Source organism: Pipistrellus hanaki (assembly GCF_964339955.1).
Source record: "Pipistrellus hanaki genome assembly, chromosome: 1".
NCBI classification, from domain to species: Eukaryota; Metazoa; Chordata; class Mammalia; order Chiroptera; family Vespertilionidae; genus Pipistrellus; species Pipistrellus hanaki.
The window spans coordinates 39,482,554-39,554,642 of record NC_140503.1 but is presented as its reverse complement, the minus strand read 5'-3'; the positions used below and the strand labels follow the sequence as shown (position 1 = coordinate 39,554,642).

At 43.5% G+C, this 72,089-nt stretch overlaps 2 pseudogenes across 2 annotated transcripts; both read left to right on the top strand.

Moving 5' to 3' along the window:
* Positions 1-41,513: 41,513 nt before the first annotated feature.
* On the top strand, positions 41,514-42,768 carry LOC311611853 (nuclear pore complex protein Nup88-like; annotated as a pseudogene). The gene has a single exon. The product of its transcript is annotated as a nuclear pore complex protein Nup88-like (transcript).
* A 1,072-nt stretch (positions 42,769-43,840) lies between these two features.
* On the top strand, positions 43,841-44,659 carry LOC311611849 (procathepsin L-like; annotated as a pseudogene). The gene has a single exon. The product of its transcript is annotated as a procathepsin L-like (transcript).
* Positions 44,660-72,089: the final 27,430 nt, after the last annotated feature.

Genomic DNA, 72,089 nt, shown 5'->3' with positions numbered 1-72,089 from the left:
ATTTCCTCCATAGTATTTACTTCCCAAGTGTGAGGGTAGATTTATTTATTAAGCATCTGTTGATATGCCTGACACTGTTCCAAGGGCAGAAGATGTATCAGTGAGAAAAAATTATCTGCCTTCATAGAATGTATTTTGGTGGTGGTGGGCAGGCATGGAGGTGAGGAGACAAAGATCAGATGAAAAAAATGTTAGTTGATATACTATGTATTATATATGATGTTATATATATGTGGTGACAGGTAGGAATGTGTTCTGAGAAGGTGACATTTGAACAAATATTTGAAGGAAGAAAAATTATCAGTGGAATTGACATTGTAACAAAAAGATAATATATATAGTGTAAAGCAGGAGTGGGGAAACTGGCCAAGGGCAAATCTGGCTGTAGCCTGTTTTATAGGGATTGAGCTGACAATTTTTATATTTGTTAAGGGATTCTTAAAGACTACAAAAAACAAATGTGGATATGCTAAAGAGACAGTATTTAGCCTAAAAAGCCTAAAATATTTATTGTCCGGCCCTCAATGAAAAATGTTTGTTGACCCCAAATCTAAAGCCCGATTTTTAAAGTTTACCAAAATATAAGGGAAATCCAACAACTTAAAGTAAAAGTCCATTGTTAAATGAATGAGGCTAATAAAAACTTAAGGATACAGTGTACACACAATTTACTACATTTGGATATTTAGGGATCCTTGAGACTTGTTATTTATTATTGAGTAGCCTAACTGGGATTTTCTTTTTCCCCAAGTTTCAATGTGTGAAATCAGTTTTTCAGTTTCCATTTTAACATTCTCTAAAATTTTATGAATCATTTTATTAAAAATATTTTCCTTATTTTTATGAAAGTTTTACTGGTCTTTGGGTATAAGTTAAATGTGCTTCTCTTACAGTGCCTCCAGATAACCTACATTAGTTTGGAATAGGGTTCAGATAACATCATTGAGCTGTGGCTGCTACTCAGTTGGCATTACTGTAATCAAGTCCTGAGTCCAGTATTTTATATTATGAAACTTTGTAAGAGGAAGTATTTTATTGACTTGGGAACTAATACGTTGCATGATATTTGGTTTCTTCTAATATTGTTCCTGTAACCAATATAAAATAGGAAAAATAATTTACTTCAAACATCAATTATTTCTTGCCTATAGTTGTATACTACTCTTAAAAAAAGAAACAAAGTAATTTAGCAGAAGTTATAGAAGTACTTTATTGAAGGTATTTACAATTAGGCTTTAAAAAATAAACACTTGTAGTTCACAGAAAGACTTACTTGAATCTGGTTATTCATGACCATAAAAGCTGTTTCCCAAAACAACAACAAAATTATTTCCCATTACAGCTGAATGGACTGGCCTAAGAAGGTCATGGCATATGAGAGGGGAGGAAATGAAATTTGTTATGGGAGTTATAAAAGCAGGCTTTGGATCTTTTAAGTTTATTTATTTTAAATATATTTTTATTTCAGGGAGGAAGGAAGAGGGAGAGAGAGAGAGAGAGAGAGAAACATCAATGATGAGAATCATTGATCACTGCCTCCAGCAAGCCCCCACTGGGGATCGAGCCCACAACCTGGGCATGTGCCTTGACCAGAATCGAACCTGGGACCTTTCAGTTCGCAGGCTGATGCTTTATCCACTGAACCAAATCAGCTATGGCTGAAGTTTATTTAATGTGGCAAATCAAAGTGCTTTCTCTTTTTATTTTTAAAAGTTAGTATTTGTGACCACGTCCTAGGTTGGGTCAAAGCCTAAAGAGATCAAATTGGGAAACAGAATAAGAAGAGCATTTTTTGTTTGTTTGTTTATTTGCCATATACCAGTCACTTCTAAGCATTTTTATGCATATTAATTCTCTTAATCCTCAACAATCGGGAAAAGAGCTCCCATTTCATAGTTGAGAAAACTGATCCTCAGAGAGGTATATGTTACTAAGCAGCAGAGCCAGACTGTGAACTTGAGTAGTCTGTACTATAAGTGTGATTGAGGTGAACCAGCAGTTAATAATGTACTTAATTTATGTGTGTGTTTGCTTACAAACCACTTATTTTGAGTAACATTCTGTAATTTTCTTATTTGATCATTAATAGATTTTTAAAATAAATTTTATTGATTTTTTTTTTTTTTTTTAGAGAGAGAGAAAAGGAGAGAAACACTGATGAGAAACATCCATCAGCTGCCTCTTGCACACACCCCCACCTGGGATCTAGCCCGCCCAACTCAAGCATGTGCTCTGCGTAGGAATTGAACCAGTAACCTCTCAGTGTACAGGGATGACGCCCAACCAACTGAGCCACACTGGCCAGGGCTAGAATTTTTTTCCCCAATTAGCAATAATCCTGCTTCAGATAGATCTCATTGGCTATGCAATGCTATCAACAGACTTTGAGTCATCTCTATAATGGAGAACATGGCATTAGATTATTTTTTTCTGTAAAAATCATGTGAGTACTTGGTGTAGATTGTGAATTTTACAGGTCTTTGTAGTAGTATAGTATTAATACTATACTATAGTATTGCATGCTCATTGTGTGTTATTGTATGCTTATTGTGTGTTATGCACTGTTCTAAATGCATTATATACATCATTTCATTAAAACATATGAGCAAAGGAAAAAGGGTAGTGATCTATATATAATGCACTGAATGGCCAGATTATTATGATCTCTGAAGCATAATAATCTGGCCACTCAGTGTATATCCTATATAATAAAAGGTTAATAAGAAAATTATCCCCTCGACCAGGAGTTTGACCAGCAGGCAGGCTGACCAACCTCCCATGTCCCCTCCCCCTGGCCAGGCTGGCTGGACCCCACCCATGCATAAATTCATGCACCGGGCCTCATATATATATATATATATATATATATATATATACACACACACACACACACACACACACACACATACATACACTGAGTGGCCAGATTATTATGCGTTCAGAGATCATAATAATCTGGCCACTCAGTATATTTGGAAGATAGAGAATAGTGAAAAACAGAAGAAGTTTTCACTGATCTATTTGCACACACACACACACACACACACACACACACGCACACAAAAGGCCTGGTGCATGAAATTCGTGCACGAAATTCATGCACTGGTAGGGTTCTTAGCAGCCCTGGCCAGTGATCAGGGCCTTTCAGGGCCTTCTGGCTGCTAGTCAGGGCCTTCCTTCTCTGGCTGCCAGCTGGGGCCTTCCTTTGTTCCATGCCATCTCCTGGTGGTCATAGTGAGTGCTCGAGCTCCTGTTTGAACTCCCAAGGGGACACTTTGCATAATAGCCATATATATATATATATACACACACACACACACACTAGTAGCCCATCGTGTGATACCATGCTCAGTAGGCCGCCCGCAGCTTCTTTGGGAGCTGGCAGGAACTGCAGCATGAGGAGCCGGGAGGGGCCCATGCCAATTCCACGAGAGGGAGCTACGCTGCTTCTGTGGAAGGCAGGTCCGCCATCTCCTCTCTGGGCCTGCACTTGGCCGTGGAGGCTGCAGGTTGGCCCTCCTGTCCCCCAGAGGCCCTCTGCAGCCAGGGCAGGAATGCTTGCATGGAGACACATGCCCCTAACTGCCTCTGCCCGCCTGCCTGATTGCCCCTACCTGCCCGCCCCTGCTGGCCACCTTTGGTGCTGATTGGTCAGTTTCTATGCCAATCAGTGTCAAAAGCTCCGCAGTTATTGGCTCCTTACAGTTGACCCATATTTGGTTCTGATTGGTTGGTTTCTATGCCAGTCAGGGTCTCTGAGCCTATCAACAGGGCCTGATCAGAAAGGCGGAGCTGATCAGCAGCCCTGGTAAAGGCCTGGAGAGAAATGGAGGCGCAGCTGCTGGCCAGACTCCGAAAGAGAGAGGCAAGTGCTGATCAAAAGCTGCCACAGAGGCAACAGATCAGTTCCTGCTTCACTCTTCAGGCCTCTCTCTGGCGATTGATAGCAGGGTTCCTGCACTGTGAGAGGCACAGGCCAGGCTGGGGGACATACCCCCCGCTGAGGGCATGAATTTCGTGCTCCAGGCCTCTTGTTAATAAATAATAATACAAGAATACTCTGTTTCACGTACTCACAACTGTAGATCTATGTTTGCCCACCCCTGTATTGAAGGTTCTTTAAAAGTCCTGCTTGAACCCAGCATTTCCCGAACTAATTTGATCACAGAACCACTACCCTCACCCCCTTTTCTTAAACAAGAACCCATCTCTATCCTATCGTTCCAAGGACTATAGTTTGGGAAGCCCTGCTTTATAGGTGGAATCAACAAGATTTGGACAACAAAATGAAAGGAAACAAAGGCAAATGTCTGAATAAGTGACTGCCAACAAGGTTACATTTATAAAGATATAAATTAGAGAGAAAAGAGCAAGTTTAAGGAGAGGAGGGAGATTACATGCCTCATTTTACAGCAGGTGTTAGGCCCCTATGGCATGGACATCTACATGGAGCTATGCCATAGGTAGGTCAGGAGACACTGAGACAGATAGAGGTTTAGAAGTTAACTTGTAAATGGATTTTAAAACCATAGATGCTAGCGAGCTTTCCCGGGAGTGAGAAGAAGAAAGGGCAGAGGATGGAACCCTCCTTGGGGAGCACCAATGTTTAAGGGATGGGTAGAAGGAGAGGTTGTTAACAGAAAACTGAGAAGGAATGGGAGATAAGGACGTTCAAAACGAATTCTGTAGAATTTACATCGGAAAGTCATGGGGGCCTTAGGTAAGTTTGAGTGACGTGATCAGAAATTAGTTTGCAATGAAAGAGAGAGGAGGCAGTAGGGAAGCGGCTAATAGAAGTGTTGCAAAAACCTGGAGATGAAGGAATGTTAATAAATACTAAGGGTGTGATAAACACAATAATATGAGGTTCGTTTAATTTTCAAAACATTAGCTATTGTATTGATTGTTGAGGGTAGAGTGGAGAGTGAGGAGCATATATTCCATACCACCAGTTTCCTGTAGGTAAAGGGAAATTGAAAAAAGAATCCATTTGAAAAATGTTAATTCCTTTAAGCTGCTTTTTTTGGGGGGAGTGGGGGGCGGTGTAGGGGCACAGTTAGGGCTCTTCTCTTGGAAATGACGACAATGACCATGCCCAAGTAAATTCTAGGCTCATTACTATTATAGATATAGATGGTGGCATCCATATCACCCAAATGCAGATAGTAAGCCATGGTGGCTATGACATGTCTAGGAAGTCACAACAGTTAGTGATACTGCTGAGACTAGACTCAAAATTTTTTTGTGCTTATTCATATAACTATGGAGTGAAATTTAAAAGAATTTCTGATATGCATGCACCATGCTGATTAACTTAATGCCTCTGAAAATTCTCTTAGAATTTGCAAACTGAGGTTTTAATACTTTCAGCATCAGTTCTGAATTTTAGGATACAGATGACCCTTGAACAACTTAATAGTTAGGGGCACTGATAACTCCCCCCCCCCTCCCTCCAACCACAGTTAAAAATCCATGTATAACTTTTGACTTCCCAAAAACTGTACTAATAACCTGTTGACCAGAAGCCTTACTGATAACATAAACAGTTTATTAACACATATTTTACATGTATTTTATACTGTATTCTTACAATAAAGTAAGTTAGAGAAAGCATTAAGAAAATCATAAGGAAGAGAAAATACTTTATAGTACTGTACATATTTATTATATTGTAAGTTTCAAAAAAGCTCTATTAGTGGGCCCACACATTTCAAACCCTTATTGTTTAACTATATTTTCTTTTTTTAAAAAAATATTTTTATTAATTTCAGAGAGGAAGGGAGAGGGAGAGAGAGCTAGAAACATCAATAATGAGAGAGAATCATTGATTGGCTGCCTCCTGCATGCCCCACACTGGAGGATCAAGTCCGAAGCTGGGAATGTGCCCTGACTAGGAATCGAACCATAACCTCCTGGTTCATAGGTCAATGCTCAACCACTGAGCCACGCCAACCAGGTTAACTGTATTTTCTTTACAGTGATTTAGGAGTTAGAGGGGGAAAAAATCTGCAGAATGACAAATGGAATATAGAATTAAAAAATAGTACAGACGACTGAATAATTATTGTGTATCTGCCAATGTGCAATGGGCTTTAAATATAATCCTCAAAACAGACTAGCAAAATAGGTGGTGGTATCTCCCATTTCACAGATAAGAAACTGAATGCAGTGAAATGTAAGTATTTTGTCCATGATCCCACAATTATTAAATGGGAGAGCCTATATTCATTTTGTTGACTCCAAAGCCTTTAGGAAGGGGGGAAGGTCTAAGAAACTGCCAATATATTTTTTAATTTTTAAAAAAATGATGTCTGAGAAGAAGTAAGAGGGAGAGAGAGAGAAACATCAATGGTGAGAGATAATCATCAATCTGCTGCCGCCTCTATACACCCCCACCAGGACCAAGTATGTGCCCCTACTAGGAATCAAAATGTGACTTCCTGCTTCACAGGTTGAGGCTCAACCACTTTAGACACACGGGCAGGGCCAAATATATATATTTTAAACATGGAATCAGTAAGGCATGGTGACTGTGATTCAGCAGATCTGTCTGTCATCAATCCATTCATCAGTTGCTTGTGGGAACTCCTGAGAACAAAGCATTTTTGAGGAGCAAGGACTTATTTGAAATGTACGAGGAAGACACTTGCCGCCAATGAATGAAAGAGCTGGCCATTTTAAAGAACTCTCAAACGTTCTCCTCCCCACATCCCTCCACCTGAAGGAAAGGCTTTGAGGAAGCGAGTGGGTAATCGGTGGCGGTGGCGAGGAGGAAGAGGCATTCCTTTCGGTTTACAAGTTGCTCTTTTTCGAAAGTGCATGTAATTCCCGAGCCCTTTCTGGCTGGCTAGATCTTGTCTTGCCAGGACTTGGAGAGGAGGAGCCAGATGCATTCTGTTTCTGTTTTGCGCTTGGCCAGGAGATCTGGGCATGTGTAGACGTGCCTGTGTTGTGTTCCTGTTGAGTTCTCTTCATTTGTTTCCGTGGGTCTGGATCTGGTGTTGGGTAAACTCATGAACGTGTCCATCAGGACCTCAACATTGGAGGCATCTAAACAGTTAAAGAATTCATGGGCAAACGATGAAGCACAGCCTTATTTTCAAATGTTTGTGCAGGGTGGCAGAAAGAGACAATGAAATCACCTTTGTCTATTTGAGTATTCATTTATAAGAGGTGGATAAAAACGTCCCTGAACTTCTCCAATAACTTTGAGAAAAATCCAGGTAGCATGTTTGAGTTTGATCCCCTGTTAACTGAGTTATATTGTATAATAGGACCTTAGTATTATACATAAGCTTGTAGAAAGACTTGGTTTGTTTAAAAGATTAGACGAGGCAGTGCAGGAAAGCTAGCTCTGCAGTATCAGTGGTTTATTTCCCCCTGCACCGAACTGAAGTCGGAAGGGGGAGGGGAAGGCAAGGCAGTGTAAAGCCAGGGGGTTGAATCATAAGGAAATGAGTCAGTGGCTATGAACCAGAACTTTCTTTTTTCTGAGGCTTTGACTTTGAGAACTTAACACTGAATTATCTAAAAATCGTCCTTGCTTGCTATCAGTAAATTAAACGTAGAGTTATTTTTTTTAAAGAAATCTTTTAATATTAGTATTTGGGATTCATTCATTCTTTCAATAAATAATATGTAGTGGTATCTTGAAAAAATATTTAAATAAATGCTCATAGGTACTCTTATTTGTTGGATATCTCGTTGAACAGCATATAGATTTTAGACTAGCATGGCAAATTTTCTAAATTATATCCTGGGTAAATATGGCCAGCAGGGCTATTGTTTCCATACATTTAGACATGTTAATTCTTCTCCCGTCACACCTATGGAGATTGCTAGGCCTTTTCTTTTTCTTGCTGCATGTTCCATCCTAATAAAACCTAAAGTATGTTGCCTACTGGTACACTTCAGAGTCTACGTTGCTTTGCTGAGTATCAGAATAGTGACTTAGAGAACTGTGGGACTTTTGGGTTCTGGATTACAGTGTTCGAGATAATAGAGGAATTAGGATCTGGAAACATCCTGTGCCTGATGTTGTGAATGTCATTCATAGCATGGAGAGAAAACCTGAAGATGGAAGATATCCCCCTTTGCTTAAGGGGGTTATATAAGACACGTCCTGCCTTTTCCCAGGCATTTTTAGTTCCCTTCCTGACATCACTGATATGGGAAAAGAGCATGGGTTTTTGAGTCAGACAGACTTAGGTTTGAATCTCAGCCCTGCTACCTCAATAGCTACGGTAAGTGATATTGGAAAGTTGGTCTCTTTGACTGTTTCCTTCTCCAAAAATGAGAATTGTAATGTTCACCCAGCAGGGCTCACCCAGCAGTAACTCAGGAGAAAGTCTCTAGCATAATATCTGGCATGGTAAGCACTCGATAGAAGTTAGTTCTATTTCCCCTCTTCCCTCTAGGTTAATAATTTAAAAAATAAAAGCCAAAATAAAATTCAAGATTTATGGTTAGTATCATTAAAATATTTAAAGATGAGATTATATGACTAGGTTTGTATTAAAATAATCTGGGAATGGAGGAATGGGATTATAGATGAAACAATATTGGCCATGAGTTGATAATTGTTGAAGTTTAGTGAATGGGGTGTATGGGTAGGTGTTTATCTGTATGTTTGAAATGATCCATAATAAAAAGTTTTAAAAAGTATGCCATGTATTTAAAAAATTCAGCAAACAAAGACTTTCTCAAGGGAATGAGGAACCAACTATTTGTTGTACTATATACCTTTTTAAAGACAAGGATTGGGAACAACCATTTTTGGTTTATGAATGGAGGTAGTTTTTTTCCTTCACCTACACAAAATGTGTGGTCACCACTTTTTTTAAAAATTTTTTTTACTAAGAGGAAGGAATGTGAGGAGGGAAGCCTGAGGAAATCCTGGAGAGGTTTAAATGCTTTTGTCTAATTATCTGAGTCACTCCTCAGGGTGGAGGTTCTGGGCCATGGCTCCCAGCCAACATAATTTTCAGCTGAAAAAAAGAGAGCAGTTGGATCAAGTAACACACTAACCAAAATGACTACAATGACACTGGAGCCAGCTTTAAACACGGGATAATAATGGAGATACACCAGTGTTTCCTCTTCTGGACCACATTAATTTTCAACACTGAAAATATTGAAGAAGAAAAAAAAAAGATCCAGAGAGCCACCAAATGTGAATCACTTGCTCACAAGGATGTGGCCATTCTACCCAGCACTGAGATGCACATAATAATCTGGCCACTCAGTGTAAGTTAGTAAAAGCTTAGAAATTACCAAGAACAGCGCTGGGACATATAATGGTCAATAAAATGTTGGTCTTTATTTTTGAAATTATCCCATTTTATAAATAATTTGCATTTTGTTCTGTAGATTATCTGGATTGTAAAATTCAGCAGCTACTTTAGAAAAAACAGTTTGGCGGTTCTCAGCATGGTAAAGTAAATCCAGCCGGCACTCTAGGGGAGCAGATAACCCAGGCTGGAAATGTGGGGAAGGGGAATGCTGGGGCCTCCTGGGAGGATGGCTGCCGTAGCACGGAACTGTCATCTGTCCAAGTCGGGATGCAGGGAACTTCAGGATTCTACTCTGAGAGGTTGCCCATCTCCTTTGAGAGGGAAAACAAAAAATTAATATATAAAAATTTGACAACTTAGAACTCTTTTAAATTACAGTAAAGGAGAACTAAATGCTTAGAGAATAACTTAAATATATTGCTATTGAAAACCTGAAACTTTCCCTTTAACTAATACAAGCTGGACGTTTTAATTGTTGGCTCCCTAGACTCCGTGAACTTCAGAGAGGATAGCTGAAGGGACTTTTGCATCAGTTTGGGAATATGACCATTTCTTCTTCAAGTACCCAGATCTTAACCATTACCTTGGGCTTTTGACCTCCATATTTCCATAATTGGTGGAATATATGTGTCTACATATCTATACTGGCTTTTTACTAGATACAAGTTTGAACTATCAATTGATATTAATTTTTGTGCATAAAGACTCATGTGAACTTATTGCCTATGAAGGTATGTTATTGTTTGAGAATATATAATGTGAGCATGCCGTGTAGTATATCAATTTGGAATTTTTTTTCCCCCTGCAGAAACAACAACAAACAAGCAACAAGACAGGCACCAGGAGCCTAAACAATTAGGCCTGACTGCCTCACATAGTTTAAGGGCAGAGATAGGCAGTCCTGGCCTGCTGCCAGGAAGTACGCTGATATGTTAAGTTAATGATATGTTTGTTGGCTTAGCTTTGTCTCCAGGTTACATCCAGTCCAGATATCTAAAGCAGAACTTTTTCCTGTTGATCTGTAGTTTCAAAACAATTACTGTCATAGGAACTTAACCTATATGTTTTTGTACTGAAGTACAAATTAGTTTTAATTTGGTGAGGAGACACACAGAGGGGAAATGTTTGAATCTAAAAATCCTTCCTAGGGGTAAGTTCTTTCCTAGTCCCTCAAAAAGTTGACACAGCCCCTTTGTCATGCTTTGAAATCATACACAGTTTCTGGGGATGTTATTGCCCATGCTCAGCATTGCTCACCCAACTGTACTCAGCTCTCTGAGAGTGAAAGTGAGTGTCAATCTCTTCTTATACTCACCAACCACCAAAGTGACATTATTATATAAATCCTAACTAGAGGCAAAACTAACATATGCTTCAAAAGAAAGCTTATACAAAAGAGTGTATTCTTCATGATTCTATTTATATGAAATTCTAGAACAAGAAAAAATAATCCACATTGGAAAGAAATCAGAAGAGTGACAGCCTCTAAGGGCTTAGGTGTGTGAATTAACTGGGAAAGGGCATGAGGGAGCTTTAGGGGTAATGGTAATATCCTATGTTTTGATAGAAATTTGGGTTACACAGGTGTAGGCATTTATTAAAACAGTAGATATATGCATTTGTCAAAACTGCAAATATTAAAATGTATAGTCATTGTATATAAATTTTACACAAAGACTATAAACAAATACTAAATTCTAGCTAATAATGAGCAAAAGTATGTTAGGAAAGTGTGGTAATGTCTGTAATCTTCTTTGAAATGCATCAAAAATTAAAATGATTTGATGATGATGAAGGGATGGATAGAGTACAAAGTCTAATATAATGGAAATGATTGAATCAAGGCAGTAGGTACATAGGTATTCATCACAATATTCTTTCAACTTTGCTGTTTAAAATTTTTCATAATAAGTTTTTTTTTGGGAAATGCCCCAGACTTTTTTTAACTTGCTTTGGCTGGATGTATCTTTTACTATTAATATCTCAAGTAAATGTTCAATCATGTCCTCTCAGGGGGAACCTATGTCATGATCTCCCAGTCCATATAATGTCTAATTTATACCATTTCACAGGTTTAATGGTCCTCAATTTAGATATAACTCACTTTGAAAATCAGGTGAATGTTGATACATTTTGACACATTTGCCTTGAAGTACTGTGTTCATAGTGGTATATTCCCAGGATATTGCATATGGCACCAGATGGATTCAGTATTTTACATATCTCGTATGACCTCAAAATAAACTCAGCTTTAGCAACTTTTTTTTTTTTTTTAAATGGACAACAGTTCCTGTTATGTTAGCAGATCACCTGGTCAATCAATAATACTGGTGTCAACACACATCTCACCATCTAGCTTGCCCTCATTTCACTTAACTAGCTTGCAATTCAATAGCCTAATAGACCAAAGGTGTGGGCTGTGAAATATCTTTATCCCAGAAAAGGCCAGGTTAACCAGGACCATTGTAGTTTGTTCCCTGTCCCACATTTTGTGTTGATGTGGCACATAATGACTGCCAAGGTCGGCAAACAGAGGACGATCAGCCCTGACCGGTTTGGCTCAGTGGACAGAGCATCGGCCTGTGGACTGAAAGGTCCCAGGTTCGATTCCAATCAAGGGCATGTACCTTGGTTGCGGGCACATGCCCAGTAGGAGGCAGCTGATCAATGTTTCTCTCTCATTGATGTTTCTAACTCTCTATCCTTTTTCCTTCCTCTTTGTAAAAAAAAAAAAAAAAAAATCAATAAAATATATTTAAAAAACAAAACAAAAAACAGAGAACGATCAATCTTGGAGAAGAGAAACCAGCTGATAAGATGGTGTGAGTAAGGCAGACTCTTTCCTAAATGGAATTTATAATTTTTAATTGATTTTTGAGAGAGAGAGAGAGAGAGAGAGAGAGAGAGAGAGAGAGAGAGGGGTTTGTTCATTAAATTCCACATATGAGGAAAAAAATAAGAATTACAGTTTGGAATATATACTTTCTTTCTGGTAAAATTTTCTAGGTATTGCTACACTCTATATCTAATATTGATTGTTATCATGGAGAAATGGGAAGCCAATCTGATTTTTCTCCCTTATAAATATCTTGATTCTTCCTTTCCCCCACCTCCTTGGCAGTTCAAAGAATCTTTCCTTATTTTATTTTATTGTTTATTGATTGATTTTAGAGAGAGAAGAAGGGAGAGAGAGATAAAGAGAGAGAAACATAGATTTGTTGTTCCACTTATTTATGTATTCATTGGTTGCTTCTTGTATGTGCCCTGACCAAAGATCAAACCTGCAACCTTGGTGTATGGGGACAATGCTCATACTGAGCTACTGAGCCAGGGCTTTCTTTATTTTCAAATAATATTTTATCTTCAAAGTTTAGTAAACTTATGACCATTGCAGGTCAAGATTTTTGTGGGATGTGACATGCCATTTTATTTTGTAAATTCAAGTCTTCTTGTATTCCAGGAAAGTTTGTGTTATTTTTAATCCTTGCCTGAGGGTATGTTTGTGGGTTGTTTTATTTTATTTTATTTTTTTAATTGATTTTAGAGAGGAAGTATGTGAGGGAGAGAGAAAAACATCAATGGGAGAGAAACATTGATCAGCTGCCTTCCCCACGAGCCATAACTGGTAATTGAACCTGAAATCCAAGTATGTGCCCTGATCAGGAATCAAACCCCCAATTTTTTTTTTTTAATATATTTTATTGATTTTTTACAGAGAGGAAGGGAGAGAGATAGAGAGCCAGAAACGTCGATGAGAGAGAAACATCGAACAGCCGCCCCCTGCACACCCCTCACCAGGGATGTGCCTGCAACCAACGTACATGCCCCTGACCGGAATCGAACCCAGGACCCTTCAGTCCGCAGACCAACACTCTGCCACTGAGCCAAACCGATTTCGGCCAAACCCCCAATCTTTTGATGTACCAGACAAGGCTCCACCCTGCCAGGACCAGGAAAGTGTTTCTGAAATGAATTTTTAAATGTCTGTTCTTGGCCATTATTCATGTTATCTTCTTCAGGTCCTCTGATTTTGTGAATTCTTAGTTGTCTACTCCTGATTTCGTATTTATAAGTTTATCCCTGAAGATTTTACCTTTATTTACATTTAATTACCTTTTGCTCACTTCAACCTTTATGTTTCATGCTATCTCTTTACCTCTGCCCTCCCTCCAGTTTTGCATATGTCTCTACCAGGCTTTTATTTTATTTTCATTTTTCATTCACTTTTTTCCTGAACTCTGTCAGCTTATGCTTTATCTTTTGTTATCTCACCCTCCCTTCTCTGAGTTGTTTCTTTGTTTCTGGAAACAGTTGCTTCATTGCATTTCATTACTATTGAAGGCATAAGGTGTGTTCAAAATTTTCATCTGCTCTGCAGTAACATTTTCATTTGTTTTTCTGCTTTACATCTTTTTCTTATACCTTTGTCAGTTCCTTTTTTATTCCTCTTCTTTGAATAAGTTGTGTTGTGTGTTTTTTTTTTTCCCTAGACTCACTCTTTATTTACGGGAGGTTTGTGTTTGAGCGGGTCAAGGACAGCTTTTCCATCAGTGGGAATTTTTCTTTTGACCCCAGCCAATGCAGACAGGCAGCTGTAGAGCTGTTCACAGCAGAGTCTCTTTCCTCCAGCATGAACATATGACCTCATATGTTTGTGGAGCTCTAATTTAGTCTCACCTCCTCTGCTACGCCAAACCAAACTAGATCCAGGGAAATGCGTGCGGCCAGCCTGACCATGTGAATTAGACAGTGCAGGCCCACTGACTAGTTGGCTTAAAACAACAGAAATATATTCTCTCACAGTTCTGGAGGCTAGAAGTTTGAAATCAAGGTATTGGTAGGGTTGGGGCCTTCGGGCTCTGAGGGAGAATCTGTCCCATGCCTCCATCCGAGTCCCTGGAGGCTGCTGGAAAGCCTGGTGTTTCTTGGCCGGCATCCCTCCAATCTCTGCCCTCATCTTCACATGGCATTCTCCTCTCTGTGTCCTGTGTCTGGATTCCTGTCTTCTTATAAAGACACCAGTCATTGTCTTAGGGCTCACCCTAATCCAGCATCACCTCATCTTACCTCGATCATATCTGAAAACTCTATTTCCAAATAAGGCCTTATTTATAGATTCCAGGGGTTAGACTTCAACATATAATATCTCATGTGGGGGACACAATTCAGCCCATAATACTACATTATTCCCAGTGCTATATAAATACCCATTGATTTTTTTTTTTTCACCGCAGTGTATGCATCTTATATTGGTTGAACTATTTTTTTATGAACTATTTTTAAAAAATATATATTTTATTGATTTTTTTACAGAGAGGAAGGGAGAGAGATAGAGAGCTAGAAACGTTGATGAGAGAGAAACATCGACCAGCCGCCTCTTGCACACCCCCCACCGGGGATGTGCCCGCAACCAATGTACATGCCCTTGACAGGAATCAAACCTGGGACCTTTCAGTCCGCAGACTGACGCTCTATCCACTGAGCCAAACCGGTTTTGGCTGGTTGAACTATTAAGCTCTTTCTGAGATATGTAACCTTGGGTGCCCTCACGCAGCTTTCTTTCATGCCTTTTCTCAAACCCCACTGCTTTTGGTACCCCTTCCACTGATTTTGTGGTTAGGACCCTCACCTGTTTTCAATATTTTATTGAAGATGGGATTTGTATTCCTGTCTTTTGCTTTTTTGTTGTTGTTGTTGTTGTTGGGTGATTTCTGAGAGATGACAAATGCCAATATTATGTGACATCTTCAAGCTGAAAATGACTAGGGTCTCTCATTTCTTTAGGGGTCACTGACACTGAATTGAATAAGAAAGGAATGTATGCCATTTTCGGTGCTTATTTCAATAAAATAGCCTTCTTGTAGCCTACTCTCAGTCTAGCAGGCCAGTTCTACCAACACTGTCTCACAGGTAGAAACTAATAGAATTTACTTATATGGAGACTTAAATTTTTTAAAATAAGGATTATATTCAGCTGATATGCAATGGTAATTATTTTTTACTTTTATATAACAATTAGCGTCATACTTCTTTAATTACATGCCAGTTAGGAAGTTAATATTTTTCTCATTATATAACAAGTCTGCGTTGTATCTTTATAACATTATATTGTTGAAAAAAGCTTAAAGGTTGACATTATTTTTGCTCTAGTTGAATCTTTCTAAACATTTAACAAAATCTAAAAGTACTCTGTCAACCCAAGGCGTTCATGTCCAGGAATAACCATCATTTCTTATATATAGACTACTTAAAATATCCTTAGCCCTCAAATATTCCTGGAACCTGCTGCTTTATTGAGACTTGTTCTTGTAATACTTTCGACTACAGTCTGCTAAATCCTTGATTCTGTTAAATGCTAATGACAGGCACGACTGTTCAAGTCTCTCCAAGATTGTCAATTTTGAATTATTACCACTTGAGCTTCCATGTGATTCTTCTGAATGGCGAAGTCAGCAGTTACATGCTGCTAAGTAATAGATGCACTCAGCGTGCAGAACTGCTCGGAATTACAGAATCCACGAAGCAGCTTATTTTAACCACTTCTTTGTTCACCGCTATGCGCGGTAAAATATAGTTCCAGAGATGATTCTTGCCAGGTTTGGCATTTGCGGGAAATATTTGTGCACATTTTGCATAACAACATTCCTGAGCCACTATTAACCTAATTATGTGAACACCAATGGAGCATGGTGCTTATGAATGCAGACTTGGAGCCCAACTTCCTGTCTCAGATCCTGGCTCTAGGAACTATCTGAGCGTGGGCAAGTTGCTTACCCTTCTGCGCCTCTGTTTCTTCATCTATAAAATGTGAATTGGTGTTGGATTAAACGCGTTAACACGTGTAAGGCACGCTGAACTTGTCCTGGCCCACCTTAACCACATGAGAGTTAGCAGTCATGATAAGTATTAATTACTTTCCTTACTTACTCCCTGGACCTGCAGTCAAACCAGCAGAGTAGCAACTACTGACTAGCTACACTGAGAACTGCTAGCTGAGGGATTAATTCAGAAACCATGGTTGGAACGAGTCGCTGACTGGAGAAGTTGTGTGTAAAGGAGAGAATATCAAGCTCAAACCCTCACCTCAACATCTGCCAGACAGGAAGTTGCATTATGGAGATAAGGCACCTCCAGTCTCTAAGAGCAGTGTCTACCACAGGGGTGCTCTGTGGCTGTCAGTGGGAGCCCAATAGTTAATGACACAGTTTCTCAGTTGGAAGGTTAAACCCCTTCATTCCAACTATGGAAAAGGAAGGGTGAGGTCCTGAACACCGAGGGAGGGATCGTTTCTGATAGGAAGAAATCAGCCTGTAACTCTGCCAGCAAATAAAAATGCTGGCCCAGGAAATAAGCATCTGAGAAAAAAAATGAACGCGATTAAGTAATAAGATTAAGTTACTGTATCTGGTCTGGTCGGTGAATATTTTAACTCTTGTGAGTAAAACTTTCCCCTTCTTTTTCAGGAAGGACTTATAAATGTTTAACAATGAAAAGTTCTGGGCCAGGTGTTGGGTTTCCATTTTCTGCCTGTGTAGGAAAGGCTGAGGTATGGCGGCCAGAATCCTCCATCCTCTATGGATCCCCAGCCTCTCTCACAGGCCTCCACTCGCTGTTCCTAACGAGCTACTTCAGTTTTCTTATGGAAGACAAAGACCTGTAAAGCTATATTGGAGCAGGTAACAGAAGGACTGGGGATAAGATGGAAAATAAGCACCCGTTTAATAGGTCCAGAGATGCTAGGAAAAAAACAAAGGCCTGCCCTAGCTGGTTTGGCTCCGTGGATAGAGTGTCAAGCTTCAGACTGAAGGGTCCCAGGTTTGATTTCAGTCAAGGGCAAATGCCCAGGTTGTGGGCCTGATCCCCAATGAGGGGGCGTGCAAGAGGCAGCTGATCGATGATTCTCTCTCATCATTGATGTTTCTATATCTCTCTCTTTCTGAAATCAATTATATAAATCAATTAATTAAAAAAGAACAAAGGCCTTGGAGTTACAGACTGAGTTTGTAATCCAGGCTCCAAGGCTAACCAGCTGGGAGATTTTAGGCAAGTTACTTAACCCTTTGAACCACATTTTCCCTATCTGGGAAATGGGGTTACTATTATCCTTTTGAGGCTGTTGTAAGGATTGAAGATAATCTATGTAAAATGCTAGGTACAAAGTAGGCCCTCAACTAACTGTATTTTTTCCTCACTATTAACTGAAGATAGAAGCATCGGACCTGATTCTGTTTAAGCCAGCTTGGTATTTCCTGTCTCCAGCAGTGAGGTGAAAAACAGAAATATATATATTGTATATATATATATATGCTATTCAAGGACTCTATGCATTAGAGAATAATGAAGGATCTAAATTTTTAGAAAAATCTTCTGTTATATCAAATGATCAGAACAATATGGCCATTTGCTTACCATGAAAGAAATGAGTTTTGCGGTTAGCTGAGGAGTGGTCTAAAGTGAGATTTAGACTGTGAGGGCGGAAACTGTCTTCTTCAGGATTCCCGGAAACAGCTGCTCTGGTGTGGCAGGCACAGGAAGTGCTGAGAGATGCTTATTTGACCAAAGTGCACGTTCTACATATTTATACAGACATACATTCTTATTACTTATTTCTGTACCTTTGAGAATGAATCTTAAAATAAAATAAAAAATGTAGCCAAGCAAAGCTTTTGCTAGGATTGTTGAAGTTAGGAGTAAACATTGATTCATCCTTTGTCATTGTCAACAACTCCTGCTGCTGCACAAAACCAGCAAGACTGAGTAGGCAAAAATATTTGAAGGAAGTAAGCAACAAGGCAGTTCTATAACTGCCTGGACTTCAAGCAATTTTTTTCTGCCTATTTTAATTTTCTTTAGTAAACTTATTACTTTTATTCTTTTTTTTCAATATATTTTTATTGATTTTTTACAGAGAGGAAGGGAAAGGGATAGAGAGTCAGAAACATTGATGAGAGAGAAACATTGATCAGCTGCCTCCTGCACACCCTCCCACTGGGGATGTGTCCACAACCAAGGTACATGCCCTTGACCAGAATCAAACCTTGGTCCCTTGAGTCTGCAGGCTGATGCTCTATCCACTGAGCCAAACCGGTTAGGGCTTCTTTTATACTTTTAAACTCTGATCTTTTCCCTCCAACCATGGACCCATAAGCTGTATGTGTCTCCTCTCCACCTCAACACGCACACACTCTTTTGCAGATTCATTCTTGGCTAGGCTGAAGCTGAATAAAACATTACATAGAGGACGGAAGGACTGAATGGAAGGGTCCTTGTTTCATCGTTCTCTTGGAATCTAAGTACTGATGTGTCAGAAGAAGGTCTAAAGAGGTTTGGTTCTTGCATATACAAGCTGATCATACAACCCATCATTTTGTCCATAGTCCTGAATTTTGATACTTGTTAAGGATCCGTGAAAGTATTATCATACAACAGCTTTTACTTTTAAAAACCAAAGTTACATGAGCATGTAATATTGTTTTTTAAAAATATTTTTTATTGATTTTAGAGAGAAAGAAAGGGAGGAGAGAAAGATAGAAACATTGATGAAAGAGAAACATTGATTGACTGTCTCCTGCACACCCACCTGCCAGGGATTGAGTCCACAGCCCAGGCATATGCCCTGACCAGGAATCGAACCGGTGACCTTGTGCACGGGTTGATGTTCAACCACTGAGCAACACTGGCTGAGCATGTAATACACATAGTTTTTATATTGGTTTTCTATTGCTGCATAACAAATTAATGTAAAATTCAAAGGCATAAAACAATGACAATTTATTATCTCATAGTCTGTGAACCAAGAATTTGGGACAAGCTTAGCTGGGTGGTTCTGGGACATTTTGGGATCTTTCATGAGTTGCAGTCAAGACACTAGCATTTTGAAGCTACAGCTATCAGAAGGCTTGACTGGGGGTGGAAGATCTGCTTTCAAAGTGGCCCATTCTCACGGTTGGCAGGCTGGTCCCGGATGTTGGCACATCTTAGTTTCTTACCACGTGGGCTTCTCCATAGGGCTGCTTATGTGTCTCCATGAATGACAGCTGGCCTCCCTCAGATCATCTGAGGCATGAGAAAGAAGGAAGTTGCAGTATCATTGTTTTTTTAAAACATTTTTATTGACTTCAGAGAGGAAGGGGGAGAGAGAGAGAGAGAGAGAGAGAAACATCAATGATGAGAGAGAATCATTGATAGGCTGCCTCCTGCACACTGCCTACTGGGGATCAAACCGCCATCCAGGCACATGCCCTTGACAGGAATCGAACTGGGTCCTTTCAGTCCACATGCCAACGCTCTATCCACTGAGCAAACCGGCTAGGGCTATGCTTATTGATTTTTAGAGAGGGGGGAATAGAGGGAGGGAGGGATGGGAGGGGAGGGAAGAGAGAGAGAGAGAGAGAGAGAGAGAGAGAGAGAGAGAGAGAGAGAGAGAAACATCAATGTGAAAGAGAACTTTGATTGGTTGCCTTCCACATGCACCCTGACAGGGGATTGAACCTGAAACCTAGGTATGTGAACTGACTGGAGTTGAATCCAAAACCTTCTGGTGCAGGGGACAACACTCCAACCAACTGATCCACGCCAGCAGGGCAGAAGCGAAAGTATCTTTTATGACATAGTCTCTGTTAGGGTCACCGAAGGAGGCATGCACGAAGCTGAAAAAGGTAATTTATGAATTTATTAGATCATCTGGATACCAGATGGGTGGAGCCCCCAAAGGGCGGCAGCACCCAGGGATGGGGAGTCAGAGGTTTTAAAGGGTTCCAGGCGGGCTTTTTCCGTGGGGAACTAACTCTCAGGGCAGTCGGATCCTGGGGAAGTCCGGAGGGGAAAGATAATGGTCTGAGCAAATGGAATGTGGTCTGAGTGAAAGGAAATGCTGGTTTTGAAGTGGCCTGAAGGTCAGTGCCCAGGGCAGAGGCTATTGATTCAATTATTTGATCAAACCTAACAGTCTCAGAAAGTCACATTTCATCATTTTCACAATATCCTATTGTTTTATGCAAGTCAGGCCTATTTATTGTGGGAAGGGCCTGGACAACGGTGTGAATGCCACCAGGCAAACTTCATCAGCATCAGCATGGAGACTGACTATCAGAATTCGTCAAAATTTGATACAAAATAAAAATCATTTTTTTTCACATTGCAGAGTACATATGGGAATAGGGATGTGTGTGGGGAGAATACATTCTCTCCTGAGACGATCATTTTCAACTTTTAGTTGATTCTTTTGCAATGGTTACTTTGGATATAAGTTTTCTCCCTTCTACCTTTTTCTTTTTTTTCAAAACCATTCACCTTCTATTATTTTTTTAATCCTCACCCATGGATATGCTTCATTGATTTTAGAGAGAGGGAAAGGGAGAAAGAAAGAGAGGAAAAGAGAGATGGGGATGATGTAAGAAAGAAATACCCATGGGTTGCCTTCTGTACACGCCCTGACCCGGGGTCAAACCACACAACCCAGGTATGTGCTCTGACCTGGAATCTAACTTGCAAACTTCTGGTGCAAAGGACCATGATCCAACCAACTGAGCCATCTGTCAGGGCTCCATTTCCCACCTTTTCTCACCACTTCTCCCCCTAAGTGTCCTGTTTCTAAAATGTTCTTCCCACTCTTTTTATTCACATCCTCATCTGTTTGGATGTGTGGGAAAATAACAGCATGGGGTGCTGATGAAGGAACTGACCATTTAAGTTTCAGGGAATGATTTCTCTGGAATTATATCTAAAACTAAACATTTACAACTTGAGCAGTGTTTAAAATAAGGATGCACCTCCCTGTCTGGGTTGCTCAGTGGTTGGAGCATTGTCCCATGCACCAAATAGTCGCTTCCGGTCGCTATTGGAGTTGAACTGGAAACTCGATTGGTTGGAGCATCTTCCTGGGAACATATCCAGGTTGCAGGTTTGATTTCTAGTTGGGGAATGTGTGGGAAACAACCCGTAGAGATGTTTCTCTCTCACAATGATGTTTCTCTCCCTTTCCCTTCCCCTCTTTCTAAAATCAATTAAAACATATCCTTGGGCCCTACCTGGTTTGGCTAAGTGGATAGAGTGTCAGCCTGCAGACTAAAGGGTCCCAGGCTTGATTCCAGTCAAGGGTATATACCCACATTGTGGGCTTGATCCTCAGTGGGAGGCATTCAGGAGGCACCCAATCAATGATTTTCTCTCATCATTGATGTTTTTATCTCTGAGCTCTCCCTTCGTCTCTGAAATCAATAAAAATATATTAAAAAAATAACCTCGGGTGAGGATAAAAATAAAATTGAGGATGTACAATTGGTTCATCACAGAAAGAAATATAACTCATTATTATGCATTAAAGACATTTGGGTATCAAGCGCTAAGGTGACACATGAAGTTAGCTTTATTAGATGTGATTCTGGCCTCAAAACTACCACCTAGTGAAGAGCCAAGATGAATTTAGATATTTATAAAGACAGTTTGATGATTGTGTATTTATAAAAAGATACCTTCTTTAAGAAAGAAAGAAAGAAAGAAAGAAAGAAAATAAGAACACATTCTTAATCCCTGTGTAAGCTCTTTAGTAGATTCACTTTTGCCAACTCTGCAGGGCTATATGCTGCCCCCAGTGCCCTGGAGGACCCATTAATGTCATGCGTCTGTCCAGAGACTGAGAATCACAATGAGGAGCCTTGGGAAGGGTTGACTCGGGACAATTAGAGTTCCTGTGTCTTCCTTTAACTGTTTTCAAGCGTTTCCCAACTCTACCAGTTATCTATAGATGTTTTCTGGGATCAGCCTCCACCTCACAGCCATGTCTAAGTTCTCATTCCTTTAGAATTGCTGTGAACCAGGAAGGAAAATACCCAAGTGTGGATAAAATGGGGTTCTACGGAAAGTAACATCACCACAAATAATCTGATCATAAATTCCTAACTGGGCAGGTCATGGTGGATAGTCACGCCTCAGGCATAATATAGCTTCTTTAGTAAAAGGCTTGTCTTGACCTTAAGCAAGCCCTGCCCTTTGTTTCTGTGCCTCTAGGTTAACACACCTTCGAAATGCCTCCTTTCAGATCCCTCCTTCTCAAGGGAAAGCGTGACCACCCTCAAGAGAGCACGTAATCTCGACTATTTTGTAATCTGATCTCACCCCGCTTTCTCCTGCCTTCACACAATCTTCCTCGCATTCGCTCCGTAATTCCAAACACATAAAGGAAGCTGCAAACTGCCATTTCTTGGAAGCCTTTTTCTGTCTGTTGAGATCTTGCTTCCAGGTGCATCTCTCCTCTGTTTGACCCAAATAATCCTTATAAAAATTCTCTACAGGTTTGGATGCACTCATGTCAACACAAGCATATTTCACTTAAGTCTAAAAATGGATAGAATACTGCTACTGAAACGAACAATTTAATGCTGCTCAGGCAGTATTACATGAATTCAGCCACTGGGACCCCCTGGGATCCAGCTGCGAGTGTGAGCTGGGCGGTCACAGAAGAAGAGCTGTGAGTTGCAGAGCAACTCCAAAGGAAGCCTCATTGGGACCTTCCAAGAAGGCAAATGCCTGTGACTAGTGGTGTAGGCATGGGGGTGCTTTGGGTTAAGTCAGCGACTTCAGCTTGTCAGCTGTGTGACCTTGAGCAGTTTGTTTACACCTCTTTTAAAAACGGGAGACAAAAGTACCTGGCACATAAGGTTGTCATAAGGATTAACGAAAAATGTGTGTAGGGTTTTTCTTGCCTGACATGCAAGTGTTCAAATATTGGCATTTATTTAAAAGCACATACACTTATTGGATCCTTACTGCAGTTCATCATGGGAACCCATTTTAACAGGCAGGCCACTTTAAAACGAGAATCCTTTTCAGCAATTAAAACCTCTTGGTTGAAGAACGGAGTTTCTGGAAGAATGGGCCTTATGGAACAGCTCTCACATTTGACCCCGGGATGGAATATATCCATGGACGTAAACACTGGAGGCTGTAAGGCTTTGGAAGGTATGGGCTAAATAGGAAGTGTCTCTGTACAAGGTAGATTTTGACCTGAGTTTTAAGGGCTGGAGGGGAGGATATGGAGAATTTTAGGCAAAGACCATAAAAGGAAAGAAGATGGTCACCTGAATAAGTTATGCAGAAGCTAGGGAGGGGGATGAGGTTGGGTGTTTATGGAGTCGGGAAGCTTTCAGAGAAAGAACTATATCCTATATAGCTTATGTGAAAATGGGATTTGATGAGCTCTTGGAAGTGAAATCAGGCTCACCTTGGCTCCAGGAAGGGCTGGGTCCAGGGCTGTGGTATGGAAAGGCTCCTGTCTCCGCCTGGTAGATAGATTCTCTCTAACTGGTGAGCAAGCTCAGCGAACGGGGAAAAAGTCTTTTCTGAGAAACCAAATTTCAAAGAGGTCTTGGGCCTGACCTGGGTCATAGGCCCAACTTTTTCCAGTCCCTGTGGCCTTGGAGACAATGGGGTGTGCTGGCGGAGGGTCAGCTCACTGAACCACGTGGATGGGTTCACCACCACGAAGGGGAGTTTTGCTCCCAGCAGGCAGGACAAAACACGCTGAGCGGGCAAGAGGAACACAGCTGCCACAGGCACCCCCTGTCTAACCTCCCACACCATCTGCCAATGCCCTTTGGGCAGATGTAGCTTCCGTTTCAGTTTGACACGAGCCCCCTGAGCTAACAGGAGCTCCTGGAAAACCCATCTTACAGCAGACCGTTGTTAAGAGGACACATGTAGGCGGTTCTTTTGTTCTGAGAGATTGGTGGCTATGACACAACCCAGTGAGTACAATGTCAGCAGAGCCAAGAGCGGAGTGAGGGTATTGCTCTAGCAGGATTAAGGCAGCCATGGGACCACCTGGGTCTGCAGCAGGTTGGAGCCCAGTGCTGGGCAGGTCACTGAAGAGCGGTGAGTTAACTCCGGAAAAACGCTGGCCTGCTGGTCCTGAGTTACATGTGGATCTCCATTGCCAGTGTCCTCCCCATGTCCCATAGGTGGTCTTCAGTTCAGTGGGATGTACTCCTTATTCCTAGTAGAAAAATCCCAGGAACACTTTCAGGGGATTGTTTATTTGCAGTCAGAGTTAGCACTGTGCTTGACAGGCCTGCTTGCTTCAAAGACTTCTGGGTGTGGAGGCACGTGGGGCCGGGGCCTGGACCAGTGGAGAGAATGAGCACAGATTACTAGAATGCTTTAGAAATCCTTTTTCTGCTTCAGATAAATGGCTAATTAAATTTGGGGTAGGCTCCTGGCAAGGTGCCAATTATGGAAACGAGCATCTGTTGATCACACTTCGCCTCAGATGCTTGGCTCTTGCAAGAGCCACTCGGGAAAGGAAGCAGGGAGCTGCTACCAGCAGGCAGGGGAGGAGGAGTGATTCATCATATTTACTTTCGGGCTTTCGTCTTGTAGCAAGATTAATTCAGTAGAACTCAACTTCCAGAGAAAAAATGTACCATTTACTGTTTTAGATTCAGGTTGAGGCACAGCAGGTGGGTTTTTCCAAATTGCCTCATTTGACATTTCCTAGAAATGTAGGCTAGCATTATTATTTTTTTTTTTTTTTTTTTTTTTTTTTTTTTTGGCAACTGGAAAGTTATATTGGAGCATTCTACAAGTCAGCTGGCAGGACTTGGAATTTCCAACACTTAACTATCTCTTTTGGGCTTGAGCTTGATCTTGTCAAGTGATGTTTAACCGTGAGGCGATCTTTTTTTAGATCTGGAAACGGACTCAGAAAATTGAAGGCGTTTGCCCAAGGTCACACATTAGAACTGGAAACTATTATTTAAATCCAGCTCCCTTATATCTTGGAGTCACTTGTAATAAGTGACTTAAATTTGTCATGCGTGTAACTTTGTTTAGCAATGGGAATAAGTGGAGATTTTTGACTTCCCTCTTCTGGCTTTTCTCCTGGTGCTTCTAGAGCTTGCTCACTGAGATCTGCTCTTACCCTAAGTGAGCACGGAAGGCTGCATGCAAGTCACATGTGCTCTTCTCCTAAAACAAACTTTCCGGCAGATCTCACAGGCAAATCCACTTTGCCAACAGTAATACCATGTTCCAGGTAATGGTGTCCTTTGATCTTTTCAATTGGAAATGGTAAGCCTAAACAAATTAAATCCAAGCAAATACCATCAGTTAATGTCTCCTTAATTGTTAAACATGCCTGATCTTTACCAGTTGTCTCTATGACACCACTTTAATTCATTATTTTAATATATTCAAACTCCTTTGGGGTTTCTCTATTCAATCATCTTATAGGTCATTCTTTGGTATTTTTTTCTTGTTTGTTTTTATGGGGGGTCACAGATTTCCCTCATATTCCTCTGTACCTTTGGGGTTATTTAATGCAAATGTAGTCTTTTCTTGTTTATAGAATTATGATATTTGAAAATACCTCAGGTTGAGAAAATGTAGGCATTTTCTGGAGGTGTGGGTTTGAGAAGAGAGGAGCCACAGCCAATGGACACAAAACTCTGGGGAGGGAGGGAATGTATGGGAGGGGGGACAATGATAAGATATGTACACAGATAATAATTTAATAAAAAAATAAAAATAAATAAATAAAAATGATTTTTTAAATCCTTAAAAAAAAAAATAGAGAAGAGATGAGCCATTGGGTGAGTTTGGATTTGGGTTTGTTTATTTAGGTGCCTCTACTCTTCCTAGATGGGAATGGCCAATATACACTTCAAAATGGTTTGGAGCTCAGCAGAGAATTCGGGGCTAAAGATAGATCTTCAGAATTATCAGTTTATAAGTTATATGTGAAACCATGAGAATAGATGTAAATATCCAAGCGAGAAAGCAAAAGGCTAGCATTAAGGGCAATCAGGTGAATTATGAATGACTGGCGAAGAGAGAGGAGGACAGTACATTCAAAGAGATTGGCAAGTAAGAAGGTGAGAAATAGAACTGAGAGGCTTTTTAAGATGAAGAGCGTTGACCATGTTTCTTGGGGAGAAGAGGCAAAGAGGAATTTGTTGCAAGGGAGAAATTAAAGACAGAAGAGAACGGGGCCTGTTGATGGCTTGGGGTTTCAGGGTGGTAAGGACAGTCTTATAATGAGTCTTGGAAGGAAGGAGGTGACTGAACATATAAGGTAGGAAGTAGAAAAGAGAGACGTTGTGGGCTTTATCAGCAATGATGCCCTTCCCTTCTCAATGAAGCTGGGGGCTGAGCACAGAGGGAGCGTTGGGAGGTCTTTATAAGTTAAAATATATGATGCACCTAGGTTTTGTGGAAGTCATAGACTACATTTCCATTTTGGAATTTCCATTTTGGAATATAAGTCATTTTTCACTTCCTTCTGAACATCATGATCAAGAGCCAACAACCTAAAAAAAAAAAGAAAAGAAAAGAAAAAAAAAGGCCAACACAACTTACACCAAAAACCACGGAAGAACGGAGGTGTCCACCACTGCTTATAAAACTCACACTGAGAATGTCTGCCCAGCTGAAGGCTTGTCTTCAAATGTGTAACTTGTTCTAATATAGCAAATCTAAGCAGCTATGATAGATGTGAAGACTGATGGCTGAGTAATATATGCCTTAGCTAACCTGATAAATTGACTCAGTCTTTGAGAATGTTGCATCTTCTTTGCAGATAGAGTAAAAACTCCTTGGGGTAGGGCGGTCCCCTGAGAACTGTTAGTGTTCCTGAAGTAATAATGGGCTAAAAAGCCTTTTATTATGGGATGAGTGTGACAGCTCAGAAATAGAAAGAAAGAAATGTGAGTCATACAAAGTCTTCATTCCATGACCTTCAGTCATTGTCAATCATATTTGGGAAAAATGTGAAGAATTTCAATATTATATAGTTTATACTTCATAACATCAGTTTCACTTCTGGTGGAAAATGAGGCAAATATGAAGTTTCACTTTCCTCCTTCGTTTTAACCTTTTTGCTGCTACAAGAGGCAGAAACTCCTTCGGTAGCCACGTGATCAGCAGCGAGAGAGGGAACAAGGGGAGGAGATGAAGGCTTCTACAGCTCAGTGGAGCCTTAGAATTTTAAAAATTGCTCTCTTTCCTTTGGGACCTCTTAGCCCCAGGTTTCCCAGTGCAGAGCCCTGTTGGAAGGAAGCTCAGAGCAGGCTTACCCACACGTCCACAGATTCAGCAGAAGCCTGCCTGTTCTTGTCCAGGCTTCATGCTACACCTCAGGGTTAGGTGCAAAGTCGCTTTCAAAACCTCAGGTCTGGCCGGCCAGAACCTGTTTGTTCTTGGCCAGTGGCCAACCTTGGGGTGCTGTGACTCTCAAGGCCTTGCTAATTGGCACATTCAGTGACATGCTGGCTGGGGACTCTGGACATCCTGGGGGGACTTTGCCCTTCCTTTGACCAAACTGACAGCACAAGACCCTTAAATAGGGAGTGAAAAGGTGCAGGAAAATTAGAACCAGAAGCATTGGAAAGATTTTGCCTGTATGTAAATTTTCCCAACCTTTTCTTTTAAAAAGAACATTAGCTCATAAGCATTGACGAAGCACTGGTCATTTATGGCTCATAAAACTTTCTAAGGCTTGGAAGCACTCACTGTTGCACACGGTAGGTTCGAATGGGCCCTGAGACCTCATCTAGCCTCTCCTTTTCCAGAGTCTGTGTGCACTCTGTCATGTCCTGGGTCCCAGTGACCCTCCAGAAGAAAGGAGATTCTTCTGTCAAACACAGATCCTGAGGCGTTTCCATCCAGTGCTGCCAGATGGAAGAGGACTCCGGCCCTGCCTCAGAGGGCACACAGGCTCTGTCTGCTCACTGTCCATTGCTCAAAGCCGGAGAAGCAGCAAGGAGCAGGCACAGATGTGGGAATGCCATGTCCCTGCCATTGTCATGACCCCTTAGACATACTCCTCCTGTGCCAATGAATGAATTGGAGACAGCCTTTGAGTATCTTTCCCCCCACCCCTTTTTAAAAACATTTTTTCTTTGTTTTCTCCTGAATCTTCAAACACAGCTTGTGTCTGAGTTACTGTTGCATATATCCAGGACAGCGTTTTCCCGCTCCTGAAGAGCTTTAAAAAAACAGGCCACATTTCTATTTTTCTGAGAATTTGGTTCTGCCTCTCAGTAAGGAGACAAAAATAGCCCTCTACATCTACGGCCCTTAAGTTTATCTTCCCTCTTAACTCTACCAGGAAGTCAACAGGACCCAAGTGCATTCGGGGCGAAGGTAAGAGGTGAGAAATGAAGTGAAGAGGTTGTTCTGGACTCGGGGGCCTGGCAGGAGTTCCAGTCCCTGAGCCCGCGGAATTGCCGCAGTAATCTAAAATCAACAGGAGAAGCAATCCCGGGCCAACGAGCAGGACAAAGTACACAGCAGGAATCAGGGTCATGGTTTACAAAGCGACGTGGGAGTAAAGTCATGAGCCTGCCTGAAGCTTTTCCAGGGCTCGGTTACAGGAAATCAGGTGAACGCATTTCCAAGGCAGTTCATGCAAAGCTGGAGTTTTCAGAACTCGAACACCTTTTTGTTTTCCACAAATGCTGGGGGATGGGGTGGGCATTTGTCTAGTCTGTGTGTGTTCTGTTCAGCTTCGCCCCTGCATGTAGTATCAGGAGGTGCAGGGTTCCACCCGGGATCAAGGTGATTCCCTTCCCCCTCCCCCAGACATTCATGCTATGATGCAGGACCCAGACTCGGACCCTCCCTTTCTGGACCTTAGAATAGTAAGGGAGTGAAACAAAGATTCCAGAATGTCTCAGATGTCACTTGAGTTGACAGCGTCTTCCTGTGGGCAGCAGTGGGGCAGATTATCCTGTGACAGGACCTTGACTGTGACCCCGACTGCCCATTCTCGCTCCGTGTCCAGCCCATTTCCTGAGCTTTGTTCGCCAGACTTCCCTTCCACCGTGTGAACTATTCAAAATCCTTCCAATGCACTCTAGTTCAGATAAAATTAGCCAAGGCTGGCTTCTGTTGTTTGCGACCAAGAATTAGATGGGGCTGCCTGATGTTCCTGTCCTCACATCTAATGAGGTGTTTCCAGTCCTGCCGGTTGCTCTCCATTTAGAATGGTTTGGAAACAAGCATGAGAGCAGCTGTAGCTACAGATTTTAAGACAAATCTAGAGTCAAGGTTTTCTGGTGTGTTCCCCAAATCAACACAACCAAAAATAGAGAAATCTCATTAAGTATGGGCTCTAATTGTCAACATTTGCAGGTGTGAGTCCCAGGCCACAGACCTAGGTAACAAAAGATAATGAGTTTTTTATGTATTTAAACAAACTTAATTTCAGCAGCATCTTTTCCTACACAGCAAAAAGGAAATATATTCCCAAGCATACCTGACTGGCCCCCATACTCCCTCACTCCAAGAGCCATGTGGAAGCTCAGGGTCTCATAGCGCCAAGGTATGGGGGAGCCCTCTGGTCACCCGTCATTGGGTTATATGGTGACTGTGAGCAGCCATTTTCCTGGCCAGTGTGGTCCCTTCAAACCTGTTGGCTCTGTTCCTCTATGCGATCTTTGGCAAGGCTGCAGCCTAGTGTCTTATCTCCCTCGGTGTACGACAGAGATAAACTTCTGAAGATTTGGTCACCTCCTTAGGGCACTGCTAGGGAGATGTCTCTTGTCCCGAAAGCTGAGGAATCCAGAGAACTCTGTCCCTCTTTCCCCTCTCCAGGCTTCTTTTAGTGTGATGTACACTGCCCTTTCTTCATGTTTCCCTTACACACACACACACACACACACACACACACACACACACACCCGCTACACCAATGGATTAATGTCCTCAACTTATGAAAACTAAAGTCCAGAAGGCCAGTGTGGCTTAGTTGAGCATCATCTCATGCACCAGGAAGTCTCCAGTTTGGGGCACATGCCCTGGGTTGCCAGCCCGATCCCCAGTTGGGGGGGGGGGTTAGTGAGGCAACCAATTAATACCTCTCTCTCTCTCTCTCTCTCTCTCTCTCTCTCTCTCTCTCTCTTCCACTCTCTCAAATCAGTAAAAACATGTTGTTTTTTAAGTAAAGAAAGAAAATACCTTGCCAGCAAATTGTGCTTTTTGCTCTGCCTCATTCCTCCTTTGAGACGAGGAAGCACAGAACCTATTTTTTACTTAAAAGGGAGAAGAGAGAGGGGTCACTACATGGGGAATAAAAACAAATGAATAGATTTTAAGGTTTTGACAATGAAATTTAAAATTAAGGAGGGGAAAAATAAAATAGAAGTGCTAACAGGCCACGGGCTGCCAAGTAGAAGGCTTAATTGTATCAGGTGTCACTATCTTCTGTGATGCCTCAAAGTTTCATAAGAGATGCAATTTATTTAGGTATGAATTATGTCACTCCCTCCTTTCACACCCTAACTTTTTAGGGTCAGGAATGAGGAGTGTTTCTTGTCTTACATTCTGTACCAAGTCAGCGTTTCCATCTCTAATTAATATGGGACTTCTACTACAGCTAGAAGCAAATATTTGCATTACAAATGAAATAGCATACAACCCACAATCAAGCTTCTTCCTAAGGACCAGGTGCTTATTTGAATAGAATCCATTTACTCTAGACTTTCCAATTTTGAGTAGTACGGTGGCTTAGGTGCAGTATCTCTGACAGCTTGTGAGCCTAATAATTCACTGATGCATTTAAAATAACCATTTGCTAAATTTTTTTATTCATTATAGATGCTTTTTCCAAGAAATAAAGAATCCACATGTTGAGAATTCATAAATCTAGTTTATTCCACACATCTGAAGCCTGGATCCTGGGAAAACTAATGAATCACTGGAAGAGGGGAGGTCAGGTCTTCATAGAACCGTAACCACTACTGACTTCAGAAATGGATTCAAATAGGCTTAAACCATAGTGGGATTTCTGTTCCATTTAACAAGGCAGGAGTAGGTTAGGTCTAGGATTGGTCAATCCAGAGGCTCAGCAACATCATAGAAAACCCAGATTCTGTCCTAATTCCCCTCTGCCACCCTCTATGTGTTGGCTTTTCCCTGTATGGTCCCAAGACAGCTTCTTCTGAGCATCTTCTGAAGCACTTCTGAGCATCAAGATGTCCAGATCTTATTTCTCTCTCTTTTTAAGAAAATATGCTTTATTGATTTTGATTTTTTTTTTTTTTTTTTTTTAGAGAGAGAGAAAGGGAAATGGATAGACAGAAACATTGATGAGAGAGAGACATCATCAATTGGTCGCCACCTGCATGCCCCCAACTAAGGATCAAGCCCACAACCCAGGCATATGCCCTAACTGGGAATTGAACTGGTGATCCTTTGGTGCCTCAACCAGAGCCACATCAGCTGGGCACTTATCTTTCTCTCTGTTTTTATGTTTGTTTGTTTTTTGTTGTTGTTGTCTGTCAGTTCTCATGCGAGGATACTTTTCCATTGAGATATTATACATACATATATATATACTAGAGGCCTGGTACACAAAATTTGTGCACAGGAGGGAGGATCCCTCAGCCCAGCCTGAACCCTTTTGCAATCTGGGACTGCTGCTTCCTAAGTGCTTGCCTGCCTGCCTGCCTGCTTCATTGCCCCTAACTACTCTGCTTGCCTGCCTGATCACCCCTAACTGCTTGCCTGCCTGCCTGATTGCCCCTAACTGCCTCTGCTGCCTGCCTGATTGCCCCTAACCCCTCTGCCTGCCTGCCTGATCACTCCTAATCACTCACCTGCCTGCCTGATTGCCCCCAATCACTTCTGCCTTGGCCCAGCCACCTTGGCTTTGTCTGGAAGGACATCTGGAATGAGGTCCAGAAGCTGGTTAGGTTGTCCATTCTAACATAATATGCTTTATTATTATAGATTATATATACATATATAATATATACATTGAGTGGCCAGATTATTATGATCTTTGAATGCATAATAATCTGGCCACTCTGTGTATATAATAAAAGGCTAATATGCAAATTGTCCCCTGGACCAGGAGTTTGACCAGCAGGCAGGCCGGCCAACCGCCCATGTCCCCTCCCCTTGGCCAGGCTGGCCGGGACCCCGCCTATGCACAAATTTATGCACTGGGCCTCTAATATGTACCCTTAACTGGAATTGAACCAGGACCCTTCAGTTCACAGGTGATACTCTATCCACTGAGCCAAACTGGCCAGAGCCACCTCTTTGTTGTTGTTGTTAGTTCACATCTTTTATTAACTCATATGCAATTACTTGTCTTCTGGTTTGTTGAAGCAATAGATCAGACAACATTTGCCACAGTAATGTCTGTCAGAGTAGCTGGCCATAAAAGTCCAGCACCACATTCATCTGAGGGTATAGTCCATTTATTATACTGCGTTCTTATATTTCCAAAGCATCCTGCACAGTGTTTGTTTGGCACACAAGGGTGCTTGATACAGGTTGGCTAAAGGGAATCAAAAGAAACTAAAAAAGAGAGAGAGAAAGACAGAGAGAGAGAGAGAGAGAGAGAGAGAGAGAGAGAGAGAGAGAGAGACTTTTCCAGTGGGCTGAGATTTACCATCATCCCCAGCTACTGTTACCACAATTTGTAGTTTTGCTTTCTTTACTGCAATTTCCCTCATAAAAAAGTAATTCCCTGATTATTACATTTCATAAAAAGATGATGGCCCTGTCCAGTGTGGCTCAGTTGGTTGTGTATCATCCCATGCACCAAAAGGTCGAGGGTTCTATTCCCAGGCTGGGCACATTCCCAGGTTGCAGGTTCAGTCCCCAATCCGGAGCACATGTGGGAGGCAACCAATCAATATTTCTCTCTTACGTGGATGTCTCTCTCTTTCTCTTTCTTTCTTCCTCTCTCTCTCTCTCTCTCTCTCTGTCTCTCTCAAATCAATAAAAACTTACTTTGAAAAAGGATGATGAATGAACACATCAATAAAAACATTATGAAAATAAAGTGCTTTCTTCTAACCAGTGTTTTCTTTTCAGGGCAACTTTTGCATTTCTCGGAAATACATGGCTTTTGGGAAGAAATCCCAGAAGGTTTAGTTTTGTGGGTGAACAGATCGGTGTCGTAAAGAGAAGATAGGCTGTTCATTGACATCATTGTCAGCGCTTTAGCAGCAAAATGATAGTTTTGGAATGCACCACAGTTCTGTGGTTTATGTTTCGCTACAAACCTGAGCTCCTCCCACCCCTGCTGTGCAATCCTTGTCACCCGTGGTGTGCCTCTCTCGCTGGTCATGTCACTCCTGGCTGCTTCCGTCTTCTCCAGCGCCACTGTGGGAGTGACAGGAGGGATGAGTATTTTCCCTCCTGCCAGTGAATGGTTAGAAACGCGGCTTTTTTTGGAGGTGGGATCAGTGATGAATAAGACCATTTCTTCAGGTGCATTACATAAAACCCTCTGAGCGCTCTCGGCTGGGTGGGAGTCTTGAAGACAAAATAAGGGAAATGGATAGCACCAGGGAAGGTTCCCTGCAGGTGACTTCTGGGCCCCTCTTGTCGCTGCCAAAGAGTTCTACACCCTTCTTGCAGGTCTACTACTGGGCTGGAGTGAAAAAGATACAAGTCACTTGGATGTGTTTGTTGTATGTGAAAATCCTCTGAGCATGCTTGAGCTTCTCTGGAATTTTACTTCGGAGTCTTGTATATTTCCTAGTTTATGGACCCATGTTACCAAGAGCCTTCAGAGAGCAGAGCCAGGCACACTATCGCCAGCTTGAAATTTGGGGTCATACTGATGCTTCCTTATGCTCCTGGGTCCTGCCAGGCATAAAATACTGTACTCAGGCATATTTGGAAATCTTATTGTTATTCGATGTAGCATGAAGCACTGTGTAATTGCCCAAACACCACAGCTATAAAATTTGTCTATGGTTTGTCTCACTATGAAGAGACCAGGTATAGGGAGAACTGAATAGAATTGTTAGTTTGCTCTAAGGACAGTTTTGCTGAGTATCATCTTTCCCATCAGATTTATGCACTGAAAACCCTGCTTCATTCCTGGTGCAACTACAACTTTATGAATGTAGGGGAGAGAAGAAACACTCATGCTGAGCACAGGTTTATTATTATTATTATTATTATTGTTATTATTTTTTATTGATTTGAGAGAGAGAGAAACATGAATTTGTTGTTCCGTTTATTTATGCACTCATTCGTTGATTCTTGTATATGTTCTGACTGGGGATCGAACCCTCAACCTTGGCATATCAGTACGATGTACTAACCAGCTGAGCTACCTGGCCAGGGTGAACATAGTCTTTTTTTGATGCAGTTGTTAGCTACTCCAGGGCTTACCTCTTCATCACCTAGACCACCATGAGCTATAATGGGGTGGCAAAATTTTTCAAGTTTAATTAACACTCAAATCCATTGTCACTTCAATTTTAATAATCTGAGCAGAGAAAAGAATTTAGTTAGAGAAATCTGAGTTAGAGAAATCTGGTGAGAGTCTCCAAATATATGAAGAAGAATAGCACGAAGAGACGGTACAAAGTGAGAAAAAAGTTTGCAAAGAGTGGACAGCGGGAGGGCGCAGTGCCTGTTACCTCTCGGCGTTCTCAGGGGAGGCAGGAACATTTTGGAAATAGATGAGGCAGCCAGAACTTCCTCCTGAGTGAGCCAGGCTCAGATCAGGGCACAACAGAGGTCAACAAACATCCTACCACCCCACTGTATCACGGCCAGTTCTATGTATGATCGCAGGGTGTTTAAACTTAGAGACATGAGGGTTTGATGTCTAGTCTTAGATTTAGGTGAAAAAAGGTTAAGAAAGTAACAAATGGGGAGGTCTGGAAGGACGTGATTTACGGAACACGAATCGTGGGGCAGGTGCTGACCACGGGGCTGGAGACATGGCTGGACACAATGCTGCCCTCGTGGAGCTGTGACCTGTCCAGGACCGTGCATCTCACATCCCAGCCCACGGCACCTCCGAGACCGCCGGGTGTGAATAAACCGCAGCGCCCTTTCAGAACCACGTGCTGATATGGATGGGAAAGGTAACTAGACTCCCTTTTCTCTCCTACTCCTGTGGTATTGCCTGCCCTTCACATAACCTCTGTACCCCCCACTCTTCCACGCAGTGTTTCTCCAACATCTGCCTTGACTGTTCTCCTGCAAATCTGCTCTACCACAGATTTGCCTCCCCAGAGAGCTAATTATAAGCCTCTATTTCAGGACCTACTTACAATGAAAGCGTGTGTCACATACCTATATAGAGATTTTGATGGATGTAATTCCAGAAGAGTGTTGAAGCAATGCTCCTGGAGATGTTTGCCATCCAGGTGATGGCTCAGGGAGGTTGAAAGAGGTCTGGCCGGGTCCTTGCTGGCCAAGTGGATGCCTCATACGTGTTTATTGACAAAAATCAATCCGATAATGATGAAATGACCTTGTGCAAGTTCATTTGGAACATTTTCTGTTTCTATAAAGAGACAGAGGAACCTCTGTGTTCATCACGGTCATCGCTGAGGCCATCCCATCCTGGTACGGAAGTGCACACCTTTGCAAGCCCCCAGCCTTCCTCTCCCTTGAGAAATAATGTTGCTGATCAACAGGAGCTGAAAAATATTTGAGCATTGGGTCTCAGGCTTTGGATTTTTAATCACAACCTTTCTTGTTAGTGCTGTCATCTCCTCTAATGTTATGATCTCTTTTGGTCTCTGAGCCAGTTCTAAGTGGCTGGGATGCTGTTATCACTGCCTCTTCTCCATTTCATAGGTGTGAGCTAAAAGGTGGGTGGGAGGGTTGAGGTAGAAACAGTGTAAGTGTCTCTTGATTTACCTACATCTTGGATTTTTAAATAAATATATTTATATTTTATTGATTTTTTACAGAGAGGAGAGGAATAGAGATTTAGAAACATTGATGAGAGAGAAACATTGATCAGCTGCCTCCTGCATGCCTCCTACGGGGATGTGCCCGCAACCAAGGTACATGCCCTTGACCAGAATCGAACCTGGGACCCTTTAGTCCACAGGCAGACGCTCTATCCACTGAACCAAACCCATCATGCTACATCTTGGATTTTGAAAAGGAAATTCAGATCTTCCAAATTGTCTTTTATCATCTATTCAAGGCTGAGAACTCTGTAGAAATGCCTTCCCCTCAATACCAGACAAATAAAATCTCTGTGTTCGGAGCTTCCGCACACTTTTGTGTTTCAAGTATGGAAATATATGTAGGACTAAAGATCTCCAAGCCCCATTGCAGGCCCCTCGTTTCCTTGGGGTCCGATAAAACCTTATGTTGCTGAAAACCCTCCTCGGCACTCCCTCCACCTTGAGGCAGGGCTCAGCATTTCATCAAACTGACAGCAGGGGAATGTTTAACCTGCCTGACTTGTTCTTACTATTTTATCCAGGTCTCACTCAGTGTTTCTGCGCCCTGCTGGGTGTGGGAGGTGTGACTCACCCGGAGAGAGGAAACTGTTCGGTGCACACATCCAGGACCTTGCAGGATGATTGAGGAACTTCTCGTTCAGGCTTGGTGACATTTTGTTATTTTTTGAATATTCAATTGGCTACTTGCTTCCAAGGAGAACCAGTCCGTTGAGAATTCAAATATTACATTAATTCCTCTTTCTACACAAGTGGCCAAACAAGTTTTTTACTGGAAACCAAGCCTAGTGCCTGGAGAAAGATGGGGGCGAGGAGAAGAGAGACAGAGTTTAATAGGCAAAGGAACCTGTAGGAAATTGATTTTCTGTCTAATTGCAAGGTTCATGACACCGTTTCATTGTCTGTGATCTGTGTGCATCAGTAGACTAAGAAAATATTTTAGTGAGAATAACTTCACATTAATCTGTGCCAGGAAGCTTCCTCTTTCCTGCCGTAGCACCATCCGCTTGGCCCAGATCTCCGAGGGACCTGACCCCTGGTCATCTGACTCCTCTGAGTTGCATTTTGTACATGACACATCCTCCCTTCACTCTCAGACTAAGGACTTGTGCAGAACTCTACTGGCTACAGACCTGCTACAACTGTGGGAAGAAGCTAGTTAGATGGATGCTGCTATAGTCAGGTGAACCTACAGACCAGGGGTGATAGGGAAGTAACCTCACAGGCTGATCTGATCAAACATTCCTTACTGGGCAGGGCATGGTTGGTAGTCACATCCCAGGCATATACCTTCTTTTTTTTTTTTTTTTAAATATATTTTATTGATTTCTTACAGAGAGGAAGGGAGAGAGATAGAGAGCTAGAAACGTCGATGAGAGAGAAACATCGACCAGCTGCCTCTTGCACACCCCCTACCAGGGATGTGCCCGCAACTGATGTACATGCCCTTGACTGGAATCGAACCTGGGACCCTTCAGTCCGCAGACCGACGCTCTACCACTGAGCCAAACCAACCTCGGCAGGCATATACCTTCTTTAGTAAAAGGTTTATCATTTAAAAAAACACACACACACACATTTTTATTGATTTCAGAGAAAAGAGAGAGGGAGAGAGAAATAGAAACATCAATGATGAAAGAGAACCATTGATCCGCTGCCTCCTGCATGCCCCACACTGGAGCTTGAGCACACAACCTGGGCATGTGTCCTGACCGGGAATAGAACCATGACCTTCTGATACACAAGTCAACGCTCAACCACTGAGCCATGCCTGCTGGGCTAAGAGGTCTAAGAGGTTTATCTTTGCTTTAAGCAAGCCCAGCCCATTGTTTCTGTGCATCTAGATTTACACACCTTTGAAATGCCTTTTTTTTTTTTTTTTTTTGAGTAACCACCCTCAAAAGAGCACATACTCCTAACTATCCAGGAATCCAGTCCCCACCTTGCTTTCTCCCATCTTCATGTAATTGTCCTCACATCCCTTCCTTAATTGCAAATGCATAAAAGGAGCTGCAAACTGCATTCTCAGAGGCACTTTTCTCAGTCTGTTGAGGTCTTGCTTCTAAAAATATCCTGTTTGGCTCAAATAAATCTTTTTTTGTGTGAAAATTCTTTACAGGTTTGAACATACTTACCTCAGCCCTCCTGAGACTGGCACCCCCTCACTCTCAGAGGCTTGTTCCCCCCTATATCCTTTGGTTTCCCTCCTCAAGGCATTTCTAGAGCTGGGTAGCTTGGTTACATTACTCTCTTTTTAAAAACTTAATGTTACTAGTTTATTAAGTTATACCCAAGGGCATTCAAATAAATTATTTAGGGTAGTTGGTCCCAAATCCAACTGTATATTAGAATCATCGCAGTAAGAGGAGGGGAAGAAGTTGGCTTAGAAATATAAATTCTAGGACTCAATGATTTAATTAATACATTCCACCAAAAGTTTAAAGGAGAATTAACACCAAGCCTTCTCCTCAAAGTCTTCCCAAAAACTGAAGAGGAAGGAACACTTCCTACTCATTCTATGAGAACAGTACTTTCCCGATACCCTGATATGAAAGCCAGAAAAAAAGATTCTACTAGAAAACTGCAAACTAAGGTCTGTTATGACTATAGATTCAAAAATCCTCAGCAAAATACTAGCAAATTGAATTCAGAAATATATTGAAAGGATTATATATCATGACCAAATTCGACTTATTCCTAGCTTGCAAGGATGGTTCAACATGTGAAAATAAATTAATATAATACCACATTAATAGAATGAAGGTGGGATAAACCACATGTTCACCTCAATTGCTGAAGAAAAAGCATTTGATAAAATTCAACACTCAATAAACTAGGGATAAAAGAAAGCTTCTTCAACATGATAAAGGCCATATATAAAGAACACACAGCTAACATCAAACTCAATGATGAAAGACTGAAAGCTTTTCTCCTAAGATCAGGAGCAAATGAAGGACACCCACTTTTATTCAGTATAGTATTGGGAGTTCTATAGCATGATTAAGCATCAGAAAGAAATAAAAGACACCCAAATTGGAAAGGAAGGAGCAAAATTATCTCTGTTCACAGATGATGACTTTATATGTAGAAAATCCTAAGGATTTCACAAACATGCATGTGTTCACACACACATGCACACCAGCTAGAGTAAAACAAATTCAGTAGTTGCAGGATAAAAAAAAAAAAAAAAATCATAAAAATCAGTTACATTTCTATACCCAAAGAAAAATCTGAACTTAAATTTTAAAAATAATTCCCCTTACCATGATATTAAAAAGAATAAATGCTTAAGAATAAATTTTTAACCAAGGAGACTAAAGACTTATACACTGAAAACTACGAAGCACTGCTGAAGGAAATCAAAGAAAATGTAAATAGCTGGAACAATGTACTGTGTTCAGATATTCAAAGATTTGATATTGTTAAGATAAAATACTACCCAAATCGCTCTATGTATTCAATGCAATCTCTATCAAAATCTCAGCAGCACTATTTTTGCAGAATAGAAAAGCCCATTCTAAAACTCATATGAAATCTTGAAGGGGCCTGAATAGTCAAAAACAATCTTGCAGAAAAGAAGAAAGTTAAAGTTTTCACACTCCCTGATTTAAAACTTACTACAAAGCGGCAGTAATCAAAGTGGCATGGTACTGCAATACAGACAGACATATAGACCAATGGAATAGAATAGAGAGCCTGGAAGAAAACCCTTGCATCTATGCTCACATGTGTTTGTTTTTGTTTTACAAAGGTGCCAAGACCATTCAATGGGGGAAAATATAATCTTTTCAACAAATAGTGCTAGAAAAATGGAATATCCATATCCTAAACAAGAATGAAATTGGATCCTTATCTTATACCATATACAAAAACCAACTCAAAAAGGATAAAAGATCTAAACTTAAGAACTAAACTATAAAATTAGAAAAACATAGGAAAAGCATTTCATATAATTAGATTTGATATATATATTTTTGATGTGATATCAAAAGCACAGATTAAAAAAATAGACAAATTCGGCTTCAGCAAAATAAAAATTTTAATGCATCAAATGTCATTATCAAGAGAGGAAAGACAATCCATAGAATGGGAAAAAAATATTTGCAAATTATCTATTTGATAAGGGATTAACATCCAGAATATATTGAAAATTGCTCTAACTCAACACCAGAAAATCCAAAACAACCTAATTTTAAAATAGGCAGATAATTAGAGAGGTCTTATGGCTCCTCCAGCCCAGCTCAACTACTGAAAAAAATGCAGCTGCCTGAATGACCCGAGTCAACAGAATTATCACCCATTCTACCTTCAGAATTGTAAGAAATAAAAAATTGCTGTTGTTTTTTTTTGGGGGGGGAAAAATGGACAAAGAACTATTTCTCTGAAGCAGATTTATATATGGCCAACAAGCACATGAAAAGATGCTCAACATTATTAGTCTTAGGGAAATCAACACTACAACGAGATATTGCTTCACACCCCTGTGGATGGCTATTCCAAAAGCAAGCAAACAAACAAAGTAACTAAGGTAAACAAACAAAATCTTCAGGAAATAGCAAGTGCTGGCAAAGACGCGGGGAAATTGGGACTCCCGTGTGTTGCTGGCGGGAATGTAAAACGGGGCAGCTGCTGTGGAACCCAGGCCAGCGGTTCCTCACAAAGTCAGACAGAGGAGGACCAACTGATCCAGCGATTTCTCCCAAAGGAGTTGAAAAGAGAGACCCATGTCCTATTCCGTGGCTCTGGGAGGGACTGAAAACCCAGAGCCCACAGAGGCTGAGAAACTGGCTTCTTATCGTTGCCTTTGTCATCTCCGCTGCCGCCACAGTCGGTGACAAGAAGCCTGGTCTTAGGCTTCAGTGGAGAAGAAGACAGCTCTCACTTAGTGGTTTGCCTTCGGGGCCTCAGCAGTGTGGGTGAGGCGCCCGCCCTCCCTCCAACCAGAGATTGCTTTGCATAAATCCAGCCTTGTTTGAAATCTATCAAGTCTTGTGAAGTCCAACACAACATCACGTAGCACTTAGTAAGAATAAAAGGACGTATGGTGTTAGAATTACCCAAATGGTGGGGGGATGAGTTCTGAATTTGGAGGTGGAAAATGAAGAGGGAACCGCAGCGCCATTCCAATAGCTGAAACTGCTCACCAGTTCTACCTCTCTGACTCCAAGGCATGCTGCCTGGTGTCCGAGTGAAATGCTGGATCCCACAGCGTGCTGTTAGCATCAGACAGCGCAACAAGAATTTACTCTCTACGTGAGCCCTAGACACCCCCTAAGGTCATCACACTGTCAGAAGCAGAAGAGGAAGCTCTAATACTCAAATACTCTCTGGGAGAGACAGCAGTTGCATTTGACTCCGGACCATTGGCAGCAGTCCCCCAAATTCAATTCAGATAAAAAGGCAAAGATCAAGTACCCACTGCCCATCTTACATGAGAATGGGGAGACTTTCGTTACATACGCTATTGTGTTACACAGCCCTGGGAATCCTAGGAAGCTGTTAGGTCTATTGCCCATATATCCAGCAGCTGGAGGTAACTATGGTGACAATGTTTACCCCATGTCCCCAATGTCTTAGCGATCACTACCGAGTCAGTCTGCTTACCCCGTGTCTCCAATGTCTTAGTGATCAGGAAGTGGTGTCGCTGTGTTGTGCGGGACGGGAAGAAGATGACCAAATATCAGAAAGGTCCTGGGATTGCAGGGCCGACCTCATCCCTTCTCTGAGTGTGTGGAGCTGGCGCTTGCCCTGAAGCTGGCGTTTGTAGAGGGTGATCCCTTTGATTCTGGCTCTTCTTGTCCGATCCATCTTCTCAGAGATCCCAAGTGTCCATCAAGCTATCACTGGACTCAGGAAGCTGATAAACATAGCATTGGGCTAATTGGACTTAGAAGTTTCCTACATTTCTTGGATCAGAGGAAGATATAGTTTATAGGAAGTTACTCCCAAATAAAATGCTTTGTGGAACACACCGTTTGTATGAAGCCAGTGCCGTGCAGGCAGTCAGCTCTGATTTGAGGACTCTGGGGCCCGTGACGATCTGCATCACCAATACGCACAAATGCCTCCCAAGGCCTTTAGTAAGCACAGTCCACCGAGCATCTCCTCCCCTGCTTTGTACTCAAGATGTTGCAGTGGTAGAGCCTCCCCTCTGAATCCTGGCTGAACCCTCGGATTCCTTTGAAAAGCATTTTAGAAGCACTTTGTAAGACAGTGCTGCAAACCCAGCATTTTTGAAATCATCTGATGAGGAATGCCTTCATCTCATCAGCAGAGCCACCCAGGTGTTCAGGGAACAGTACATTCTTAAACAGGAGCTGGCAAAGGAGGAGGTCCAGCTGAGGGTCAAATTATTATGTGACCAAAAAAAGAAACGAGAAGATCTCAGTTATGGTCGAGAAGAGAGGAAAAGTCTTCGGGAAATGGCTGAGTGCTTAGCAGACAAATATGAGAAAGTCAAGGAAAAACAAGAAGATATGAGCAGGATGAATAAAGTACGTCACAGTTTTCATTCGCAGCTCCCAGTTCTCTCTGATAGCGAGAGAGACACGAAGAACGAATTACAGCAGATGCCTGATCAATTCTGACCTTTGGGCAATGCCATCAAACAGGTTATTATGAAAAAAGATTATCAGCAGCAAAAGATGGAAAAGGTACCGAGTCCTCAAAAGCCCACCTTTGCTCTCAGTGCCTACCAGCGAAGGTGCATCCAGTCTGTCCTAAAAGTGAAGGGTGAGCACACAGGAGAAATGCTGAAGCAAATTAATGATGTCTGAAATCGTGTAAATTTCTGATACTACCAACAGCACAGTCACACCTGAAGTTAACACAAGTGAAGGTATAAATTCATATTGTAAAACAAACACCATTTTTTAATTTATAGAGGCATTTGGATAAAAAATTTTTTTTGAAAACAGGGACTGAAATAGAAATTTATGCACCAATTGTTCATAGTGGCATTATTCACAATAGCCCAAAAGGTAGAAATAACCCAATTGTCCACCAAAATGTGATAACTACATATAATGGCATATTATCCATACTAATAAAAGGATAATATTCTAATTAGACCAGGTTGACCGGCCGTCTTCCAGATGTCAGACTTCCTTCCAGACAAAGCCGTGATGGTGGGGGTCGAGGCAGAGGCAGCTAGGGGCAATCAGGCTGGCAGGGGAGAGCAGTTAGGGGCAAGATCAGGCTGGCAGGGGGTTAAGGGTGACCAGGACAGCAGGGGTGGGCAGTTGGGGGTGAACTGGCCAGCAGGGGATGGCAGTTGGGGGCATTAGACAAGTAGGCAGGTGAGTGGTTAGGAACCAGTGGTCCTGGATTGCGAGAGGGATACCTGACTGCCTGTTTAGGCCCAATCCTGGCAGTTGGACATCCCCAGAGGGGCCCCAGATTGGAGAGGGTGCAGGCTGGGCTGTGGGACAACACCCCCTCCATGTATGAATTTCATGCACCGGGCCTCTAGTTTAGCTATAAAAAGGAATAAGATTCCAATACATGCTATGGCATAGATAATCCTTGAAACATCATGCTAAGTGAAATAAACCAAACACAAAAGGACACATTTTTTTTATGAGGTACCTAAAAAGTAAAATAGAGGTTACCAGGAGTTTGGGGGAGGAAGAGATGGGAAGTTACTATTTAACAGGATAGTGGTGATGATAGCACAAAACGGTGAATATACTTAATGGTATAGAATTGCACACTTAAAAATGGTCCATTAAAATGGTAAATTCTATATTATGTACATTTCACCACAGTAAAAAATTTTAAAAAAAATATACAGTCTTGCTCAAAGACCCCTGGACCTGCATATACTGACTGTACTTGTGCAGCTGTGCCCACGCAGGTTTTAAAAACATGAATCCTTCCCTCTTCCTGACTGCCCTTTGCTGAGGAATAGCTTCGTCTGCTCCAAAACTTGTTGGAAGTTTAGATGCACGAAGGAACCAGTGGAAGGCAACACACAGGAAACTATGTGGCTTGAATGAAGGAGGAGAACAATGTGGGAGAAGAATATGAAAATGATTGAGCTGCACAACCAGGAATACAACCTAGGGAAACAGAGTTTCACCATGGCAACGGACGCGTTTGGTGACATGACCAATGAAGAATTCAGGCAGGTGGTGAATGGCCTTCACAACCAGAAGCACACGAAAAGAAAAGTGTTCCGGGAACTTCTCTTTGCTGGAATCCACACCCCCAACTGTGACTTGGAGAGAGGAAGGCTGTGTAACTCGGTGAAGGACCAGGGTCACTGTAGCTCCAGAAAACCGGCAGACTTATTTCACTGAGTGATCAGAACCTTGTAGCCTGCTCTCACGTCAGGCAATGAGGGCTGCAATGGCGACCAAATGGATAATGCCCTCCACTATGTTAAGTAAAACAGAAGGCTGGACTCAGAGGAATCCTATCCATATCATGCAAAGGTTGGATCCCGCAAATACAAGCCCAAGGATTTTATGGCCAGTGACACTGGTTTGTGGACATCCATATGCAGGAGAGGTCCCTCGAGAAGGCAGTGGCAACTGTGGAGCCCATCTCTGTTGCAGATGCATGAGGAAGGCACTGGTGGTGATCCAGACTGCAGCAATGAAGACCTAGGTCCTGGCGTTCTGGTGGTTGACTTATGGCTCTGAAGGAGCAGAATCAAATCACAGTAAATATCGGATTGTCTAGAACAGCTGGAGTACCGCTCGGGGCAAGAACGGCTATGTAAAGATGGCCGAAGACCAAAACAACTCCGTGGAATCACAGTTATCCGGCTGTGTGAGATGATGGTGATAAAGAAAGACTTGATTGAGAGCAGGATATCCAGAGGAGGAATTTTATCTTAAAACTGACCACACTTTACTGCAGCAGATCTTGAAGATCCAAGTTGTGACTTGAATTCTGTGACATTTTACAATGGTAAACATTTTACTGCTGGGAACAGTTTTGTATGATTGATTTGTCTAAAAACTGAAATTTTATGTCTTATAAGTATATATAAAGTTTTACCTTTACAAAAACTTAATTCTATATGCAAAAACAAAACAAAACAAAACAAAAACAACCCACAAAAACATATGCCCCAGTCTTGATGAGGCTCACTGATTGATACAGTAAATATGGGTTGGGAATCTGGAATATGTATTTTTTAAAAATATATTTTTATTGATTTCAGAGAGGAAGAGAGAGGGAGAGGGAGAGAAATAGTAACATCAATGATGAGAGAATCATTGATTGGCTGCCTCCGGCACCGCCCCCCCCCCCCCCCCCCCCCCACTGGGGATCAAGACTGCAACCCAGACATGTGCCCTTGACTGGAATGGAACCTGGGACTCTGAAGAGTCCACAGGCTAACGCTCTATCCACTAAGCCAAACCAGCTAGGGCTGGAGTATACATTTTTTTAATGCCTTCCTGTTTTCCTCAGGCATAGCTCAGTTTGAAAACTTATGGTTTAATCTCTGCCAGGTCTTTCCAAGGGAGCTGGAGCTAGCCTGTAGGGAAATGATCACCGATCTATTATATGTGAAATATGTGTGGATTGTTCGTAGACGTAAGTGCATTAAGTCTAAAGTGCTGCTTTAGAATCAGAGATCGCCATGACCCCATTGTTTCGGTGTTAAGGTGCCCAGCGACTGAAGTGATGATGACAATAGTTCGGGCTGCTTTTTAAATGCCGGAACTTGGCAAAATAGAAATGAGCCACCCTAGATTTTTGGAATGTTAAATTCCAAAGTCTGGGAAACTTTGCTCCAGACACCAACCATTTGAAAATAGCAACGACAGAGAGACTGCTCCTGCTATTTCTTTTACTTGCACACTAAGAAGTGGAAAGGACCCCAGACATTTTCCTCTTGTTCAGAGGACCCCGGAGCAAAAACAAACAAACAAACAAACAATCAAACAAAACGGCCCAGGGGAAAGGGACAGCCTTGGGCGCCATTCTCCTCGCTGCCTGCTGCAATCTTCTCCCTCCGCAGGCAGGGGGGCAGGCCTGGAGAGACAGGTGGCCGTGGGGCCAGGAGAGGAGAGAGCAGTGTGACTTCCTGGAGAAGCAGTTGTGATCTGTCTCGGAGGGTCCCTGGAGGCCCTCCTCACCTTGCCGGGTGGACTTTAGGGGCTGAGGTGAGACGGGGGCTGGGGGGTGCCTGTGTGCATTCTGGAGGAGGGCAGGGGGCGAAGGGAGGGAGTGCCGGCGTGTGGGAGCCCCGCCCCGCCCCGCCCTTCGGAGGATTAGTTAATTGCTGAAAAGTGCTTCCGCAGCACAATCTGGAGACACTGCGGTGCCGGGGCTCCAGCCTGCGTGGGAGCTGCGTTTCTGAGAGCCCAGGCTCTGCCAGGAGGCTGTGCAGCCAGAAGCAGCTCCTTCCTCTTGTGGGCAGTCCTTTCAGAGGAAGTCTCAGAATTCCTATCCAGGGCAATCTGCTTGGAGAGAGAAGCTAAGTTTATTCTGTAAGATACTTGGGTAAAGGAGTCACACCAGATTTCATTTGTGTTCTAAATTTTTTTGGTATTTAAAGTTTACACTCAGTCATTTATACATAAACAAGATTATGCAATATGTTCTATTCTGTGACACAAACCTCTCTCTCTCTCTACTTTAATAGTGTTCCCTGGAGATCTTTTTATGTTGGTGCATTTAGGCTTCCCTTATTTTCTTTTTTTAATTGATTTTTTTTTGGAAGGACAGAGGGAGAGAGAGAAAGAAACATTGATCTGTTGCCTCCAGAACCTGCCACGACTAGGGAGGGAGCCCACAACCTGGGTTTGTGCTCAGACTGGGAATCAAACTCACCACCTTCTGTATACAGGATAATGCTGCAACCAATTGAGCCACATCGGCCAGGGCCTCCCCATTTTCTTTTAAGAGCCACATTTTTGCTGTATAGGACGCATAGGCTGTTTGCCATTTTTTTTTTTTTTTACCATTGCAAATAATATTAAACATTATTGTACACAAATGTGTGCATATATGTGTGTTTCTGAAGGATGTATTCCTAGAAATGGAATTCCTGGACCAAAAGACATGAAAATTTCAATTTTTGGTAAAAAAAACAAAAAACAAAAAAACAAAAACAAACAAAAAAAAAAAACAACCAAGGCTCTCGCCTCAAATTCTGTTCTAATTTATTTTTTTTAAAATATGTTTTTATTGATTTTTTTTTTAAGAGAGAGAGAAAAGGAGAGTGATAGAGAGATAGAAACATTGATGATGATCAGCTGCCTCCTGCACATCCCCCTCCAGGGGATAGAGCCTGAAATCTGGGCATGTGCCCTGACCTGGAATCGAACCGGTGGTCTCTTGGTTCCTGGGTCAATGCTCAACCAATGAGCTACACCAGCCAGGCGATTCTGTTCTCATTTAGATAGGCACCATCGTACTCATCGACACTGGACGTGGCATCAGGTTTTTTTAATTGCCAGCATCATGTGCAGAAAAAGCTGTCATTTTAAATTTCATCCCTCTGATTTACCGGTTAGGCTGTACACCTTTCCACATGCCTCCCCACCATGTGGAGTTAAGGTACACAAGTTGTAAGTGTACTGCCTAATGAATTAACACAAGGTGAATTCTCCTTTAATCACCACCCAGGTCAAGAAGTAGATTATCAGACCTTCTCTTACTTCCCCCAAAGTAATCTCCTCCCTGACATCTAACCCCTGTAGGTTAGTTGTGTCTGTTTTTGAACTTTATATCAGTGGAATCACGCACATGCACTCCTTTGCATCTGGCTTCTTTCATTCAACATTATGCTTGTGAGTCATCCATGCTTTTGCCTGTAGCTGTAATATGTTAATTTACATTGCTCTTTATATTTCATTATGTGAGTACACCACAATTTATCCATTGATGAACATTTGGGTAGTTTCCAACTTAAAGCTATTAGCAAATAATGTTGCTATGAACATTTTTAGCCTGACTTTTAGTATATATGTGCATACATTTCTGTTGGGTCTATATCTAAAAATAAAATTTGGAGGTCATGAGCAATGTTTTATCAACCTGACCTATTATATTTGTGAATTTCCCATGAATATTCCTTGCACATTAAATATTGTGTGGCTTTTATGTTATTTATTATTTATTTGTATGTGCTGTATTTATTCTGGATGTTAATTCTGTGTTACACCTGTTGTAAATATTTCTCCTAGTCTTTATTTGTATTGCCTTTTATTTCACAAAGTTTAAAATTTTTACGCAATCAATTCTGTAAATCTTTTATTTATGGTTTCTGGGATTTATATCTTGCTTAGAAAATCCTTTCTTATCCCAAAGTTATAAATATTCTCTTATGTTTCCTTCTAATACTATTTTATTTTCACATTAGGTTTTTTGATCAGTCTGGAATTTATTTTGTGAGGATAAGAGACAGGCCATTTTTTGTTGTTGTTAATCCTCATCTGAAGATATTTTTTCCATGGGTTTTCAGAGAGAGTAAAGGACAGGAGAGGAGAGAGAGAGAGAAGGAGAGGAACTTCAACGTGAGAAACACACCCAATTGGTGGCCTCTCCCAAGAGCCCCACTGGGGCCAGGAGTGGAACCTGCAACCCATGACTGTGAATCAGATCTGAGACCCTTTGGTGCAAAGGCCATTATTCTCACAACTGGGTCACACTGGCAAGGGCCAGAGGCTAATTTATTATCTAATACTTAAGGAATGAATAAAATTATACCACTTAATGCCTAGAGTTTTTCTATTTATTTTTCAAAATCTCAAGACAGATGACCACCAAAGAGATAAGAAACAATAAAAAAAAAAGTAACAGAAAAACAATTTTGGCCCTGGCTGGTGTTGCTCAGTGGATAGCACATTGGCCTGTGCACCTAAGGATCTCGGGTTTGCTTCCCAGTCAAGGGCACGTACTTGGGCTGCAGGTCCAATCCTTAGCCTCTGTTGGGGCGTGTGCAGGAGGCAACTAGTCAGTGTGTCTCTCTCCCTCTGCCTCTCTCCCTTCTACCCTCCCTAAAAACCAATGGAGGGAAAATCCTCCAGTCAGGATTAACAAAGAAAAAAGAATAACAATTATCTTCTACTTTGGGATAGTTTCCCCTCAGTTGAGCCTGTTGGAGTCTAAACGGGACACATGCTCGAAGTCGGTGGCTGGTGCCCAGAATGCCATGCCTATAAATGTCCCATAGCTGTTCACTTACCACGCATATGTGGAACTTTAAAGTGCAGTTCTCACGGACTTGTGTGTCTAAGGAGGAGGAAGACTCCATCCTGACACACTCGCCTACGTCAGGAAACCCACAGCTGCTTCTTCCTCCCGGGGCCCCAATGCGAGTGGGCGCCCCGAAATGGATTATGGGCTCTGAACTCATATCGGGGGCAGAGGTCCAGGCTGAACTTTATTGCGAACCCCACGGTCAGCGTTAGGTTACAGACATGACTTCCACAGGCCGGGCTGCCACTGAGGGAAACCATTCTCTTGGCTGGCTGGGGGGTAGGCAGAGGGAGTGCCACATATGGGAGAAACGTGTTTGAACTCAGTCCATCTCCCCCCTTTGTCGAAAGCCAAGCTCTGGCTTGTCCTGCCTATTAACCAGCAGCACCGGGCGTGGAACTGTTTGGTTGTACACAGACTCTCCAGTCGCTCGCAGTGTGAGGCAGTTCTGGCCTGCTTGCCCCTCCTCTTTCTATACACATTTTTGGGGATGTCCGTTGCTTGAGATTTAGTTGATTACTTGGAGCTTGAGCTGGGATGAGGTGACCAAGATCCTCCTTAGCGTGGTTTAAGGCTGGTGCGTGAACCATCTGAGCTGTTTTCTTGGAAATTGCTCTGCTGGCCAAGCTCCAGAAATGTAATCAAAAGTGGCCTGAAATCACAAGGTTTACTGCTTGTGATCTTAGTGTCACAACGTAAGGATTTGGCTGGTGCCTGTCCTGAAAGCATGGAATTTTCTACTGTGTGTAACACATGAAGAGAGACAGAGAGAGAGAGAGAGAGAGAGAGAGAGAGAGAAAGAGTATGTGCACATGTGCAGTGCACACAGCATGGGCTTGTCTGCACAGGCGTGTTTTACAGCTGAACTGTTTATACTTATGGGGAGGCAGTGATTAAAGAATAACCTATGGCACGTTTTCTTTGACTTCAAGAATCGCACCCCTGGACTTGTAGGTTAGTGTCTTTGGAGAACTGCAGCGGATCCCCCGGGCACAGGACCTCGTCACAGAAGCACCTGAGGGTAATTTACCGGGGAGGAGCCGCTGGGCCATTTTTGGAGGAACAGGTGTATTTGGCCACGCATCGGGGGAAGTGAAGACCGGGGCTTTGAGGAAGTCAAGTTTGAGGCCATCACAGGCAGTTATTTATATCAGAGTGATGTGTACTGAAAGCAGAAGACTTTCACTCCGCCACCGTCACACAACTTTTTTGAGAAGAGGAAGGGCGGGCAGTTTGCCTTATCAATTACCTGCCGCACTGAGAGCTCCCGGTGCGGTCAGATTTCTGGCGGCCTGTTCCCGGGCTCCCCTTCAGCCTGCTCTGTGGATAAAGTGGCTCGCTTTCCACTGGCTGATAGACATGTGACTTGATTCTTGCTTCCTTTCCCAACATTCCCCCCCCCGCCCCCCCTCCGCGCCCCCCCCCCCCCAGTGAGCAGGTTCGTGTGTATGTGTGGGGGAGGGGAATGACCTTTCATTACGTCTTAAGGTCAAACTAAGGACTCTGGACGCAAAAAGCAATGGCCAAAAGCAATACTCCTCTATTCTAAAAAATTAAGACTCACATAACGAGTGTTCGCTTTTATATCTCTTGAGTTCTAAAGTCTGTCCCCTTACCTCATCAGGCTCTTGGTTGTGGGAAATGAGTGTGTTTTGGGACAAATACGCCAGAATTACGAGGGAGAAACTTGGCAGTGGAACAAACTCTGTGCTATGCCTGACAAGAATTGAGAAACAGTCCTGGCTGGTGTTGCTCAGTGGTTAGGGTGTCCACTCACACACCAACTGGGGTCAGGTTTGATTCCACCCTAGGGTCAGGTGCATGTGGGAGGCAGATGTATCTCTCTCACATCAATGTTTCTCTTTCTCTGCCCCATTCCCTCCCTTCCTTCTACTCTCTCTAAAAATGAGTGGAAAAAAACATCCTCAGGCGAGGATTAACAACAACAAAAGAGAATATGAAACAATACACCGAAGATATTCCGAGACAGTCTTCACCTTTAGGTTCAGAAAAGTGACCCAGAAGCCACAGAAAGGGAAGCGGCCTTCCAGGGTCATTACCAGTCTTTACTGAGGAGCCGCCAGAGAGAATGTCTCTGCACAGACAGATGAGGTGTCTGCAGGAGGAAAATGTAGTCCTGCTTCCACCGGGGGTAGGTGGAAATTGCGAAGAAAGATCTTGCGGCCATTTGCTTTAAAATGAGAAGGCCAGGGAGTTGGACGTCCGAAAAGCAGAACATGGAACGCTGGGGCAGTCAGGAAATGCTCGGTGGCAGGAAACACCAGCACGTTTGCATGAATGTTGAGAGATTTCTCTGGGCTTGCCTAATCCCAGGCCTTTGGCGTTTGCCTTTTATGAGGGTAAATATGGTTTAATAGTGAGCAAATATTAGTTCACAGAATTGAAACCTGTTGAGTTGATCAGGAAACATTCAAGGGGAATCTGCAGGTGGCTGCAAGCAAGGGTGACACTAGAAGGATCTCGGTATGGCGGCCCCTTCTCCTCCCCAGGGTGGGTCTCTGGAATGAAGCCACCAACAACAGGAGAGGAAGCAGGCAGCTCTAAAAAAAAAAAAAAAAAAAAAAAAAAAAAGGAGCAGGAAAGGTTCTGAGCTTCTGAATAAGCTGCTGCTGGCCCTGGGCAGAGTGTGAGAGGCACCTGGGGTGTTGGCACTTTGGTTCGTGAAAGGCAGGAAAGCTTTTCACAATTCCCTTTCCCTGTAATTCACCCAGGACACGAAATTTCCAAGGCTCCTGCCCTCCTCGGGCTCGGCTCTGTCCCTCCCGGCCTCACCGGGCACACATCACAGAAAGGCGGTCCAGGGTGGCTCCTGAATGCAGATGCGCTGGCTTCCTGGAGGGAGCCACATTCTTTCCATTCCAAGGCCTGGTCGTCTCGGGACAGAAACCCTCGTCCCCGGGCTGCTGCTGATGAATGGAAGGCGTGCCCTGCTCCGGCTCTGCCTTCAGTTCTTTAAAAACCCAAGTGGAGACAACGGATGTCACGGCAACTTATGCGACATGCCACGAGAGAAGAATAAACGGAATGCATGTCATTAGGGAGATGTGTTTGTGGCGCATTTGAAAGGATCCTGAAAAAAACGAGTAGGATTTTGACAGGTGGAGTGCCACCGGCAGTCTTATGGTTTGATATTACCATTACGCTTGACAATAGCTAAGTGAGTCTGGGTCTGTGCAGGGCACTGTACCCTCCAAGGCCTGGCCTCACACACTATCCTGCTGGCAGGAGCTCCCCAACGCTCCTTTGGGGGGATCATCTTTTCCCCACTCCCAACCTAAGTGGTTTCAATGGGGCTAACCCTGGCCCTGGCTCCGGCTCAGGCATGTGATCTAGACTAGCCAATCATAGAATCGTATTCCCTTAGCCCAGTGATTGGTCTAGAGGTGGGCATGTGACCCAAGTTGGGTCAGTCTTGAAGTTCTTTGTGGAACCGCTGGGAGAAGGCATCCTCTTTCGGCTGGAGGAGCTGGTGGGCTGTCATCTAGGAGCTGCCAGGGACCTATTTTGTTACCATGGAGAGAGAACCTGGGTGATGGAGAAACGCTTGAGCACCCGAATTTAGTCTTGCTTGAAACTACTGTTGGGCTTTTTAGTCACTCAAGCCAATAAATGCACTTCTTTAAAAAATATATTTTTGTTGATTTCAGAGAGGAAGGAAGAGGGAGAGAGAGAAACATCCATGATGAGTGAGAATCATGGTGGATGGGCTGCCTCCTGCAAGTCTCCCACTGGGGATGGAGCCCACAACCTGGACACGTGCCCTTGACCAGAATCAAACCTGGGACCTTTCGGTTCGCAGGCCAACACTCTATCCCCTGAGCCAAACCAGCTGGGGCAATAAATTCACTTTTTAACAAGCCACTGTTACTGCTTTTCCCTTGCAAACAAACAAAAAAAAGTCCTAGCCAATATAAAAAATTTAAATACTATGCCCCCAAAATAAGCAAAAACAACAACCAAAAACCAAAATAAATGAAAATAAAAACCCACAAAGAACTGGGGGGTAAGGGAATAGCAGACACACAGAGCAGGTGCCTAGCAAAAAACACAACCCTTCCATTGCTAACATTTTCAGGTCAGCTTGTCAAGCCCCAGAGACTTAGATATTGGAAACTTGATTCTTAGCCCCCCTGGTCTGAGGCCTCTCACCAATACAGCTGACTCCTGTGTGTGGATATTTTTCCGTGAATCAGAGATGAAATATGCAGAGCCGTGGCCACAAAGCAACGAAAGCAGCTCATTTGCCTTTGTGTCTCTCCAAACTCTGTTTTTTTCTGGGTCACACGTTGTAAGGGAAGAGTCATAATGATAATCCAGTTTGGATATTCATTAACCGTTGAGTAGATGATTGGGGAAAGACTCATTAATTCCCAGAAGCAAGTTCTCTGCAGAAGAATTGCAAACAGAGAGTGGGACAACTGCCTTGAGCCAACTACTTCTCGGCCCTCGGGGAAAACTCTTGGATGTTTGAGTCAAATGCTACATCTGGCAATGTGGGAAGATAATTGCTTTTACCGAGTGTTTACATGTCCTTGGTTCTAAGAACAATATATTGCCTACATTCCCTTAATTTCATCAGCATTACGAGGTAGGCCCTAGTCCTAATCCCGTTGTGCAGGTGCAAAATAAGGCTGATACGTCCAGTTGCTATGCAACATCACTTCCTCTTTGTTCCCTGTAAGGACACCCCCACGCGGTTACTGCTTCTCATTCAAAGTTTAGGCTCTGAGCACTGACTGTGGGCATTGAAAAGCCACCATTGCCCTGGCTGGGTAGCTCCGTTGGTTAGAGTGTTGTCCTAAAGACCAAGGTTTCGGTTTGATCCCCGGTCAGGGCACCTACAAGAAGCACCCAATGAATGAATAACTAAGTGGAATAACGAGTTTCTCCCTCTATCTCCCCTCCCCCCTCTCTCTAAAATAAATAGCATTTCTTTTTATAAATCCACTGTTTCTGCCTGGAAGGGGTACATTTAAACGCTTTATGTGAAAAAACAAACAAACACCCACATCTATTATTTGTTTAATGCAGTGAGGCTGGATTTCTGTTACAGACAACTGAATGCAATCCCCAACTGACACAGGAAAACTGAGCTGAAGGAGTTTAAGGGCTTTGCTCTCAGTTCCAAAGAAAGTGATAGCCCTGGCTGGTTTGGCTCAGTGGATAGAGAGTTGGCCTGTGGACTCAAGGGTCCTGGCTTCGATTCTAATCAAGGGCACATGCCCAGGTTCCTAGCTCGATCCCCACTGCGGGAGTGGGGGCTGCAGGAGGTTGTGGATCAATCATTCTCTCTCATCATTGATGTTTCTCTCTCTCTCTCTCTCTCTCTCTCTCTCTCTCTCTCTCTCTCTCTCTCTCTCTCTTCCTCTCTGAAATCAATACAATTATATTTTTAAAAGAAAGGGATGCCTCAGAGCTGAGTAACACGTAGTACCCACCCTTGAAGAATTCAAGCCCAGTTTGGGAGGCAGATGCATAAAAAAACAATTAGAATATAATGTCACTAGTGAAATGAGAGTGGTTTGCACACGCTATCATAGGTGCCTAGGAGGAGAAGAAGAGAAAAAAAAAGAAATGAGACAAAAGTGGAGCAGAAGTTAGCCAGGCAAAGAAGAGAGGTGGGAAAAGCAATGACAGCTTGAGTAAAGGCAGGGAAGTGAGACACAGCACAGCCTACGCAGCAGGCCACAAGTGTGTGAGTTGCTGGAGCATAAAGAACAAGGCAGGCAGTAGTGAGAATGCAGCTGGAGAGGTGTTTCATTTGGCCATTGCTGCCATCCCCACGACTTAGTGGCTTCAAACTACTGTACATTTTAGGATTTTTCAAAATTCTGCAATCTGAACTCAATTCAGCTGGGTGGCTCTTCATTCATGGAGTATCTGTTGGAGTTGGGACATCCAAGAAAACTTCTTAACTCCCATCTTTGGGATAAATGGAATAGCCCGGGCTGGTCTGTCTCTCTCTCTCTCTCTCTCCCCCTTCTCTTCCCTCCCTCTCTCCTTCCTTCACCTCTCCAAGCAGATAGCTAGGGTTTCCTCATGGCATGATGATCTCAGGGTAGTTGGACTTATTGCATGGCAGATGGGGGTGGCTTCTGGTTGAGAGGAAGAGGAAGCTGCCAGCGCATTTCAGATCTGGACTCAGAAGTACCAGAACATCACTTCCACGCACTCTGCTGGTCAAAGCTAGCCACAAGGCCAGCCCTGAATCAGGGAGGGGAAGAGTTTCTCCTTCTTGATGGGAGGAGCAGTGTGCACACACAGGGAGAGATGAACGAACAGTGGTTACCTTTGCAGACTACCTAGCACAGAAGTAAGAAGGGCTCAGGTGATGGATAACCTTCTCTGCTTGTCAGGTAGGTTGATATGAACATCCATTCTGGGGGATCTGCCCTGCTTCATATGTGGGATCTGAAAGGAGAATGCCTCTCTGATTGCCTTGGCCCCTCAGAGTAAAACAGACTAGTGTCGTTAGGCAGGAAAGGGCTGGAGTTGGACTCCTGGCACCCCCATTCAGTTTCCATGTGGCATGGACTGCACCCAGAGGTCCCATGTGTTGTGGGAGATGGCTGAGTTGAGGATCTGAAGTGGTGAAGGGCAGGGTGAGCCGTTACAGGGGCTGGGGTCCCCTCAGGCCGCAGGCTGAGGGGAGACTGGCAGAGAACCTGGGGTCAGGGAGGCAGGGGAAGCTAAGCAGGCTGAGTCTCCCTGGGAGAAGGACAGGGGCCCCGGATAATCAGAGAGTCCAGAGGAGCAGCCACCCTGCAGCAGAAATCAGCGAGGATCTGGAGGACACGGTATCGATTCCAGCACTCGCCTCCTACGCTGTCAAGTCTCACCCCTCCCACCCACTGATGCTGGACACCTGTGGAGAGCAGCAGGGGAAGGAGAGACAACCTGTCTCCATAGCACTTCCTGGATGGACTTCTCTAAAATTTACCCAGCAAGAAAGGCTCATAAGGAACGATGATGAGTCACAACAAAATGAAGAAGTCACGTTAAGTAAAATTACACACACACACACACACACACACACCCTAGGAAAGACAAATGCAGGATAGTTACCTCTGTGAGAGAGGAGGGGGATGTGGGTGTCCATAGGGAGCTTCGGCTGGCTTTCGAGTTAAATTTTCTCTCTAAAGTTAGGGGATGTGTGGCGTTACATTCTTTATGCCTTTCTGTGGGTCCTAAATAGATCATAAGGTAACTTTATTTTTAAAAAATATGTTTTTATTGATTTTTAGAGAGGAAGAGGGAGGGATAGAGAGAGAGAGAAACATCGATTGGCTGCCTCCTGCATGCCCCCTACTGGACATGGAGCCCACAATCCCTGACCAGGAGTTGGACCAGCAACCTTTTGGTTCCTGGGTAGATGCTCAACCGCTGAGCCACACTGGACAGGCCATAAGGTAACTTTTTAAAAAGCTACACTTCTAAGTACAACTGTGAGTCCCCAGTGCCAAGTTTAGATCTTGAACATATTGTGTGGGAGTGGGGACATGGAAAGAGGCTTGAAACAAGAGTCCGATTTGCTTGTTAGAAAAATGCCCTGGCTGGATTTGAGGAGGACAGAGTAGAGAAAGGGAGGCCAGTGGGGAGGCTGTCACACCAATACTGCAAGAGGTGATGGCGCCTGGCCTCCCAGGTGGTGGTCGGGTGGCCTAGGAGTCAAGCTGATAAGATTTAATAATGGACAAGATGGGGGTACAGGGAAAAGATTCCGGTTTGAGTGAGTGGGCGATTAGGAGCCCCCTCCTACTGGCTGGGATGGGAGAATCCCACTGACAGGTATATGCAGATGGAAAGAAAGAGTTTAGTTAGTGTAGGTTGGGTTTGAGGGGCCTGTGGGGTGTCCTGGTGGAGATGACTGGCTGGAGGGAGGATGCAGAGTTTGGACCCCAGGGAAGGGATCTGGAAAACCTCAGCCTGGATAACAATTGAGCTGTAGAAGGAGGTGAGATGTCCCGATGAATAGCAGGAAAGAAGACCAAGGACAGATGGACAGACTGGAATTCAGCATGCCCTCAGCTGGAGAAAGGGAAGCTCCAGCCACATCCAGAAGCCTGCTGTGACGCAGGGGCATGGCCTCCAGGACCTGAGGACCGCTCTCTCCTGGAGAGTCTTTGTCTGCGGAGGACGACAAGGAAAGGAAGAACTTGAGAGCTGCAGCTTGGAGGCCCTCGGTGCCTTGGTTTCTGTCTGCTTCCTGCTGCTGGTGTCCTCCCTCCTGGCCTTCCCTCGCTGACCTTCCCCATGGCCCTCCCCGCTGACAAGCCTTTGGGGTCCTTGTAGCACTGCCAGGGAGCCTTTGACTCGCATTTCTAAAGACGGGGCTCTGTGGAAACCGTATAGGCCCCAGTCACTGACACTCCAGTGGTATTTCTCTCCCCCCTGACCTCTTCCTCTTTTAAAGAAGGAATATAACATCATTTCCTTGGAAATGGGTTTGTTGGCAATAGCAGGAACATGCAGAAGCTGACTGAGCAGTTTTGGTTGCTGGCAAGACTGGAGGAAATGTATGTAAGAGAATGACGCCTGGCTGGTCCCTCTGTTCAGCCTCCTCCCTGTTTAGTTATAATAAATTCAAGGCAATGTCAGCCTTTGTTTGTTCCTGTTGACAACTTGGGCATCCTCTCTTCTGCCAAGACGCTGAAAATCTTTTCATTTTTTTATTTTATTTATTTATTTTTAATTTTTTAAAAATATAGTTTACTGGGGTTTTTTTGCAGAGGAATAGAGAGTTAGAAACATTGATGAGAGAAGAACATCATTCAGCTGCCTCCTGCCCACTCCCTCCCGGGGATGTGCCTGCAACCCTTGACCGGAATCGAACCTGGGACCCTTCAGTCCACAGACCGACGCTCTACCACTGAGCCAAACCGGTTTCTGCAACATGTTTGCTTTTCAATAGGTGCCTCCTAGAGGGAAGAAGTGTTCATTTAAAGGCATTGAAAAAGCTGGTGTGTGTGTGTGTGTGTGTGTGTGTGTGTGTGTGTGAGTGTGTGTGTGTATATGTGTGTGTATATGTGTGTGTGTGTGTAGCAGACGAGCGCTGATGGGAGGACGAGAGAAGGAGGAGGAGGAGGAGAAAATAGCAACAAAAGGAACAGAGAGAACATCCTTTGACCCTTCCATCGGGCGATGACCACTACTCATATCTTGTATAGATATGAATGAATAACTTTACTTCTAGAACTCAAATTGAAACACTTTCACAAAACACAAAAAATTGCATACACAGTTTCCATGTATACCGTTTAGTAACACACTCCTTGACTCAGTGACCCCACTTCTAGGAATTTATCCCAGGGAAAAGCCTAGCCCTGGCTGGGTAGCATGGTTGTTAGGGTGTTCCCCTACGCCAGTGGTCGGCAAACTGCGGCTCGCAAGTCGCAGTTTGCCGCTCTGTTGACTAATGAGTTTGCCGACCATTGAGCTATACTAAATATTACTATGTAATTGGAAGCTGTGAGGATTAGGCAATTGTGGCATATTGTGTGCAAAGAGGTAAAGGATAGTATATGATAGTGGTTGGCAAACTCATTAGTCAAAAGAGCCGCAGTTTGCTGACCACTGCCCTTCGCCAAGGTGGTGGGGCTGATCTCTAGTCAGGGCATATACAAGAATCAACCAATGAATATGTACTTAAGTGGAACAACAAAATCAATGTTCTCTCTCTTGCTCTTAAATCAATAGATAAAAAAAAAAAAAGAAAACTCTAGAATAATGAAAATAATATAAACTATAGTGTACTAAATTTCATTTAATTTTTACACGGAGACTACAAAGCAGATAGCACCGTCCCTCACCTGAGGCTGGGAAAGTGAAGGACCTTGTCCAGGGCTCTCTGCTCGCAGGTAGGTCTAGAGCTGGGGCTCAGTGTGGGGGGAGGGTACCCCACAAAAAGGCATCATCTACCAGGATCCTCTCAGAAATGAGTGTACCTCCTTGACCCAGAATCTCCCGCCCTCCCCAGACGCTTCAAAGGCACTGGGTGGCGGGAATGTGACCCAAAGGCCGGCCCTCACCTTCGGGGCTGGGTGGCAGCCAGTGACAGTGCCTGCTGTTCCGCCCATCTGTCTGGTTTCAACTCTTCTTTGTTGTTTTTTTAAAAATATATTTTATTGATTTTTTACAGGTAATAAGAGAGAGGGATAGAGAGTTGGAAACATCGATGAGAGGGAAACATTGATCAGCTGCCTCTTGCACATACACTCCCCACAAACACACTCTGGGAATGTGCCCTCAGCCAAGGTACATGCCCCTGACTGGAACCGAACCTGGGACCCTTTAGTCCACAGACCAACACTCTATCCCACATGTGTCAAACACAAGGCCCGCGGGCCAAATCCAGCCCGCCAGGCCTTGCAATGTGGCCCGCACCGCGCTGTCATCATTGCACTCCGCTGTCAGTTTATGACATTGTCAGTTTATGACTGTTCAGTAAACCATTCGGCCCGCGATTTAGGCTGGATTTTAGATTTTGGCCCCTTCTCTGATTGAGTTCGACACCCCTACTCTATCCACTGAGCCAAACCGGTTAGGGCTCAACTCTTCTTTGAAAGGACCTCTTCCATGAAGCCTTCTCTCAATCTCTCAGACCAATTTTGTCTCTTCTTTTTCTGTTCTTTTGGTGTTTGGAGTGACCTCAGTATATCCTATCACCTTCCAACTCATCACAATGTTCCTCAAAACATACTCTTAGGGTCCCAATCAGAATCCTCTAGGGAGCTGTTAAATGTGCAAACCGCCCGAATCGGGTCCTCTGGTGTCGGGGCCCAGGGATTTGCATCCACAGACATTTCGAGGTGCTGGGAGCACACTCAGGTGGGAGGGCAGCACGCTGGCATGGACACCTCTTCCCATTGTTCTCTGTGTCCCCCGGTGCACTCAGCTCTGTGCTGCTCAGCAGACCTAAGTGTCTGGTGAATCCAATGCAGAGCTGCAGTCCTTTGGCAGGAAAGGAGAGAGGGGAGGCGGAAAGAGCTAAGTGGGAGTGGAAATAACTAAGAAAGAAGAGTTTTCATAGGAGAGTAAATGGAAAGGGAACTCAGGGATGCCCACTGTTGAAATCCTTTGAGTGCTACCCATAGAAATCCAGTCAGGTCCTCCTCCCCTCCGTTTTCCCGCAGACACATGCTTCAGTCGTAGGAATTTTTTTGAAACCTGAACTTTCACTGCCAGAAGGAGAAATTGTGTGCAAAGTGGGTCACAAGGAAGTGATAACTAATGCGCAGACTATTTTAACTGCTGAATCAGAAATTTCTGTCTACATTATGAAAGATGCAGGAAGGAAAATAAGTAGATGATAAGAGTGGAAGGAATCCTAAAATAATATTTTCACAAACAATTCTGGCCCAACATATGCCTGGGTGTGGGGGTGGGGGCAGAGCTCCAATGATACAACAGAGTAAAACTGCTGAACCAGAAATATTTCCAAATGACATAGGACCTCCTGAGGCACATGACCACTCAAAGCCACGACCTGAAAGGCTTTGGCAATGTCATGGGGTCATCTCTTCACTCTGCTTCATAGCACAGGCAGGGGTGCTTACAGAAGGAAGGGCAGGAGAAATAAAGCCCACATACAAAACTTTAAAATCTGGTCTATTTGCTCTTCCCATAACAAACAAACAAAACTTTCCCACCATTTTGGTTTAATTTATTTCAGAGGTAATTGGTTTTTTTTAATTGTGGCAATTAATTAATTAACTAATTAATCAAAGCCCCAGTTGGGTGGTTTAGTTGGTTAGAACAGTGGTTGGCAAACTCATTAGTCAACAGAGCCAAATATCAACAGTACAACGATTGAAATTTCTTTTGAGAGCCAAATTTTTTTAAACTTAAACTGCTTCTAACGCCACTTCTTCAAAATTGACTTGCCCAGGCCATGGTATTTTGTGGAAGAGCCACGCTCAAGGGGCCAAAGAGCACATGTGGCTCGCGAGCCGCAGTTTGCTGACCATAGTGTTAGAGCATTGTCCCAACACACCAAGGTTTTGGGTTTGATCCCTGGTCAGGGCACATACAAGAATCAACCAATGAATGCACAAATAAGTGGAACAACAAATAGATGTCTCTCTCTCTCTCTCTCTCTCTCTCTCTCTCTCTCTTTCTCTCTCTCTCTTTCTCTCTCCCCCCTCCTCCTCCCACTTTCTCTCTCTCACTCTCTAAAAATCAATCAATAAATAAAAATTTTAAAATTGTGCCAAAATATATATAACATAAAAATTATCATTTTAACCGTGTTTAAATGTAAAATTCAGTGGCCATTAATTACATTCACAATGTTGTGCAACTGTCACTATAATCTATTTTTAGAGCTTTTTCATCATCCTAAACAGAAACTGTACACCCAGTAAGCAATGACTTCCCACCACCCCACCCCTCTTAGTCCCTGGAAACCATCATTTTACTTTCTGTCTCTACCAATTTGACTCTTCTGGGTGCCTCATACACTAGTAAATGAAACCCTGCAATGTTTATCCCTTTGGGTCTGCTTATTTCACTTTGCGTAATGTTTTCAAGGTGTACCCATGTTGTGGCAGGTACAGCAGAATTTCACTCCTCTTTAGTGAAATAGTTCATTGTATGTATAATACATCTTATTTCAATTCTTCAATTCTCAGCAGTGAGTATCACTGGAATTCCCCACCCCACTGCTCAGGCATATGTTGGGCCAGAATTTGTTTGTGAAAATATTATTTTCAGGTTCCTCCCACTCCTATCATCTGCTTATTTTGCTTCTTTTTGTTTCTCATCATGTAGATAGAGATTTCTAATTCAGCTGTTGTAGTCTGTGTATACCGTAGACTGTACCACACTTCATTATCCCTTCATAGCTGACGGACAGTGCTGTGAATGATGCTGTGGACACTGGTGTACAAGTATCTATTTTTAATTCTTTTGAGTATCTCCCAAGGAGTGGAGTTGCTGAATCATATGGTGATTTTATGTTTAAATGTTGAGCATCCACAAACTGTTTTCTCTCTAGTGGCTGCACCATTTCACATTCCCACCGGTAGCACATGAGGGTACCAGTATCTCCACATCTGCTCTTTCCTTTTAAAAAATAATAGCCATCCTATGGGTGTGAAATGGAATCTCCTTGTGGTTTGGATAGTTGTTTAAACAGAAATCATACTGAGGACACATATTATAGGCAGTTTTACATAGTTTAGGTTTTTGAACAGAAACGAAGAATCATAGAGTACTGAAAATAATACTAAGGATGTTTGTAACTCACCTTACTGTGCACAGTACCATTTTGTTTATAATATTTTTGGTGTAAAATTCTACATTGCTTTCCTATGTAAGTCTCATCTTGTGCAGTAGTTCATTTTTCCTTCTTGATACAAGTGTCAAATCTTATCTAATGTTCTAAAAATAATTTGTGTATATGACATTCAAAGATGTTTTCATCTCTGATGACAGTTGTTACTACTTCTCATATCTTATTGACCCAGCCTTCAAGGTTGCGGAGATTCTTTTGGTTCCGTTAAGTTATGTGGCATTTTGTAGCCCTTAGGAACAAAAATAAGAAATTGTTTCTTTGAAGTTGAGCTGTGTTGTTTTTGTCCCCCCCCCCCCCCCCCTTAAAACACTTATTGTGGTCAAATGACAGACCTGATGTACTTACCAGTAAATGCTCTCTGTTAAATGTTAGTATTCTTTGGGCATAACCAACACATTTGATAAAGAGACATCTTTCATGAGCCCTTGGTCAGTAAATATTTGAAGGCCTACTGCCAGCCAACCAGTATGTGAGGGGCTAGATAACACTGGTGACTAGACAGGCTTATGACATCAGGTATGAGCTTGCAAAAGGATAGTCCTATTGTTTTCTTCTTTTTGACTAGTACCTTAAGAGATAACTCACGGAAGTTCAGGGACCAAAATATACTTATTGAATGATTTCTTTAAAACACATTTTCTCCAAAAGGATTTGAGTTAGTTTATAGGAGATACATATAATAATGTTAATATACAGAAAGATAGACTCTGAATCAAGAAGGATGGTAGCAACATACTAGCTATAAGTTTGCATATATTGGGCACAATTACTATTATGTTAACGACTGTGTTGCTATGGTTGACACACACTTTAGGGATGCATTTGCCTGCAAGAAAAATAAAAGTTAATATTGATGTAAACAATAAGAGGTTCGTGTATCTCCTATAACCAGAAGCCTGAAGTTAATTATATAACCCAGGGCGAGGACAGTCACTCGCTGTCAGGAACCCAGGTGCTCATCTTTCTGTTCTGCCGTCCCTCCTGTAGAGGTAGACGTTTGTCCTCATGCTGTCACCGAATGAGCCCAAGCTGATTTCTGTACCTCAAAGTAGGAAGAAAGGAGAAGGGCCAAGAGGCAAGATCTTGGTTCTACATCACTCTTTTATTCTGAAAGGAATAGCCTGTCAAGAACTGAGGGAGTCTGAGGTTTTGCCCTGTTCACAGGCTAAAAGTTAGTCTGCCATGGGTTCATGGATGCTGGCAGAAGTCACGAGACTCCTGGGCCAGAGAGAATGGACTTTATTACTCACAGCACGGCAAGCAGCGTGAGCACCAGCACATTTGTAGCTGTTCTCCTCTCCCTCAAGACCCAGGGGGCTATCCAGAGAGGTCCCCAGGAATGTCTTACAGCAGAGGCGAGATGAAATCTTCCAACATGGCCAGTAGGCAGGCCCACCTTTTGCTCTGGAGTGATACCATATCTGTCTCCCAAGCCATTTCTAAGCCAGCCTCCCCATTGCTCTGGAAAGGCAGTATCTCTCTCTTCCAAGGCTGCACGCCATTCAAACATCCTTGGGGAGAACAAAAGATAATCAGTGGCCCTGCTTGCAAGATAAACAGAAATTTGAGAGGCCGAGGAGAATGGTTTCCCAACAACACCCTCGCCGGGAACTTCTCCCCACATATCACTGGCTAGGACTACGCCTAGGGCCACACCCCTGACTGCAAGGGAGGCGATGCCATTGAGTATTTGGGGCGGAGCACGCTGCTGCTCTCATAAAACTGTGGTCCAGTTAGTAAGGGAAGGCAAGTGAGGATGGAGCTCGGCAAAAACTGTGCCGACTGTCTTCCTCAGGGTACTCAAATGCCCCCCCCCCAATAACATGTTCTATTTATTTATTGGACCTGCCAGGAATAATTTGTCCAACTTAGACATACAAACTCCCAGTCAAGTACCTTTCTACAACTTTCAAATAAGCTAATTGGTAATCTGGTGCAGAACTGATGCCATATCTAGATGTGCAAGTCCATAATGCCTTAGAACTCTGTCCACTTAAAAAAAAAAAACTGAATTAGTTATTTTTACATATTTTTGAGAGATAAGAGTAACAGTTCTTTTGAGAAAATGTGTATGTCATGAAATTTCCCCAAATCTTTGAATATCTACAGCCCAAAGAACAAGCACATGCTACTGTATGAACAGATAGGTGTTTGGTAAAAGGTTTACAAATGAACCTTTCTCTGCCTCCATTTATTTTAAGAGGATTTTCCCACCTCATGACAGTCATTTGGGGCTGACAATGTTACCATGGTAACCATGCTCCAAAATGCTGGTTGCCAGTAGATATCGATCCTTAGCACCTCAGCACCTTTCACGACAGTGCTCCCCGCCCTTTGCTTGAGAGACGCTCTGCTCCGAGCACATTTAGGTCAAGGAGTCCACACCCAGTGGCGATTCGGTACGATAACAGACGTAGACTGGATTTTCCTCCCAGGAACCGGTCTAAAGGTCCCACTGAGAATCCTGGCTCAGCCCACGTGCGTGTATGGCTTACATTTGCACGGAAACAGATGGGGCAAAGCTTTCTTTGTTTCCTTTACCAGCTGCCCTGTGGAGACTCAGAAGCTCCTTTGATACATCACCTAAGGCGTGGAGGGAAAAATTTCTGATGTGAATGGGAATGCCTTCTCCAGAGGCCAAGAAGTTTGAACATTAACGTCCAAAGCCCTGACTGTATGATTTTGAAATAAAAATGCTTCTCCCCTGAAAGGGAGGGGGAGGTTTTAATCTGGGCGGTGCACTGGGAACCTGGAGATTGATCGGGTCAGAATCCAGGGACATCCCGGAGGTCATGACCACCCAGGCTGTAGCAGGGCGATCGCAGTTGGAGTTCCCCCTTGTCCTACCAATGGGGACAGCCTCTCCCCGTCAGCGAGGCTTTGTGTAGGAGAAAGGGAAGGCCTGTTAGAGAGAGCAGCTCTGAAAACGTAATCTCCTTGCCAAGAACTAATGGACCGTCTTCAACGTGCATGAAAAATATGTTCTGTGCGGTGACCAGAGAAGCCAAAGTGAGGCTCCACAGACCTAATTTGGCATCGCTCTACCACGGTGTGAGAAGATCTGGATGCTTAACTAGGAAAACACACACACACACACACACACACACACAAACGCTCAACAAAGGTTCAATGAGACAACAGTGGGTCGGCACAAAAAAGGAATTTGAACCAAGATAACGCTGGTGACATTTTACCCACATGTTCCTGAAGCCTGCGCACTAACAGGTGCACAAATGTGACTCAGCCTTTCACCATCAGATTAACCCTGAGTCACATCCGCCTGGGCTTTGTATAATTCAGAGAATCTACACACACGCGTGGGCACACGGGCATCTTTGATAGGCCAGGGAACCACTGACAGAATTAAAGGACTTGTTCGGGGCTGGGAGAGGCCAGTGTGTGTGTGAGTGAAGTGGAAATCTAGGGAGAACGTGCAATAGAAGAAACTGCTCACTTGCTACCGGAGATGAATAGCTTGCCTCTGTGGACTGCTGACTACCAGCCAGGCACTGTTCTTCAGGGCTTTGCTGAGTGCTCGTTAACAGTCCCATCAGGTGACTACCCTGTTTCCCCGAAAATAAGACAGTGTCTTATATTAATTTTTTCTCCCAAAGTTGAGCTAGGTCTTATTTTCAGAGGATGTCTTATTTTCGGGGAAACACGGCATAATTAGAATCCCACTGTACAGTAGTGGCAACCGAGGCACAGAGAAGTTAGGTGGCCCTATCCGGTTTGGCTCAGTGGATAGAGCGTTGGTAGACCTGCAGACTGAAAGGTCCCAGGTTCGATTCTGGTCAAGGGCATGTGCCTTGGTTGCAGGCACATCCCCAGTAGGAGGTGTGCAGGAGGCAGCTGATCGATGTTTCTCTCTCATTGATGTTTCTTTTTTTTTTTTTTTTTTTTTAAATATATTTTATTGATTTTGTACAGAGAGGAAGGGAGAGAGTTAGAGAGTTAGAAACATCGATGAGAGAGAGTCATCGATCAGCTGCCTCTTGCACACCCCCTACTGGGGATATGCCCACAACCAAGGTACATGCCCTTGACCGGAATCGAACCCGGGACCTTTCAGTCCCCAAGCCGACGCTCTATCCATTGAGCCAAACCGGTTTCGGCTCTCATTGATGTTTCTAACTCTCTTCCTCTCTGTAAAAAAAAAAAATAAATAAATAAAATAAAAAAAAAATCAATAAAATATATTTAAAGAAAAGGAAGAAAGAGGGGAAAAAAGGAGAGAAGTTAGGTGACTTGCCTGACACCACACAGCTTGTTGTAGGGAGCCTGTGTCCCTTGTGTAAAAAGAGGTCCTCCACCGCTCTCCGCCCCACCTCCCACCAGCTTCGTGGCTCAGGGTCCTCTGAGCACAACGCCACGGCGGGAAGGGGACAGGAAGCGGGCTGTGGCATGCCGGAGTGGAGAAGACAAAGGAGGCCCTGAAAGTCCAGGCAAAAACAGCGTCTCCAAGGCCAGGGCCGCTTCTCCTCAGAGAGGTGGTGGTCAGCTCCCCAGCCTCGGAGGCCTGCCAGGGTTCCTCTGCTGCCAGGGTCACGCTGCTCGGCGGCCTGTAGGGGTGCTGCAGCCCTGGAAAGGAGCCCGGGCTGCGGGGCTGCCAGCGCTGGCTGGCTTTCTACTTAAGGACGGAGAATGTCAGTTCTCAGTAAATTCTCCTTCCAATGACCTTTCCCGGGCCGGTCCTGTCTGCTTCACGGCCTGCGCTCCTCAGTACATCCTCACCAGCACCCACAAGACACATCCTCCCGTATGCAGCCCGCTCCCCCAGGCCCCTGGTTCCGGTGCCCGTGTTCCCCGGGGGGAGCCGAGCGGTTCCCAGGATGGCGTTCCTACAGTGCCTGCCGCCTCAGGACTGACGGCTTATCAGCAAAATGCACCTCTTTTTAGTTCACGCTGCCTTTCCCCCCAGAGAAGAAAGCTCTGTTCAGTCCAAGTAATAGATGGGGAATGTCTGGGACTCTGATGTCACCGTCTGCTGTTGGAAATTGGAAAGCAGAGAGGACGTATGCCAGCACCTTCTTTTGGAATTTCTTTATCTGCCTTCTCAGAGCAGCAGAGCCTCTTGCATCTCAAACCTTCCCACCATTTATCATTTGGTCGTCAAGACAATGAACGCCTCTGGCCCTAATATAGGCACTATTACAATCATTTGGTTTTATATATATTAAAAGTAAGCACTAGCCGAAACCGGTTTGGCTCAGTGGATAGAGCGTAGGCCTGCGGACTGAAAGGTCCCAGGTTCGATTCTAGTCAAGGGCATGTATATTGGCTGTGGGCACATCCCCAGTAGAGGGTGTGCAGGAGGCAGCTGGTGGATGATTCTCTCTCATGGATGTTTCTAGCTATCTATCCCTCTCCCTTCTCTGTGAAAAAATCAATAAAATATATATATATTTTTTAAAAGTAAGCACTAGATCAAGGAACAAACTTTCAAAATCCAAATCAAGCCCTCTTGGTTAGATCTGTAATGTCAGGTCTCATAAGTTTCATGTTGTTTGTTTTTTGTTTTTTGTTTTTTGTTGTTGTTGTCTTTTCTGGTTTAACTGGTGTTTTATTTTTTATTTTTTGATCTTTATTGTTGAATTACAATATTCCCATTTTTCCTCACTGACCCCCATCCTCCACCCCAGGCCTTCACCACACTATTGTCTATGTCCTTAGGTTATGCATATATGCAAATAAATTCTCTAGTTAATCTCTTCCCACCCACCCACCCACCCACCCAAGCACTGGCTTAAAGCATAATTTAGCTGTTCCTCTGAAGTCTAGAACTTAAAAATAAAATCCAATTGGGGATAATTGTTCACATCTGCCTAATGATGTTTCTGTTTGAAAAGACATAATAGAATGTAAAATTTTGAGTTACAATAGCTTCCAGTTCATTATTAAAATCAAAATGGGAAAATTCAAGTGAAAGAACTAGATACTTCCAAATGGCATTCTGTATATGAGGACTCAAGGTAACTCAAGGTAACATGTTTTGTTAGTATTATGAGACAGATTTTTTTTTTTCCTGCTTTTGTGCAGATGAGGTAGGGAGGAGCAGATGTTTAGTCTCTATTGAGACAATAACTCACTTCATTATTATTGTTTTATTTTTTGCCTTGTGCGGGCTCTTCATTGATAACTGAGCCCCGCAGTGCTATCTATGAGGGCTGAAATGTACAGTGTCTCAGAAGGCCTTGGGAGATCTGGAAAAAAAAAAGAAAAGAAAAGAAAAGAAAAGAAAAGAAAAGAAAAGAAAAGAAAAGAAAAGAAAAGAAAAAACATCATCATTCCAACCTTACTCAGTTGTCGGTACCCTGCTGTTCATGAAGATTTGGGAAGCCCAGCCCTGACTCAGATGCCGATGCTGACCACCATCCTTGTTGCCCTCGGCCACACGGGCCTTACCCAGAGGGTTAGAACACTAATGCCAGAAAGAAGTCAGGAACAGACTCTTGATGAGCAGGCCTGTGTTGGGAAGAACACAGTTCCAGGGAAAGACTAGTGAATGGAGAAGGGTAAGTATGAATGGCGTCTGACTGAGAAGAAGTTCAAGTGCGCCACGAGTTAAACTGAAAGACTAATGTGGTCGACTGAATAAATCAGAAGATGCTGGTTAGAGGCTCCTGGGCCGGGCACGGTGGGGAACCAGTGTGGGGGTTAAGGGTCTGTGGAGAGAGTAACTGCAGCTTCAACAGGGGTCTCCTGGGAGGAACAGGCACCACACAGCAAGACTGAACACAGAGGCTGGAGAACTTGTTTGGTCAGTAGGGTGGGGGCAGAAACTGCTAGGTGCCTACCCGTGTCTACTCTCCCCTTCCACCTCTGTAACATGGCCCAGATGTTAATCTTGGTGCCGACGAGCTCAGCGAAAAGACTACGTTGTTACCCACGTGTGTAGCCGGAATGGCCATTGAGACACAGGCAGAAGCTGTCGGGTGGCTCTTCTGTGAAGACTCCTCGCAGGAGGTAGACACTGACACTCAGCTGTTCTCCTTCCCCTTCCTCCGTACTTTCTGGAACAGGAAGGTCAGCGGGACGGCTGGAGCTCAAGCTGCCACGTTGGACTGTGAAGTGACTTTGAAGAGGGGAGCTATGGAAGGATGGCAGGACCAAATGACAGAGGAAACCCGGAGCCTGGATGGCACCATAGCTCCCATGCCCACCAGATTCCAACTTCCTTTACAGGACAGAGAAATAAGTTTCTATCGTGTTGAAGTCACTGTTACTTCCTCATTCACTTGAGACAGCACAAGCCTAGGGGTCTTTGGAAGAGTGAGAAATTGTGATGTGTTGTAGAATTGTGCACCCGAGACCTGTAGAATTTTGTTAACCAGAGTCACTCCAACAAGTTTAATAAAAAGGAAAAAGGAGTGAAAAATTGTGTGTTTTTTGGGTTTTTTTTTTTTTATATGTTTACTTAAGTTAAGTGAGCCAGAAGATAAAGGTAATTTAAAATGATAAAATATAGTCTCTGAGACCAATTATAAAAAGGAAGAGAGGGGTTATAATATTGTGTCCTGTATTATTGGGCTTAAACAAAAAGGAGGCTTTATTTGTTTAGTCACTGAGAGGTCCCGAAGTCAGGTGGGCTTCGAGTGAGGTCTTATATAGGAGCTGGACAAGTCAACGAATTCCCAGTGATTTCCCATCTCTTAGCCTCCCACAGTACCGGCTTTGTTCTTAGACTGACGCACCTGATGATTTAAAGACCCTGAAGCCCTTGGCAAAGTCTCCTTGCATCTAGGCCAGGTGGCTACTCCAAACCAATTCCTGTAGCTAGGGTGGTTAGGACAATGGAACCCTCTGGATGGCCTAAGCCTCCCAAGGTCCCCCCAAAGAACTCAACTAGGTTAACCCCTCCCAACTGAAGGACTGGGAGGCATGGAACCCTGCTAGGCAGGGGAGGAAAGGAGAAATGAATGTTGGGAGGAGGGGTCCTCACGTCCTGATGTCCCCTAGCCATTGTCACCAGGTAGTGTTATTTAAGCAGCTTCTGCTTTAAAAAAGGCAAAGGTCTTTTGCTCCCAGTTCATTTTTACTAGCCAGCAAGCCAATGCTGGTTTGAGGGAAGGCACGGGATTTCCAGAGAGTCTTTGCTATTCTTTCTTTCACTCATTAATCCAACCGATTAAACTTTTCTTGGGTAAAGGTTGTGTGCCATCCAGACAGCAGGTCTTGCTGGAGAGGATGCACACATGTGAAGCCATTAGGATCAGCGGCTGCACACGGGGGCACACATACTCCTCATGAAGGCCAGGAAGCTGGTGTGAGGGTGTGGGAGGTAGGACAGGTCAGGGCTGTTAGTGATAAGGGAACAGAGTAGGAGTTGGGTCTGGGTGATGTCCTGAGACAGTGTACCGGGTGGGTCCCTCACCAAGGCCTGTGGGAAGCTTGCTGGTTCTGTGAACCTGAGAAAAGGAAAACAGGAATTGGGGGGGGGGGGGCCGTGTGCAGATACATATGGGAGCTTCAAGCTGTGCCTGTTTTGCTTGCTGTCTTACCACAGTTGACTTAAAAAAAATAATTTTTATTTTTATTGATTTCAGAGAGAAAGGGACACACACAGAGAGAGAAACATCAATGATGAGAATCATTGATTACCTGCCTCCTGCATGCCCCTCACTGGGGATCGAGCCCCCAACCTGGGCATGTGCTCTGACCAGGAACCGAAGTGTTGACGAACTTCCTGGTTCATCGGTCGATGCTCAACCACAGAGCCACACCAGCTGGGCCAGCCCTGGCGTTTGTTTTTGGCGCTCTGAGTCCCCTGGTTAGAAAGTCCCTGGGCACGGCTGGGGCGTTAGTGGTTCTTAGTTTGGGCTTTATGGGTAAAATGATAGGTAGTGAGATTGAAATTCCTGAAACCCCCAGGGAGAATCTTCCCCAACCCAGCTCGCCCGCTGCTCCCCTGATCAGGCAACAGCTTCTTGGAGTTTTCAGGGAATCGTGACACAGTTCTCTCTCCCGGCAAGAGCCAGAGAATAAGGGCTTCCTAACCCAAATAGTTCACACAGCATGGCGCTTGTCTCTATTTAAAATCATCTCCCATGGGGTTCAATTAACAAGGTACATGTCAAATTACGCCGCGCCCGTCCCTTGCTCTAATTTGGTGAGGCTGGGTCAGGCGACGGCTGACAGAGCTGCTCTCCTCCCAGCAGGCGTCACAGCTGCAGTGCCCGAGCTGTAACACCCACCAGGCAGAAGCCGGCAGAGCTACGGGAAATGTCAAGCTCATGACCACAGTGGCCTGTCGTCAGCCCCCTTTATGGATCTCTGCTCCTCGGCCCTGAAGTGTGTGGGTTTGACTCACACCTCTTTCACTTAACAGCTACGTGATCTTGGGCGAGTCCTTCCCATGTTCTGAGCCTCATTTTCCTCATCTGTAAAATGGGAAACTCACAACACTTCGTTCTCAGGAGGATTAGAGAGGGTACTGCCTATGAAATGTTTGGCAGAATGCCTGGCACTTGATAACAACTCAGTGCTAGCTGCTTATTATTAATAGTAGTATTTAACTTTTTTAATCTTGTTCAGGACTTCAGAATTGGCGCTCCTCCCATGCTCACCCATTGGAAATATTTCGCCAGCCCTCCCGAAACCAAGAGAAGGCGGACAGCCCTTCCTGGCGGGCAGGCA